At 51.2% G+C, this 66,686-nt stretch overlaps 10 protein-coding genes across 10 annotated transcripts; 4 read left to right on the top strand and 6 right to left on the bottom strand.

Moving 5' to 3' along the window:
* The first annotated feature begins 409 nt into the window (after positions 1–409).
* LOC34624138 lies at positions 410–2,813 on the top strand. Its single transcript, XM_026334493.1, has 4 exons — positions 410–544; positions 662–772; positions 875–1,317; positions 1,766–2,813. The coding sequence occupies exons 1-4, from the start codon at positions 410–412 to the stop codon at positions 2,811–2,813; spliced, it is 1,737 nt and encodes a 578-aa protein (XP_026190278.1).
* Positions 2,814–2,917: 104 nt separating this feature from the next.
* On the bottom strand, positions 2,918–11,048 carry LOC34624139 (DNA mismatch repair protein MSH2). Its single transcript, XM_026334492.1, has 13 exons — positions 10,751–11,048; positions 10,404–10,666; positions 9,878–9,998; positions 9,417–9,541; positions 9,078–9,273; positions 8,772–8,971; positions 7,318–7,439; positions 7,007–7,094; positions 5,973–6,329; positions 5,472–5,621; positions 4,910–5,042; positions 4,222–4,616; positions 2,918–3,427 (listed from the first exon to the last, which is right to left on the bottom strand). The coding sequence occupies exons 1-13, from the start codon at positions 11,046–11,048 to the stop codon at positions 2,918–2,920; spliced, it is 2,958 nt and encodes a 985-aa protein (XP_026190277.1).
* Positions 11,049–12,621: 1,573 nt separating this feature from the next.
* On the bottom strand, positions 12,622–18,533 carry LOC113146606 (antifreeze protein Maxi-like). Its single transcript, XM_026334491.1, has 5 exons — positions 18,480–18,533; positions 17,740–18,378; positions 17,432–17,461; positions 13,016–13,082; positions 12,622–12,722 (listed from the first exon to the last, which is right to left on the bottom strand). Exons 1-5 carry the CDS (start codon positions 18,531–18,533, stop codon positions 12,622–12,624), a joined length of 891 nt encoding a protein of 296 aa, XP_026190276.1.
* Positions 18,534–19,168: 635 nt separating this feature from the next.
* LOC34617333 (uncharacterized RNA-binding protein C365.04c) lies at positions 19,169–20,909 on the top strand. Its single transcript, XM_026334490.1, has 5 exons — positions 19,169–19,378; positions 19,708–19,795; positions 20,198–20,295; positions 20,515–20,582; positions 20,762–20,909. Exons 1-5 carry the CDS (start codon positions 19,169–19,171, stop codon positions 20,907–20,909), a joined length of 612 nt encoding a protein of 203 aa, XP_026190275.1.
* Positions 20,910–23,370: 2,461 nt separating this feature from the next.
* Positions 23,371–26,589, bottom strand: LOC34617332 (biodegradative arginine decarboxylase). Its single transcript, XM_026334489.1, has 7 exons — positions 26,284–26,589; positions 25,709–26,104; positions 25,055–25,474; positions 24,745–24,914; positions 24,545–24,575; positions 23,775–24,209; positions 23,371–23,631 (listed from the first exon to the last, which is right to left on the bottom strand). Exons 1-7 carry the CDS (start codon positions 26,587–26,589, stop codon positions 23,371–23,373), a joined length of 2,019 nt encoding a protein of 672 aa, XP_026190274.1.
* An 8,034-nt stretch (positions 26,590–34,623) lies between these two features.
* LOC34617331 (probable protein arginine N-methyltransferase 3) lies at positions 34,624–40,911 on the bottom strand (the record flags this gene model as incomplete). Its single annotated transcript, XM_026334488.1, has 12 exons — positions 34,624–34,779; positions 36,469–36,584; positions 36,793–36,838; positions 36,985–37,197; positions 37,394–37,639; positions 37,946–37,994; positions 38,121–38,248; positions 38,393–38,446; positions 38,561–38,659; positions 38,797–38,882; positions 39,022–40,023; positions 40,845–40,911. Coding segments are annotated over 12 exons (2,262 nt in total), but the record flags the coding sequence as incomplete, so codon positions are not given.
* Positions 40,911–44,313, top strand: LOC34617329. The gene is made up of 7 exons (XM_026334487.1): positions 40,911–40,929; positions 40,971–41,226; positions 41,368–41,607; positions 41,999–43,037; positions 43,423–43,472; positions 43,654–43,919; positions 44,069–44,313. Exons 1-7 carry the CDS (start codon positions 40,911–40,913, stop codon positions 44,311–44,313), a joined length of 2,115 nt encoding a protein of 704 aa, XP_026190272.1.
* Positions 44,314–50,606: 6,293 nt separating this feature from the next.
* Positions 50,607–53,310, bottom strand: LOC34617327. Its single transcript, XM_026334485.1, has 9 exons — positions 53,265–53,310; positions 53,045–53,134; positions 52,845–52,891; positions 52,523–52,685; positions 52,292–52,353; positions 51,720–52,160; positions 51,240–51,387; positions 50,857–50,911; positions 50,607–50,697 (listed from the first exon to the last, which is right to left on the bottom strand). Exons 1-9 carry the CDS (start codon positions 53,308–53,310, stop codon positions 50,607–50,609), a joined length of 1,143 nt encoding a protein of 380 aa, XP_026190270.1.
* A 1,408-nt stretch (positions 53,311–54,718) lies between these two features.
* On the top strand, positions 54,719–57,385 carry LOC34617326. The gene has a single exon (XM_026334484.1). The coding sequence runs from the start codon at positions 54,719–54,721 to the stop codon at positions 57,383–57,385; it is 2,667 nt and encodes an 888-aa protein (XP_026190269.1).
* Positions 57,386–57,942: 557 nt separating this feature from the next.
* On the bottom strand, positions 57,943–59,763 carry LOC34617325. Its single transcript, XM_022730699.2, has 5 exons — positions 59,550–59,763; positions 59,213–59,312; positions 58,773–58,991; positions 58,353–58,447; positions 57,943–58,235 (listed from the first exon to the last, which is right to left on the bottom strand). The coding sequence occupies exons 1-5, from the start codon at positions 59,761–59,763 to the stop codon at positions 57,943–57,945; spliced, it is 921 nt and encodes a 306-aa protein (XP_022588994.1).
* Between the last annotated feature and the right edge of the window lie 6,923 nt (positions 59,764–66,686).

Genomic DNA, 66,686 nt, shown 5'->3' with positions numbered 1-66,686 from the left:
GACTTACATAATTTGAACTTGTGTTCGAAACACACCGCCTAACATTTTCTCATTAGTGGTGTATCGCGGTTTTCGATTCAATCTTCCCAAGCGTGTGTTTTGCCCATGGAATCCATGGGGGCTTCTGGCCCCAGGCGGCCATGGACATTGTTTTATGTTCAGGGGAAAGGCCGCGAGTACTGCACTGCAGAAAGAAGAATTCAGCAGTCGCATTCCCTACCTCTCGCTCAGTCTGCTGCTCGCACAATCACCCAACAGATGCCCCTACTTCCCGTATCCAAGCAAGACCTGGGCAGGCTACCAGGTGCAATATTTTCCCAGTTTTCGCTGTGTGCGGGCTTTTGACGGTTTCCCTTCATTTCACTAGCACCACCCCCTGCCATTGAGGTGCCAAGGGGGGCTTATTATGATGCGGATTTCTCGTATACCTTCCCATCCACGACCACGTTTCGATACACGACTTTCACTCACATCGGCCGGTATGGCGACAGCAAAGTCCACTTCCTCACAGCACAATAGAGGGTTTCAAGTTGAGCCCTACTCAGCCCTAAGCTCCCGATTTACCTTCGAGATGCAACACAGGTTGCGCGCGTGTTCACCGTAAGCTGCGCCTTATTGGAATCGTCTATTAGCAATATGGCCGTCTACATTCACTGGACAGATGCAAGCGAAAAATCGCGCAGCTGCCTGCCCATTTCCTGGCTCCTCTGCTCTAATTCTTATATCTGAAAAAGGACCTAGAGGTCTTAAAGCGTGCCAAGCAGCAGCTGCAGTGCTTCGTGCGAGTTGTGGAACTTGCATGGGGCGTCTCGAGGTACATTCAGAACCGTTTTGTTAATGAGTGAAAACGCACGGCTGTTTCTTGTGCCCACAGCACTGCAGGGAGTTGGCTGTGCAAGAAATTGAAAAGCCCCAGCTAGCCTGCCTGCTTTCTTCGATCCTTCGTTACCGCCTGTTGCAAGATGGCGAATGGATTCACAGTGGCAATAGCAGGCAGCATATGCTAGACTCATGCGTCCTCGCACAGGATCCTGGCGAGCTGCACACGCGCAGCTACGTGAACTGCCCGGCTTTCAGTTTCGGCGTTCGCGTTTCCACTGTAAATGTTTTACCGGCAAAAGGGGGTATCAAGGTTCACGGGCAAGTGCGCTTAATGCCATTTGTCTATAGGGTGCTACCGCTAAGAAAACATGAAGAAAGGGGCAGAGGGGTTTACTGCCTTCCCCGCCTCGCAGCGCCGGCCACGCTACAAAGCCAACAGGAAGAACCGTTCAGGAGCTCCCCTCTGAAAGCAGCTGAAGACTTCAAGACCTTCTGGTGCAGCAATAACTGACTCCCGAAATCCTGCTTCTGGCCAAGCCTGCAGTACTTCAGGCTATTACAGCATGGCTACAAGCTGCCTGATAAGGCCCTCTGCCGATTTGTTCATGGTAAATGATCCTCCAGCTTCGTCTTCACTCTCGCGCCTTCCCACAGTGAACCCCTATGCCTTCGATGTCAGTTCTGTTCAATGACCACCTCGAACTCTCCTATCCCCATGGTGCGCTTTGTATGTGAAATATTTTTCATCTCCAGGGGCTTGGCTTATCCAGTCTTCATTTCTCATGTTTCAGGATGCTGTTGGCGTGAAGCGCCCTACGAATTGTGAGAGCTGCTGCTTCCTAAACCCCTTGAGCCTAATCCTCCGCTAGTTTTCCGCCGAATTTTTCATTTTTTTATGTGCATTGCCCCCCCAACGCCCCGCTTTTCACGACTTCATTTTCAGGCTACGTGTCTCTTTGCACGCCAAAGACCTGGTGGCGCTGAGAGCGTTCACTTGCATTGCCGCCTGTGAAATTCTGCACACGAGTCGTCTAACGATTACCCTGCCCCCCGGCCTTACTCCCCGGGCTCCAACACACCTACAGGGGACTTTTTTGCCAGCGCTGCTAGTTCCGCCGGAGAGTGGCGAGTCTTCAGCAGCTCTCGAGTTGCAAACAGCTCCTACAGACGCAACCTTTGAGAAGCTGAACGAGCTAGCCAAGAGTCCACGGGAAGCAGACACTCCCGATCGGCTGCTGCCTCCCCCATGTCTCGTTTGCCGTGTCAAGACAGCAGAAGTTGCAAAGACGGCACCCAAGACTTCCGCGCGTCTCTCGGAGTCGCCCGGTGATTCTCTGACGAACGTCCTAAGGACGGAAGACGAAGAAGATTTCGAAAACAAAGCGGAAGAAGAGTACTCCAAGGGTGAAGGAACTAAGGCGACGGAAACAGAGACGCGCGTCCTACCTCCTCCAGCAACGTACGGAAGGACGAGGCTGGCGGAAGCGGCCACCCTCAACAGGCATCGTGCAGCGCAGCAGCAGCAGCAAGCCGATGCATCGATGGCAATTCCCAAGCGCCCCGCGGAGGCTACTAAATTACGTACGCACACTGATAGGCCACATGCACTGCTAACGTTTACATCGACAGCAGGCTCTGCAGCAGCAGCAGCCGCAGCTTGCGCGGAGCTAAAACCAGCGGAGCAGTTCAGCGGCTCAGAGGCTTCCCAACGGCCAGCCGCGGGGGAAACGCACACCCACAAAAAAGGAACAGGGATCGTTGCAAAGAAGCGTAAGGCTCATTCGCTGCAGCCGGTACAGCGGCGATTGCTACAAGCGCAACAAGGAAGGGCGGTAAAGCAGCCCCAGACGCTGCAGGAGATCCTGTTGTCAGATGATGCATCCCCATCTGCGCCTACCGTTCCTGCCGTGACGGCACGTGCAGAGAAGCTGCCTCCAGCTGCCACCTGCCCTTCAAAAAAGAAAAGAAAACGCCCTGCCTTGCAGCCTTAGACCCTTTGACAATGCTTCAAGAGGCCACTGCTGTGTTGTTTCCCACAGGCAGCCGTGTCTGCCGCCAGTCTTCCCACCCCACCCCTCCCCTTTCCCACCGCCTGCTATGCCGATGCCACTTGCGTTTGCGCATAGTGCTCGAGCTCGCGAAGGCAGTTTCGGATGTCGGAGGCCTCTTTTCGAACTGTTTCCGAAAACACTTCGGGTGTCTCTGCAGCGAAAGCGCTTGTCACGAGGCCCTTGAGCTTCTTAAGAGCGCAGTCTCTGCCCGCGTCGGCTCCCACAAGAGCCCCCACGCTCCTCCGCTTTTCTCTTTTCTCGGCAGCCTCGAGCTGCTGACTCATGGTCACAGCTCTCTGCGTAATGGCATCTGGCAGTCCGGCGAACTGGGCAACGTGAATGCCGTAAGACTGATCAGCGTGGCCTTCTTGCAGGTTGTACAAGAAGGTAATCCGCTGCTTCTCCTTGCACACTGCCGCCTTCACATGATAGTTTCGGACGCCTTGCACCGCCCCCTCCAGCGCCGACAGTTCCAGAAAATGCGTCGCAAAGAGCGTGAAACAGCGCGCGCGTTCCACCAGGTCCTTCGCTATCCCCCACGCAAGGCCAAACCCCTAAGCAGCAACACAAGGCAGTGCCATGTCCACGAGCTTACAGCAAAGCCGCGTAGGCGCTCCACACAAACGACAAAGCCTTCACATGCCTTCCCAACAACCTCCCCGAGTTTCACAACGTGCGCGCATGCGCGCAAAACAGTGCGCCGGCCGCAGGTCTTCTAGCGCATGCATGCGCTCTGAAGACTCAGTCCCAAGGGGAAACCAGTGCAGATGCGGCAACGCCACCACGAGAAACACAAACGCAGCAACAAGAGAAACAAACAGGAAGAGGAACAGCAACATGAGAAACAATAACAGCAACATGAGAAACAACGGTAAGAGAAACAATTACCGTAACACGAGAAACAATTACAGCAACATGAGAAACAATAACGGAAACAAGAGAAACAATTACAGTAACACGAGAAACAATAACGGCAACAAGAGAAACAACAACAGTAACAAGAGAAACAATTACAGTAACACGAGAAACAATTACAGTAACAAGAGAAAAAACAGTAACACGAGAAACAATAACAGCTACACGAGAAACAATTACCGTAACACGAGAAACAATTACAGCAACATGAGAAACAATTACAGTAACACGAGAAACAATTACAGTAACAAGAGAAACAGTAACAGTAATACGAGGGACAATTACAGTAACACGAGAACAATTACAGTAACACGAGAAACGACGCCAAGAAAAACAATAACACGAGCAGTAACGCTCATAGCAAAGACACAACGCAAATAGTAGCAACAACAACAACAGCTGTGTATCGGCAGAACCCCATGTGTTTTCTGACCTCATAGGTGGACGTGCCTCTGCCCAGCTCATCAACGATCACCAAACTTTGAGGTCCTGCAGTCCTGAGAATAGCGCTGGCTTCTACCATCTCTGCGAGGAACGTGCTGACTCCCCGAAGCTGCAGATCGGAGGCGCCAACGCGGCACATAATTTGCTTGAACACTGGAAGCGTGCAAGACACACAGGGGACAAAGCTCCCCATCTGGGCAAGGAAGACACACAGCGCCACTTGGCGAATGTATGTGCTCTTGCCCCCCATGTTTGGTCCGGTGATGACGTGCAAACGCGCATTCTCTGCGTTCATGATGCATGAATTCGCAATCACCGAAGACTGCTGCACACCCTGCACCTCCAGCAGTGCGTGTCGACACGCCTCCAGCCGCAGCTCGCTGCCTGCAGCAGCGCATCATAAGAAAGCCTTCAACGTTCAACGCTTAGCGTTCAGGAGCTGCCGCGCTGTGGGCGCGAGTGAGAGACAGCCCTAGAGGCGCTCATGGCGTGAGCAGGCAGTCTTGACCCCCTTTTTTCTCCCTCCCGCGGGAGAGGATGGCGCAGGGAGGAAAAGACAGACGAAGCAAAAGCACGCAAACCCGCAGAAAAAGGAAACTCTCTAGATCGTCGAGTCTGCCCTCGGAGGCAGTAGCAGCATCCGCAGCTAGAATAGCGGCAAGGCACGAGAAATTCACCCTCAGGCTCTATGCGCGGTCTCACGTAGACCGCAGGGGCATTAAGTGCTACTGCAGCAAAGGCCCCTAAGACGTCGATGGTTCCCAGCAACTCGGCAAGCTGCTCTGTCAACGGCCAGTACGTCGCTGCCACCTGCCAACAACAAACCGCCCCACACGCCACGAAAAAGGTGCAGTGCGCACTTGGCCAAAGCGCTCATAGAAAAAGCATTTAAAAACGAGCAGATGCAGGGCTAGAAGCTGCTGCACGCGTTGCTGGCTGGCTGTTGTTTTTGCAGGTGTTGTTGTTGTTATTGCTGCAAGTGTTGTTGTTGTTGCAAGTGGTGTTGCCGTTGTTGTTGCAAGTGGTGTTGTTGTTGCAGGTGTTGTTGCAGTTTTGATGCTGTTGCTGGTGCTGCAGTTGTCGAGGCCACGCAGGCAAAGGGCAGCAAGAGCTGTCACATCTAAGCGAAAAGAGAGGCTATACAGCGATGCGTCGACTAACGCACCCGCATGCATGCATAGCCGCAAGCAAACACGCGGAAGGCTCAGAAACGGGCTTTACGGCTCAGCGGCATCCCACCTGCGTAGCTTTTTCCACGAGAGTACTCTGCAACTGCTGATACTCCTCGCACACTTCTCTGTGCTTGGCCGCGAGGAGCTTCACGCGATTCGTTGTGAAGAGCATCTCATTCTTGTTTAGACGCACTTGCTGAAATTCCTTCTTACGGCCCTGTCAGCACACGCCAGACAGAAAAATTACCCGCAGCGTTGTCAGAGGCATCCCCAGGTGCTTCTACCCAAGTCAAAATAAATTCACGTCTTGATGTGCATATTGTTGGTATCTTGCATGTTTGCAAGGTGGCAGATAGCGCTCTCTGAAGCCTGCCCTCAAGACACACGCATGCACTGGAGAGACACCGCAACACCTCGAAGCGTTGCAGCACAAAGGAACTATCTGCTGAGAAGCGTGATCTCGAAGCGCCGTGAGTGTGCGCTGCTGGAGTTGCACCAGAAAACAGACTAGCAAGCTAGCTTCTTCCCCCCACCCCTCTTGTTGCTTCCCCCGCCCTCAGAAAAGTACCAGGACGGCAGGCTGATCTCTCTTGACCACGCGCAGAGCAAAGCCTAAGGTGGGATCCTCAATCAACTTCACTGCATCCCCCTCCCGCCTTCTGGGAAGATCAAGAAGCTCCTCCGCTGCCTGCCTCTCCGCCTGCAGCTTGCAAAGGAGGGCATCACGTCGCTTCAAAGCCTCCCCCATTCTTGGATCAAACCGCTGGGAGATGATGTAGCTGCCCTTCTTCGCCTCCTCGAGATCGATCGAGTGCTCAACGAGCTGAATGAATGGCGCAAAGGCGCACACGATGGCATGCAACTTGTCGTGAATCTCAGTGCGCACTGTGGCAGCGCAAGGACCTGCATACGATCCTAAAGGCCCCTGAAACGCACAGAGAGGCAGCAACACCCCAATACGCCGGTTGAGCCTTGTTTGTAAGCCGCATAGTTACCAGGCAAACACGCATGCACACATATACACGCACATGTATATTTATACATAGGTCATACTCACATTGATATACACACACTTTCACATACACATAAAGGTTATACATGAACACCATAGACGCATACACACATGCATACATTACCTAGAGGCAGTACGGACGTGAATTACTTTCACATAGAGAAATACATTCATACAGACATACATACAGATGAACACAACACATACCCAGACGTAAGCACTGCACATGCATAGATCACACATAACATACACACCTGCATGCACTAAATACATACATATATGCACGCCGGAAAGGATGCACCAGAAGGAGCTAATTGCTGGAAGAAAAATGCTAGCGAAGAAGAGGAGCACAAATACAGGAAATGAAGGGATAGTGTCGAAACAGGAAGGAGACACACAGCGATATGAGGCATATATATGTATATATAGAGAGAGAACGGAGGCTTAGGCCACGATTGGAAAACGCGAGAAAAGAAAACAGCGCGAGAAAGAGCCAATGAGCGTTGCAAGCAAGAGAGGCTAAGGGGCACCACACAGAGGAACTATACGCAACTAGGCCAAAAGACAGCGAAGACGGTAGGAGGACTCACGAGAAGGCTGTTGCATTCGACAACACAATCATACAGCTTTACGAGATCCTCAACGCCAACGCCTAGACGCGCGGAGGAGGGCGGCTTTCTGCGTTCGTCGCATCAACACGCAGAAGCATGCAGCCCCAAAACGTCCGTTTCGCAAGACACCCCCGTAAAAAGCACACCGCGCATGCGTTTCCTTCGCCGTCTTCCTGCACCAGCAGCCTTAGAGCGTGACACAAGCAAGCAAGGAAGACGAGAACAAAGCAAGAAAACAGCCTGCGGGGAGCATCAGGAGGGAGCAGCAGCTAACAGATCGGCAATCGCACGTTGAGGCGCCTTCCTTGGCTGCCTGGACAGCCGCGTGGATCCTGTGAAGCTTTGTTGACAGCCTGTCTAACTCTGCAACGTGCTTGAAATGACGCTGGAAGACATCACGACGGAAGACTTCCTGCGTTGCACACACCGCCACTTGTGGAGTGCGCTCTAAAAGTTCTAGTTGCATGCAGTTCCGAGAGGAGGCGAGCGAATCTCTCGCAGCTCTTGAAGCCTTCCCCAAAGAAATCCAACACGGAGGAGGGAGGTGAAGAGGGGCATCAGACAGAGATAGAGAGAGATAGAGAGAGAAAGAGAAGAAGGGGGAAAGAGAGGGAAGGGCAGGCGTTGGCAAGGTCGTTATGGTGGCCTTCTGGGGTGTTCGGTGTATATGTGTACGTATATATGTATATATATGTATGTATAACTGTATGTATGTATATATATGTATGTATAACTGTATGTATATATATATATATGTATGTATAACTGTATGTATGTATATATATGTATGTATAACTGTATGTATATGTATGTATGTATAACTGTATGTATGTATATATATGTATGTATAACTGTATGTATGTATATATATGTATGTATGACTGTATGTATATATATATGTATGTATAACTGTATGTATATATATGCATGTATAACTGTATGTATGTATGTATATGTGTGTATAACTGTATGTATATATGTGTATGTATAACTGTATGTATGTATATGTATGTATAACTGTATGTATGTATATATATGTATGTATAACTGTATGTATGTATATATATGTATGTATAACTGTATGTATGTATATATATGTATGTATGACTGTATGTATGTATATATATGTATGTATGACTGTATGTATATATATGTATGTATAACTGTATGTATGTATATATATATGTATGTATAACTGTATGTATGTATATATATGTATGTATAACTGTATGTATATATATGTATGTATAACTGTATGTATGTATATATATGTATGTATAACTGTATGTATGTATATATATGTATGTATGACTGTATGTATATATATATGTATGTATAACTGTATGTATATATATGTATGTATAACTGTATGTATGTATGTATATGTGTGTATAACTGTATGTATGTATATATATATGTATGTATAACTGTATGTATATATATGTATGTATAACTGTATGTATGTATATATATGTATGTATAACTGTATGTATATATATGTATGTATAACTGTATGTATGTATATATATGTATGTATAACTGTATGTATGTATATATATATGCATGTATAAATGTATGTATGTATATATATGTATATATGACTGTATGTATATACATGTATGTATATATATGTATGTATATATATGTATATGTATGTATAACTGTATGTATGTATGTGTATGTGTGTCGGGATAAGGGGGGAGGGAGGCTTTCAAAAAGAAGTTTGCGTCTTCTCCTTCCTTGCCTGCATGAAGGCCTCGACAATATCGTGCCTCTTTCGAATAGCGTCTGCATCTACCAGGGGCTGTGAAATGAATAAGTGCAGCCGTCGAGCTCCCAGAGAAGAGCAGCAGCGTCGCGAGAAAAGCCCGAACACAGACATAGCGCAGAGACCTCCATTGCTTGCAGCTGCTGCCGCTGCTGCAGAAGCTGCTGCCGCAGCGCCTGCAGCACAAAGGGAAGAGTCTCGAGGCGGGGAGTCTGCAGGGGCGAAACGGCTAGCTTGCGATGTGGCTAGGAGGGAGGGGAAGCGGTGAGCTCTCAGACGCACTCAGTTTATCTTTGGCCGCTGCATGCGCCTCCCCATACTTCGAGTTGCACGGGAGGATGCGGGGCTGCAGCAGCTGCTGCTGCTGCTGCGGCAGGAGGTGCAAGGCTGCCGCAGCAGCGGCATCCAGATTGAGGAAAGACGCCACGGGATATGTGTCGAGACTGCATGCGTGACAGAGGGTCTCATCGGACGCCAGCTGCATGCACCACAATGCGCATCCGACAAGCATCATGGAGATCCTCCTCATGCCTGCAGCAGGGCATGGCAGCGGCAGCTAGCCACTTGCAGGCACACACGGTGCAGAGAGCTTTCTTCCCGAGATCTCGTCGAAAGGCTCACACTCCAGTACGAGATGAGGGCAGCAAGGGCGGAACACGCCGTTTCCAAGCGCAACTCCCTGGCAGCCGCAGGCTTCAGAGCCGCAGAAGGCATCAAAAAGGCGAGATCCTGATTCAAAGTAGCCGCTAAAATAAATATACAGATAGGTAGGTTGGTAGGTATAGGCAGGCATACATACGCACACACACACATGCACACACACACACACGCATACATGAATACATATATATATATATATATATATATATATATATATATATCACATGTATCCTCTGTACGATGCCTGCCATGATTCCTTCTGGGGGGAAAGCCTGCTGCTATCGCCAGAAGAAATCCCGACGTGGCAGCGGGGCGAAGAGAAGATGCAGAAAAGGAGGCAGGGAAGGACAGAAGGGAGCCAGCCATAACAGCAGCAGAGCGGAAATCTGCAGCGTGCTGCAGAGCCAGCGGAAACACCTTACTTGAAAACAGCGTCCGCTTCGCCTCGAGCAGCTCAGCCCCTACTGCATGCACAACGTACGGCAGACGCCTTTGCCAAGGGGCAGTGTCTCCCGAAGGCACCAAAACAGAGACGGCACCAACCTGCACGGAGACATTTCCAGCACAGCACTATGCACAGCTTCATGCCGGGAGGCCTAAAACAGCAGCCTTTAGAGGGTTTGTTTGCAGGTGTGCTCGGAGTTTCTCCCCAAAGCATTGGCAGTAGTTGTTACTCGCACCAGACGCAGCGACAGCCTGTAGGAGGGGCTGCGCATTCTATGGACTCTCCGCTGTATGTATGTGCACCCTCTGCCTCGCCTGACCATCCCCCCCCCTTCCACCCCTCCTAAGCAGATTCTCTTCCCTCTCCCCATGCAGAGCGTCGTTCAGCTCTGCGAAAGGATCAGAGAAGCACGTCAGGCGATGCGGTAAAGGGCATACACGGGAGAGTGCCTACGGGTGCCCTGCCGTGTACGCCCTTTCCCCGCGCATTGCGTTTCGAGCTACCTGCATGAGGATAGCCTCGATGGACGTCAAGTGGCTGTCACTGGAAAGCTCAACGACGTGGAGGGAGGGGCGGCGAGGGTCGAAGACTGCCAGTCCCACGCGAAGGCCAGAACCTGATGGCTGAGGTCGTGCATTAACGGCGCACAAGACCGCCTCATTGCAGCTTGTCGAATCATCTTGCGCCGCGAAAGGCGAATCTGAGGAGGGGGTGAGGGACTGCATGGAACGTACGAGGCGGTACGCAGTGTATGAGCGAATGCTCGCTTACACACAGGGAAAACCTTTGCTATATGTATACGTATATACGTATGTGTATGCACCAGTCAAACAGGAAGAAGGAATCGCGCTTCGGATATTGTGAAAAAACTGCCTATAAGCCAGTGGAATCCCCAGGGCTTCGAGCTCCTGGCGCTCAGTTGGATTTGTGTGTTTCCACACAGTCCCAGCACGGGGAGGCCAACAACCGGGTGGTTGTGAACTAAGGCTGTCTTCTTTCAATGAGGGAATATTCAGATTAGGCCTCCTGAATGCGTTAAAGGGTATTTTGCCATGCTTAAATGCATGCTTCTCGAAATTACAGTGTGTTTTAGACATAAGCTTCTCTCTACTTGGAGAGAGCAATTCGCCGTGGGGGGGGCCACGCATGCGTGAATGCGTGAGCCCCCACTGCAGCCAAATAACGAAGGGGAAAGCGCCGAAATTACTTTTTTCGTTCCTGCAGTGTGCTGCTCTCTGACTTCTTTCCCTTCAGAGATACCAACCGCGATTGGTGCCGAACCTACCTGCGCTGGTGTCTTCCTGGGCAGCTTGCACGAGCCTACAACCGGAGCCGTGTAACACTGCTCGAAACACTTTACGACGCTCCCTGGTTTAAGCCTGTAGTACGAGCTTTGAGCTCTACTGGGCAGCGCTTGCGGGACGCCCTAGCGGTAGATGCAATTTCCCTAGCCGAGCCACACAAGTAGGTGTCCTTTCTACTCTGCTAAAGGGAAAGTGTAGCCTGCAGAACGACAGCAACGAAATGCAGGATAGGACGTGACGCGCAACAAATGATGCTCAGTGAAGTCCAACGGGGCGCGTTCCCCCTTCCTTCTAGCGTGGCTCTCACCCTGAAGAACCCTGCACACCGAATAACTTCGATCAGAGTTCTACTATGTTTAGGCGGTCCAAGACCTAGCAAATGGCATAGCGAACAGTAGTCCCCATTTATAAGCATCGCACGACAGCAACACTAAAGTTGTTCTTCTGAGCTGCCTCAATGTTTGCAATTTGCCCCCATCGCCCACCCCCACCCCCACCCCTCGTGGCTTATAGACCCCCCAGCCGATGCTTCTAATCAAAGCATTGCGGGTGGAGTGGAAAGTGCCTCTCCGCGCAAGTTGTTTTTTTTCCTTTGACAGAAAGAGAGAGACGGACACCCGATGTGTAGCTCCGCTAGGAAAGTTGCGTATACCACTATCCCCAGTGCTTCGCTCGCACCATTTTCCCATCCTATTCCATGCGCACCCCCTCTCACTCTCCTCTATACCTCAAACGAATGGGGAGAATCCCGCCCGATCGCCACTACCCGGCCGCCAGAAACGCGAAAAACACTGCACCAAAACTTTTGGCCTGGCTCGCTCCACATTGCATTTCCGTCTTTGCCTTGAGATACCCCAGGCCCCAAGCAAACCCTTATCACCCCTAGCCAGCCCCCCACCTTTTGATGGAAGTGTTGAGGAGGCCGATCTCCAGGCTACCAGGGTACAGAGCGGTAACATCCCACGAATTAGACTTTGTGGATATTGCCGTCGCGGACCACTTATCGCCTGCCGCGCCTCTCCTGCGTTGAATGTGATCGCTCGACAGCGTATGCTAAAAAACAGCGACCCCCCATATCTGCCAGCCCTACGCGACAGCAACCGCTGCCGCCGCTAGCATTTCTCCTGCTGCCGTTGGTGCTGTGTCTACAACCACCAACATGCATGCAAAAGGGCTCCTTCATGGGCAGCGCAGGGACGCTTCGCACTGCGTTGCCCAAGAACCTTGGCAAGTTCCAGCGGCAACGCGCACCAGCACGCGCTCGTCACACAACGCCTCCTGCAGCAGCAGCATCACCTGCAGTCGCACCGGAAACAGCCAAAGAAGACGCAGAAACGTCCACCACAAGCGCCGCGGGGACGCGCCAAAGGGTATGCAAAAAATCCATCAAGCAAATTTGTAGAGCCCCCAGCCTATCCTATGCAAAAATCGTCCTGCTAAGATTACATCGCTTACCTGCGGGACTGCCTGCCGCAGCTTGTCGCACTGACTGCATCGCAGTGCCAGCCACCGAAGTGCCTCAAGAGACAGCAGCCGCAGTAGAGGGCGCCTCTCGCACAAAGCCAGCAGTAGCAGTGCATACAGAAGCAGGAAACCGTGCTGCTGAGGAAAGCAGAAGCCCTCTTCCAGATGCGAAGTAAAATGTGTACGACGCTTCGATACAGACTGGGTCTGCTGCTGCAACAGCCGCAGCAGCAGCAGCAGCCAAGATGCAGTAAACCCCTCTGTTAAAGAGAACAGGAATGCTGCTGCTGCCTCCGTCACAAGGCCCGTCTGCCGCTGCCCATGCTCATCCTCTGCTGCTGCTTCACTTGCCGTAAATGAACTTGTGGCGGCAGGAGGTGTGCTCTGCCGCTCCGGCTGCTGCTGCTGCTGCTGCTCCCCGTAAACTGGAGGAAAAGCGATTGGGAAGCCCGCTGCAGCAGCGATCGTAACGGCAGCGGCAGCGGTGCCTGCAGGCATGTGCTGCCTGCGTCGTACGAAGGTGTGAATTAGGTGCTGCTGCTGCACGAAGAAGCAGCATCCCCAGCCAATAACCAGCTCAAGCAGTCCGAGGGCCCCAGTGGATGTCACGTGTGGCTCGGCTTGAATGAGTTCTTCCAAGCCGCTCGTGCTGCTGATGGAGGACGCACAGGCCGCGGTAAGGCAGCTCATCAGAGGCAAGAAGGCTGCAATGTCGTGCTGCTGCTGCTGCCAAGTCTGCGCTTGGGGTTGCTGCTCGGAAGCCAGTGCATAAAGTACATGAATGCCTCCGTATGGAGGCTCCCAAAGGCGCTTTTCCTCGTCTTCTGCTGCAGCTGCTGACAAGGCGGAGGCAGCCAGAGCCGCAGCGACAGTGGCTGCAGCGGCAGCTGTACAGCGAGGGTGCAGTACCTCAAGACAGAAGCGAGCGGCGGCTGCCCGCTTCACGTGTATCTGCCCCTCAGCGAACGGCTGCTGCAGCGGCTGCAGTTGCAGCTGCTGCACGCTGTCACAGCTAGTCCCCCAAGGCCGCCCTTCAGGCACGGCTGCGAATAGCGGCTTCCACGCGTTCGTGGAGCCTTTTGGGCTGCTGGATTTGTTTCTGTCCCTCCACCTGCGAGTGGAGCTGGGAGGCTGCGCGGCTAAAGCGCATTGCAGCAGAACATCTGGTAGCAGCACTCCCACTGCGCGAGCGGCCACCCACTGAGCAGCGCATGAGCAGCCGGAGCTACGCGGAGATCCGCTGGCAGTGTTGCCGTCGCTGCTGCTTCTGCGGCCCCTCGGCTTGGGGTCGAAAGCATGCAGCAGCAGGGATTCTAGTGCGCCTTCGGCGACTTCGTCTCCTCTGGTGCTGCTGTGATTATAACGGCATGCCCACAAGCCGCTGAGTGCAGCACCCTGCAGCAAGCCTGCCGCGCGAGCAGCAAAGGCATTCACGCCTCGTGCATCAGGAGATGCGAGGCTGGACCCCTCGCAGCTGCGGCAACATCTGCATCGGCTGCTGCAACAGCATTCCCTGGTAAGCTCTGCTGCAATGTCGTGAAGCAGGGCCAGCGTTCTGTCGTTGTTGCTTTCCAACCTGAGGCGCTGCACCAGAAGCTGCAGCACTGCCAAGGCATCCCGCTGTAGAACAAGGCTCCTTGCCGCTGTGGGGAGACCTCCTGCTCCCGCGAATGCTGCCGCGCCAGCAGACAGCATGCGGACTACCCGCCGCAGCTGCTCAGGAGGCAATGCGCCGCAGCAAAATAGAACGCACTTCTGCAGAACCTGCTGCTCGATGCATGTGTCCCATCCGCTACTTCCCAACGAGCCACCTGTGCTGCTGACTCGTGGCGGAGCAGCAGCAAGCGCAGCTGGCAGTAGTACAAGGAGTGCCTCCTCATGCAGCGCCTCCTGCAGCAGCGCCCTTGAAAAATCCGCAGTAGCTGCTTGCTGGGGTAGCTGCAGTAGCAGATGATGGACTAGCAACTGAAGCGCGTTTATTATGCCCGCATGGCCCTCTGCTCGCTGCTGCGTCTGCAGCTGCACATGCTGCTCCTGCTGCAGCTCAATATGCGCAACCGTAAGAGCCCTCAGCACGGCCATCAACCTGTTGGTGCCTACTAGCTGCAACAAGCACGCAGCAGGAGTTGGAGTGTCGCGGGGTTGCTGCCGTTGCTGCTGCGTTATTGTCGTGTATATACACAAGGCGCTGGAGAGTGCGTCCACTGCGGAGGCTACGAGGCGTACTTTACCGGCAGCGTCAGAACCGCCAGAAGTCAGCGACCTCTGCTGCTGCAGAAGGCCAACGGCACTGCAAAACGTGTTACACAGTTGTTGCAGCAAAAGCTCGGGGAGTCTTATGGCCAGCCACTTTTGCTGCTGCGCTGACACCGCAGTGGTGTTCCATCGGCCTATGAGGACGCAGCTGCACCCGAATGCAATCTCCGCTGCAGCTTCTGCCGGTAGACACGCGTAAATGGGAAGCTGCGGGTATGCCTGATGCTGGTTCTCGCTGCGCGTGCAGTCTTGAACGCCTTCCGCTGCTCTTGAGACGGCGCTCAAGACTCCCTCCGCGACAAGACGCAGCAACAGCTGCGACTGCTGCTCTGGCTCGTCCTGCAGCTCCAAGGATCCCGTAGTAAGCAGAATCTGCTGCAGCGACCTCACACAACAGGCGTAAGGGCTGCCACCAACTCCCTTTCTTGCCGCATCCTCCACGATACCACGGTCCGTAGCGGTGCTTGCAGCTGCACTTGGCTCGCTGCTGAGGACTTCCGCCAGCGTTGTTGAGCTGCAGAGAAAAGTCGTTCTGCGGTGAAAAGAAGCGGCACACTCCTGCAGCAGCTCCTGCAGCAGGAGGCGCTGCGCGTCCCTCCGATCATCGATGCTCGCATGTGCATCTGCATGAGCTGCTGCTTTGCAGTCTGCCGCTGGCAACGACGGAGGTGGCGGCGCGACAACAAACCCCGAAAGGATAGACAACACGTAAGCGGCTGCTGCTGCCCCTGTTGCGCCCACTACTTCTGCGGAAGCAACCAGGCCCATGAGGCAGAGCAGCAGCATCAAGGCATCAGGGGATTCAGAAGCCAGCGCAGCTCCTCGAAAGAGCAGGAGTTGCAGGAGGAGCTGCAGCAGCTCTTGCAAGCACTCCTGCAGCTCCTGCCGCAGCCGCGGCGTAGCGCCTGCTGACTGCATGCAGCCGCTCCCCTGCGCTGTGCCCAACAGCTGAGAAAGCATCAGCAAGCCGCCCTGTATCTGCATCTTCTCATCGAGACTCAGATCGCTGCCGCTGCCAACGCCTGTGACACCCTGTGCGACTGCGCTTGCGAGCCACGGCAGACTCACCGCAAGCGCAGAAAGGCCACCCTCGGTACATATCTCGTCGCACTTGCTGCTGCGGCTGCTACGATGCGCCTTGTCGGTGTCAGGAGGGGCTCGAGGTGCTGCCGCTGCTGCTGGTTGTTGCGCATGTTCTTCGTTTTCCTGCCGCCGCTGCTGCCACTGCTGCTGCTGCTGCATTTCCGAGACCCCTGCCGTTCGGAGGATCTGCTGCATCAGCGGCAAGCCGGCGAATTTAAGGCAGCAACAGCTACTGACGACGCCTGCCGCCGCCGCTTCCAGCAACAGGTGCAGCATGCACTTGCTCGTGTCGGAGGTTATATGCTGGAGCTGCAGCAACGGGCTAACCAGCGGGAGAAGTAGCTCCTCGGCCTGCTGTACAGACAGCGGCTCTTCGTCTTTCGAGTCCTCCGCACGCTGCTGCGCGCGCCTCAGCACCAGCGCCCAGATGTCTACGCTTTCCAGAGGCAGCAGTTCCTCCGCCTGCTGCTGCTGCAGCTGCAGCAGGAGGGGCCCCAGCTGTAGAGCGGCAGTAGCGGCAGCCGCTGGGGTGTAGCGTGGCAGGCACGCGGCAAGCGAGCCTACCGCCTGTTCCATCACTTTGCTGCCACCGCTCCCACTGCCGCTGCTGTTGTTGCAGTCCTCAATGAGCGACGGAAGGATGTCTGCCAAGAGGCTTAGGACGGGAGGTCCAAAGCGCGACGTCGCACCAGCAGCGTCGTTGAACGCAGCCGTGAGATCCGCCTCTGACAGGCACACAAAGCATGCAAGACACAAAAGAGCGCAGAAACTTGACCGTGGCAGTCCGAAGCACAACATGCAGCACGGCGGCATCCGCCAGACGGTTGCCGGCTCCCATCACGCATGCATGCACGTATGTACAAGGGGCGAGAAAACAGCTTGGAAAGCGCGCACAGGCACCAAAAGAGAGACCAGTTTGCTTCAGAAAGCACCGTATCAGGAAGGGGAACGCACAAAAACACACAAACAAACACAAACAAACAAACAGAAACAGAAACAAACACATACAAACAAACACATACAAACACACACATACAAACACACACACATACAAACACACACACATACAAACAAACACATACAAACACACACACATACAAACAAACACATACAAACACACACACATACATACATACATAGATATGCGGCCACGTGCCAGGAAGAACGCGGGAGGCTGCGTACCGGTTACCAGAGCGGCAGCATTAGGAGGCGGCGTGAATGACACCGGAAAGTATGCCATAAGAAGATCTGCGACGGCTTCTAGCTCGTTTTCGCGCAGCAGCTCTCCGTATGTACACCCCAACTCTTTGATAATTGCGAACAGCAGTAGCAAGCAGCGGGGGTCTCGCTCCCCTTCCAGCTGCCGGCAAATGTCTAGAGCCAGCGGTTCTCGCTCCAGCGCACTCTGCACTGCGTCCACACACTTTTGCAGCAGCAGCAGCAGCAGCTGCAGCAGCTGCTGCCGAGTGGGCTGCGCAAAAGAAGGCGCATGCACCTGCTGCAGCACGCACCGCAGCATGAAGAGCCCGACCGTGCAGTCTTCCGTGCAGAACTCGCGAACGCTATCGGCGAGGGTGTTGTTCCCGTTGCTGGAGCTGATTTTCGGCAGCTGCAGAAGCAGCAGCTCCTGCGAAGAACGGGCGATGGCGAGACAGCAGGCTGCCCCCCCCTCAGTGCCCTGCCAATCCGTGAAATATTTGCTGCTACAGAGCAGCAGCAACTGCCAGAGCGCATCCTCTTCAGCGAGTCTCCCCCCGCCGCTTCCACCCATGCCGCCGCTGCTCGGGGCACTATGGGTAGCGGCCTTGGTGGCTGTGCATGCACTGCTGCTTGCCTTAAGTGGCAACTCTGGCATGCGCTGTAGAATCTGCGCAGGCAGTGTTGCTGCGGCATTTCGGGTGTGCGCAGCCTTAACGTAAGCAGAGCAGTCCTTTGGAGTTGCGACTGCTGCCGCTTCGGCTGCCGCTGTTGCGTCTGTTGCTGTCGTGCCTGGCGCGCTGCTGCACCTCTCGATGCACTTCAGAACTTCCAGAAAAGACACATGTCCCCTATGCAGGTGCAGCAGAAGCGCAGTAAGCGCAGCTTCCTGCACTTGGCTGGTGGCCGCTGATCCTACCACCGTGGAAGAACCAGCGGCAGCAACATCAGGCGAGCAGAGGGAGCGAACGCTCGACGCCGGCTCACTTGGAGACAGGTATGCCGCAACTGCCTCTTCTGGAGTTACCGCATCAAATCCCACATGCTCCTTCGTTGCCTTCTCTCTTGTGGACGCCTCGGCTGCTGGTTTAGCCGCGACTCCGCGTGTTGCCGATGTCGCTCCTGCTTGCGGTGCTGCTGCTGCTGACGCTGATGACTGTCCCGCCGCAGATTCCTGCGCCTGCGCTGCATCGGCAGCAGCAGGAGATGAAGATTTCGCCATGCTTTTCCGTGTAATTCTCTGGGTGAAGGGGGAAGAGCAGCAGCAGGAACAACAGCGGCGGCGGCAGCAGCAGCAGCTACTGCTATTGACGAGCACGTGCAGTGCATTTATCGTAAGGAAGAAGAGCACATATCTTAAAGAAAGAAGACTTAGGCTCTTATGTCTAAGCCAGAAGAGCTACACACACATGACGCAAGCGAAAGCCCCGACCCCTGCCATCTCAGTTGCTGCTCCACGTACTGTATCGTCGATTGAGGGCAGCGGCAGCAGAGACTCAGAGCATGCCCTCTCGTAGCCTCCTTTTTTTTGTTCAAGTGAGGTCAACTGCAGCTACTGAGCCTCAACTACCGGTAATTATAATTAGAAGTATTTGATCGGCAGTCCCAGCAGCGGCCGCCGCTGCCTTCTGGGGCGGCCACTGCTACTGCCGATTTTTGCAAAACTTTCGCCGCCAACAGCACTAATCGCAACCTCTCTCTACAGCTGCAACAGCCGCAGGTGCTGAGCTGCCACAGAGTGGACAACGCGGCGATTTCCACTGTTGTTTCGTTGCCCCCGCTGCTGCGCTGAGGAGCGCGCCAACTGAGGCTCGAGCAGCGGCAGAAACCGCAGAAACCCTCCGTGCAAAGGCAGCTTTCACACCAGCAGCAGCTTCAAGAAGAACATCATCACCAGCGCAAACTGCGCCATGAACAACCTGGACGACACACATTTGTAAGGGCAACTTTCGGACTCCGTAGAGATGAAGCGTTCAATGCAACTCGTCAAGTCGGCGCTGCGAGAACAGCGCATGACCAGCAAATCCAAGAAAATCAAAAAGTCGCAGGAGCATGACCCAACCCCGCATAAACAGGGAAAGCATCGGCAGAATGCCCCCCAGAAACAATCGGAGCAACAGCCCGCGGAACTTCAAGAGGTGCATCGCGTTGCGGACGAATGCAGGCAGGATTCCGTAAGGACCTTTCCGCTGCACATTTTTCAACCCGCATGCTAAACCGTGCTTTTTCTGCCTTGCATCTGCACACTTCTGAATTTGCAGCCGCAAAGCTGGGGTTTTGTCGCGCGTCGTTTGAGCTATGCCTTCGTTGCCGCTGCGTTGCAGTTGCCAGATCTTTGTATGCCTGTCTTCATCTTTGTGGCGTGTCTGCTCCTTTTCGCATGGAGCTGCAGCGCAGCAGTTGAAGGGACGCACCTTACGGGAATAGTGCTGGAAGGTTCAGGAATTTTCCTGTTCACGTTACTGCTCTTTGCATGTTTCCTTTTCATGCATTTTTTGTTCAGCAAAAAGTGCGTTACGTACTGTTTGTGGGGAACCTGCCACTCTCTGCCTCAGCAGACGAAGTCCGGTCCTTTTTTGGCCGTAAACTCCGTAAGGCAATGGATTCCGTAGGCGGAGGCCTATCATACGGACCTTCTAGTTTAGGATGTCTTTTTAGGCGTACAGCTTGCGCCCGAGACAGTTCACGCGTGTTGTTTTCTGAATGGCTTTCTCCTGTATTCTCGCTTTACCCCTGGTATTCTGATGGGCTTAAGAGTTTTCAAGTTTTTCCGTGGTGGACGCAGAATACTGTGCATTGCGATCATTAAGATTCAATGTACTAATGCATGCAATACTGTTTGCCCATGCAGCATCAGTGAGCCAATGTGGACAGCTGACCGCCATGCTGCGAAGACGCCTGTTCTCGTGATAGACGAGTGTAGTCTCTCTTTTTCGTTTATGTGAAGCGCCGTACTGCAATGGCCTGTTTTTGTGTGCTGTTTTCCACCATAGAACTCTTTATAAAGGATGTCCGACTGCTAACCGACAAACAGACGAAAGCACCAAAAGGGTGCGCTTTCGTGGAGTTCAACAACAAAGATGCCCTGCAGGTACTCATTTGCAAATATTTCTTAAAGGCATTGAGTAATAGCATTTGTGGCGTTTCGGCGCACGAGGTTATTTGGGCACTGAAATCGGACAATTCAAAGGGTTGTAGCGATCGACTGTATGATGCATTTCACACGGTTTCGGATCTAACTAACAGTGAGCATTGCACGCCATTATATGTTCGATGCTCACCGTCATTCGTGTTGTCATTACGTCTGCAGATTGCACTGAATTATGACGGACGGACCCTCGGTGAAAGGAGAATCAGAGTCGAACTCACTGCCGGAGGGTGCGGCTTCAGTTGATACTAATCGCACTATTCGATTGCGTGTATTATGCCGTATGGCAGGCAGACTTCTTGACACCAATATATTCCAGCTTTTTACTGTTTAGTCAGGCCTTTTGGTCCGAAACAATGCAGTTACTTCTCATGTGTTTCACGCAGTGTGCTTCTCTGTTGGTTTTCAGTGGCGGGAAGTCGAAGAATAGAATGGAAAAAATCAAGAAGAAGAATGCAGATCTGCGAAAACGCCGGGCAAGTGCTAACTACGTGCCGCAAATCTGTTTGTCTGCGAGGGCCTTATTTTATGCATCAACACGTACAAGCTTGGTTTGATTGAGGGAAGAGGAAGAACATGTGTTTTGGAGGTATTATTCGCGCCTGCTTCTTTGTGCTGCAGGCAGACCTTAAGAAAAAGAAGATAATGCAAGAGGAAACTGACGGTTCCACACAGTCTCCCACATTTGATACACCCAGGAAAAAGCGTCCCGCGAAAATGTGTTTAGAGGGCAAACAGAAACGCAGGAAGTAGACCACTGCAGCACTAATGTTGTTGTTTATGCACTTCAGAAAAGAAAGAACCGAAGCTTTTAGAGAGGGATTTAGGAACACGCAGCACGCTTTCCATGGTCAGTGTCATAGGGCACTGTGCACACAACTCATAGGCTACCTGCGAATCGGAGGCATATGTAGGATGGTCCTTATACCCTCTACTGCAGATTCTCGGTAGCGTTTTTCGTAAACCACAGCTAAGAGCTGTTAAATTCTTCAAGCTGTCGGAGCAGCAGAAGCAAACTCTAATGATGAGCGGCAGAGGACGGTGGAGGGCCAGCCTAGACGCAAATATATAGTAGATCCGTTGCATCTGTCCAGGCAACACTACCTGGCTACGCCATTGATATGTACTTGCGGTATTCATTTAACTATTTGGGTGTATAGATAGTTAACGTGAAATAGGGGATCCAAAAAGCATTACAGAATGGAAAGCGCAGCCTAGCCATAAACGGGAAAAAAGGAATGACGCCTGTTTTTCAGTATGGCTTTGCCTCGTCAGCTACCGCCGTACAGTGCAAGCTCAACGTATCAGTATACCTGTGCCTTGGAGTCCTCGCTAGAAATTTGGATACACTAGCTGCTTGATAATCTTCGTCGTGGCTTGAAATGAGTAGAGGAGCGTAGAACGCGCCTACTAAAATAAAAAATATTATGGTGGCCATAGTTCGAGAAGCTGGGTTACATTTTGGCGGCTTTTGGTGCACCTGTTTATTCAATTAGGATTTAGCAGAAAGTTGGCAAACTAGTTTGCCCGTTCGTCAACCTTGCACAAATTCGAAGCAGACTAGCTGTAGCACGGTACAAGACGCAATGTACGTGCTATGTGCTGTGTGCACCTAGCTGTGAATGCTTCGACTGCTACGAGGAAGGAGCTGCGCTCATCCTCACTGTCGTTTCTTCCCTATGCCTGAACCCTGAGAAGTAAAGGCATGAAGAAGGGGCAGATCTACCGGAAGGTAACTTTCTGCCAGGCTCTGGAGTGAATCCGCCAGCTAAGCGCCTCCCTACGAAGAGCTTGTGTAGAGCTTCACAGGCCCGAATAGGATTCAATAAATGCGTACGCGAAAATAACGCTGTCGGGTGTAGCAGCCCGTGAGCGCACGGCGGTCCCCATGTCTTTTTGCGACGAAAAATGATGCTGAACAGACACACCTAAGGCAACGGGGTCCTTTTCTTGCCACTATTGTAACCTGGGTGCTGGGTTGCTGCTGCAACGTGCGCAGCTCCGATCTCCGAAAACGAGTGCTGTCCCATATGCAGGCAACAACTGCACACACGTTTGCTTGTACAGATGTATCTGCACCACTGAACGTGCACATTTACCCTCCTCACCGAAGAGTCCGGTGGCTCATTTTTTCTTTCTGCTTTGCTGAAGCTGTGCGTGAGAAAAATACTCATACCTCCGAGTCGGTTCCCACACATTTATGTGACATTGGGTCTGACCATTTGATGGAAACGTCCATAAGGGGTGTTTATGATGTGGCAGAACGTCTCACCTCCGCGGCGGCTGGAGGCCGCCGCATCATGCTTCGACTAGCACATTAAACCCAGTATTGCCCAGCTGTAGTCAAATCTGAGCCCTTATTCTCCGTGGCAGCACATTTTGCTAGCGCAAAGATTGACAGGATAATCCATTGTATTCGCTTCGCAGGGTCCACGCTTTGGGACCAGCTAAAGCTAAGGCAAATGCAGCTGGGCATCAAAAGGAGGGATAAGCGAAAATTATCATGCGGCTCCACAAACCTCATGGGCGTTACAGCTATTTTATCTGCAGCGACACACGCCTGTATCTGCATAGCGATGGATGATCCAGCATGACCGCGTAGTAGGCAGTAATATACTTGAAGAAATGAAATGGGAGCCGACGGGCCCAGGAAAGCACAACTACGAAGTCGAATGCTTTCTTAATCTCAGATGAGAAGGGCCTGAAACTCTAGCAAAGGCCTCTGTAATGAGCCCGTTACAAGCGGTGCCCATGTTAATGGCGGATGCCGCGCTTCACTTGCGCATAGCAGCTGCGGGTTAATGAACTAGGTGCCGCATGCAGAAATAGCAATCTCAGTACTGACTGCCCATCTGTGATAGAGGAACGAATCAACCAGTGGGTTGAGGAGCCTTTCGCCGCCTTCCGGTCGACCTATTTGGACTATCTATCGGAATACAACTAGCAGGGAAGTTACGCGCCGTTTGGGTCAGTGCACAATTCAGCCCCTGACCCTGATCGCGTTTGCCCTTGGTCCTTTCAGTCCACACTTGTGACAGAGACGGCTGGGATGTCAGTGGAAGTAGGAGTGCTGGATCCGCTGGAAGAGCTGTTTCTTTCAGAACGCACTGCTCCACACTCAGAATGCTTCATACAATCAGGCACGGGAATTCCTCGGGCCTCCATGAGGCTGCGTAATAAGGAATGCTTAAAACAACGTAGACCCAGCTTCCAGTCAAAACCATGAATTTCCTTTACATCAATCTTTATCATGAACTCCACAATCGCCGCGGACAGAACCTGCAGTCCAATTGCAAACACCACTGAGCTCATGAGCGAAGCAGCCTGAAAACTGACGCATATCACTTCACATTAGAAGTACATAGACGGCAAGATCTGACATTTGAAAGCGCTAATCATTGCAATACAAAGCTGAAACTCACTTGACCGGGCACGGAGATAGGGAATCCAGGGGGATACGGGATGATGAAGGTGCTTCCGACGAGAGTGATGCCTTCATTAATGAGCTTTAGTGCTTCTTGGAGCGTGTGGTATTCCACGTTTTCCTCATCGTAGCTCAAATAAAATGGCTCCCGCACATCCCCATCACGGATATACATTTTGAAATTTGATTTGCTGTCTTCACGGCAGACGGGGGGAGAATTCGCAGTGTCAGGAGTGACGGCCGACTGGTTGGCTTCAAGGTTTTCTGGCTTTTGGTTTGCCTTGCCAGTAATCATTTGTGCAGATTGGCTAAAAGCACAGTGGAATCCGGAGAAGTCAGGCAAAGCCGGGCAGTCGCGAACAATCCAACTAATATGTTGCTGAAGCTCCTCCAGCTCGCGACGGCTGCTAAGCAGTCGGCGCATTTCAAGTTCCTGACATACACAGGGCATACATTTGCCGTTCCGTTCTATAGGCCAACTGCGTTTTTTAACAAACCTCGAGTCCACGCAGTACACGACACACATGATATCTAGTCGAAGTAATTAAGTTTTACAGTACGTCGAAGGCAACGTGAAGTGGGAATGCACTTCGTCAACACCACCACCGGCTAAAAGCGGCCTTCCTCCCGTACCTGCGCACAGTGCCGGATGCAGCTTCTCAGGAAGATGCAGGAAGACCTCGTCGTGCCAATATTTGTCATGAACAATACGCTGTTGCGGGAAGTTTTATTGATCTGCACGCCGTATTTGTCCATCAGCCATTTCACCTTAAACGTTTCGCCGTCCAGGCCAGAATTCCTGCATCCCTCAAACCGCACCAACACGGCCTCATGATAGAAAAACGGCCAAGAGCAAAAGCAGCTCCCTTGGACTGTTGGCAGCTAGTCCGATGCTATGACATTACTACACAGAAAGTGTGTCAGCATTGTGAAAGGAACGAGGACGCTAAGCCAAGCCATGTCCTCACCCGGTGTACAAAGTGATTCGAGTTGGGTCTAAAACGAATTCGTCATCGGATAGCCACACTTCCTCTAGAGTTTGGACGTTCATCTGCTCGTTGGCCAGTCCACTCAATGAACTCTCTTGCAATGAACTCTGGCGAAGGCTGGCCGGAACCATGTCGTGAGGTCCAAGAATCTGCACCAAGGAGAAACACCAATCATTGATCAAACAACCCGCACACCTCCAGCAGAGAACAGCAGAATGCAAATCGGTTATACAGACCTTCAAAGCAATGTTTGCAGCAATGTTTGCAGCAATGTTCATGCGGAGTGTACCCTGAAAAACTTGGAGACGAAGGAGTCCTTGCCAAGGGCATTGCGGATGAGGAACGCTGCTTCCAGCTGGCGCTCCACAAGACCGTAGCCCTCGAGTTCCATTTGCGACCTTCCAACATCCAGCGTGGCCAGTATCTGGTAGTTGGGAGATGTTGACATGTGCGTGTAATAGCTCTCTTTAAAGGAGGTGTGCACGTGTGACTCAAAGAGGTCGTCGTTCACCAGCACCATGGAACCCTGGCGAAGGGAGGTCAAAGACTTGTGCGTAGATTGAGTTGCGTATACGCGCACTTTGAGTTTCCTGGGGTTGGGGTAAAGCCTTCTGGACAGCAATGCGTCTGGATCCGCTTCCTCCAAAGACGACACCTTGAGGGTGTCCAAAAGCGCGGCGTGCAGATGGTGGTACTTCCTTTCCATTAGCTGAAAACAGGAGGGCAGCGCAATCACGTGCTTGTCTAAAAGAGGGGGATGTCTGTTCAGTGCTTGCCACTTGTATGCACAATAACGGTCTATTAGAGAGCGACATATTGCTCTGAAACACAGGAACGAAGCGTCAAATAAAGCTAGTTGAAGCAGAATATGTTGCAGTTTCCCCGTGGTACTCTGTCAGCTAAGTTCGTTCGGAAAAAAACGCAGCCCCCAAGCCAGAAGCACCTCTCTCCTGATGGAATTTGCACAGTGCATGGCTGTGCGCGTCTTGAGGATCGGATGAAAGCCAGCGTAGGCGAACCAGGCCTCGTCGAACAAAAAAATTAAATCGGGCTTGATCGCCAGACACTCCTCTATGAGCCTCTTCACGTTATATACAATGCCATCAAAGGTGCAGTTCGTGATCACTAAGAGGCGCACGTCGCTCAAACGGCCAGCGCTCCTGTACGCCAACAGAGTTTTCTTAATGTTGTGCAGCGTCACGCCCCCATACATGGAATAATCATGCAGCGGATACGCATCTAAGTAGCAAGGCCGTGCTCCAGCGAGGACAAGGGCGTAGTGGTGGCTCTTGTGGCAGTCACGGTCAATCAGCACGACGTCGTTAGGACGCGTTAGAGCCTGAGCAGGCACAACAGGAGGTGGAACTGAGATAAGTGACAGACTCTCTCGCGCGCGTTCCTCCAGCGGAAAAGAAAGGTAACACGAACGTTTTGGTGGACGTGGAAGACCTATCTGGCAGCCGGGTTTTATCCTAAGAAACAATCGAGAGCAGATGCTTCCTCCCCCAGGATGCTGACCTGGATGACAATCTTATTTGACGTCGAGGTGCCGTTGGTAACGAAAAACGCATAGCTTGCATCATACGCCCTGGCGGCTAGGGTCTGCGCTTCGAGAAGCGAACCGTGTGGGTCTAGAAGAGAGTCCAGACCCCCGCAAGTGGCGGAGCTTTCGGCTTTGAAAAGGGCTGTGCCGTAAAAGTCAATTAGAAATTGAATCCATTTGCTCCTGCGAACTGAGTTCCCTCTAGAGATGGCCAATGCATGAAAGACACCAATCGGGCGGTCTGCGTAGAGGCGCAAGGCCTCAAAAAAAGGGCAGCGCATTTTGCTCCGTACGCCCTCCAAGATCGCCTCATGCAAGTCTGAGTGATCATCGTTTGGGAGAAACGCGCGCTTCACAAGGTGATCCACGTGCTCGAGGGAAGCGAGGCCCATGCCGGTGCACACGCAGTAAATATCAACAGCGCGCCGGCACTGCTTCATGCTCCGCACTAGCGTCGGAATAATGGGAGCACCTAGTTTCATTTTGTTAATTGGGCCCTCGACAAACCGATCAATCCCACGTACGAACCCCTCAAGGCCAGAAAGCGACCGAGTCATGGGCAGCTCGATCGGCACGTTGTCTTGAATGCAGACAGCGAGAATTTCGGGGTTTACTATAACAGCCAATAGAGCCCTCTTGATGGTGTCCACCTCTACAATGCGGTATACCAGGGTCTTGTCGCCCGATTCTGTGCTTTGAATTCGCCGCAACTCGGAGGACAAGTTCATACGGTGATCATCCTTCATAAAGTTGAATGGAGGCACAACAACCAGCACGTAAAACATATGCTGCCGCCCCGCCATACTGCCTGCAACAATCCACATGCAACCGCAAGAGGCGAAACACAAGATGGTCTTACTTGCTCAAGCAAAGTGTTCCTCAGTTTCAGTCTAGTTCTTTTAAACCCGCATAGTTGGGCCAAAGGTGGAGGTGCATGGTCACCTCTCACTCAACACCCAAAGTAATCAGAAAGCGCACAAACTCCAGCCAGCCCCCGGCATGTTGCAGCATGCAGCGCTATCAGTTCTGGATATCTTGCTTCATGCCAACGCCATGGTTCTGCTTAAAACGTGCCGGAGCGATGAGAATAACCGCAGGAAAACACCATTTAAGCAGCAGCAAGAAGGGTCTGGCGGCATGCCTCGCCCCCCCTCCCAATGCGCAATTTTCCAAGTTCCCCCGTATCAGTGGGCCGCTCCTCAATCGCAGTTGCAAAATCTATCCGCGCACCCGTTACTGAAGACATGGAGCCGACCACCTTGCTGATTGTCAAGCTGGCAGAGTCAAATTTCCCGTCCTTCAGATCAGCGCGGACGCTGTGGACTTGCTGGACGCACTCCTTACCCCAGAACCACTCAATCTAGCGACAAGCACAGCAGTAACAATCACGCTTTGTGAAATAGATCATTGAGAGATCCGGCACATGTTGAGAGAATCGCGCACTCATGCTCACGGCAAGCAGCGACCGCCCCGACAGGGTAAGGGGCCCCCTTTCTTCGCTCCCGTAAGTGAAGACGAAGAAGCACAAATTAACGCTTTCTAACAGCTACGGCTTGAAGCCCTAAGAGGAAAGCACTTGCCACCAGAGCAGCAATCCGTCTCTCCCCACCTCTTCCAAGCAGTCTAGCGCGCCATCGACTTTCGACAAAGTGCGGGTGGCCACATGAGAGGCCATTGCCTGCCACAACTCTTCACGTAGCTGCGCAACATACGTTGTGTCACTCGTCAAAAAGTCTTCGGAGCTGCAGGTGAAGGTATCGGCCTTGAAAAGCGGCTGGCTATCTATCGTATCTTGAGATTTCAGCGGGAAATGTGCAGGCTGCGGCGGCGTTACGGTGCTGCCTCTGCGCGAGCTCCCAGACCTCATTAGGGAATCCACATCGAAGGGCTTTGTACCAAGAGGGCCAGAAGACGATGGAAGCGTCACCGTCATTTGCGAGGCGCGGCGTTCTGCACAGGCATTCAGCGTGCCCCGACGTTCCAACATGGTGCTCGCCTGCATTGCCGCAAATGCACAGAACAGCACCGCCAGTGTCGACATACTGTCTCAGCAGGTGCCATCGACATGTACAGCGCTTCTCGCGCAAATGGCGTGACACGTTGCCGTTCAGTTACATTATCCTACGCCGCTAGACGCCACCAAATGCATCTCAAAAGAGCATTTCCCCGCTAGAGCATTTTTTCATGCCTAAAGGCCACCACAAGCGGATCAAATGCGCAAGAGTGCGTCCTTTCTGTGCGCTTCAGTCAGTGCCCGATTGCGCCTGAAAGACTGTGCTGGTTCTGCTGCAGGGAACCATCCTGGTCAATCGGGCGTTGGTTGCTGGTCTCTCATGACAGAAAGCTTAAATACGTCAAACTACAGCCCTAGTGCAGTTATAGAGCTCGCCAGATCACTGCACTCAGGTCGCACACTGGAAACGCAGGAACAGGAGTATCGTGATTCTCATTCAAGCGCTAAAGCCACACAGATTCCATGGCGGGGACCTTGGTTCCCGGGGGAACGCGGGTCTGCGCAGAGCAATAGATGTCGAGCAGAAAGGTGCATTCACCTCTCGATCAAAGGTATCCATGCAAAATGTAGGAATAGGTGGGAGTGGAGCTCCAAAACCGCCGACAGCGCAACGGCTTCCGGAGCTGCAGCAGGGTGACCCCTCCATTTTGCAACTGCCTACTGTTCACCATGAGGTATCGGCGACACAATTAGCAGTTCTGAACGGAGAAGATGTGTGTACTGCCTCCGTTGCTGCCCTCAATGCCCTTATGGCAGACTCGGGAACGCGGTCACGACACAGGGCTGCGTGTGCGACCATCCCAAGCCACTACAAACTAACAGTAAGCCTAAAACCCACAAAAGAACCATCTCGGGTCCGAAATTGACTCAATTGATAGTTACAACTCTCCAGGAGCGCTAAAACCGCACAAAGAAGGGACTCTCGACTTACGTTACTTCCGCCTCTGGAGGCGGCGTTGCGGCACTGCCGTGGGCCCTGCCCTGTTCGATGAAAAAGTCCCGCGCAAAAAATATCTTGAATGAAGCGATGCTATTTTTCAATCTTTGGCAGTTGCAGGAAGAAAAGCAGAAAATTCCTCACGACTCCGCGGGTCCGAAAGCAGTTGCTAGCAGTTGCCGTTAGATGCTCGAAATGACGGGCTGGAACGATCATATGGGCGCTACGACGTAAGAATCTTAGGGTACAAGGAATGAGCAAATGCGCACCAAAATAATATTGTTTACATTGAATCGATGGTCGCTTAGGACCCATGGCGCTGGGTCAATGACGGCCGGCCCCCAGGCCTAGCACGCACACACCGAGAGAACTGCAAGCACCGACACACAAAGACAGGAAGCGTTAAAGCCTTCTTTCTCACGACCACCACGCCGTAGTCCCCTCACGACTCAGAATACAGACGCAAGCAAGATTGAATGAGCCATCAACGAATTTGATCTAGTTCAGGCGCGTCGATTGCCGCAGCTGAAGGGCGCCACTTTGACTACTTGGGTTTGCAAAATGACGGCGCTTCCCTACAAACATCTAATCTTCAATACTCTTTCTAAACTTTTGCACCAAGCGAGATGCATCGTGAGAGTGTATAACTCTACTGATAACCCAGAGATAAAACCCCAAAATAATCATCGCAAGCATTGACTAGAACCTCGCTTGGCCACACAAACAGGCTAGGATTTAGGGTTTTTGCTGCCCAAGCTCCAGAGTCCTATTTCATTCGTTGCAATATTTACTTACGAAAGCACTTGATTTGAGCCGGTTCGCGACAGGTAGCACAGTGAGGCGGCCTGGGCATGGAGGGGTTTCATGCACTACATGTACGCTCCCTTACTCAAAATTGGGAGCCTTTCCTGGTCATAAAGGTCAACGTTCCTAAGCAATGATTAATTGTGTCATATATGGCTAAGTTGCACCATAACACGTCTAGTACATTAGTTACAACATTCCCTTTGCCTTAGCATACACAAAACTCAGTACAAACTGAACATAGTGCTAGTAAGCGCTTCTCAAATGAAATCTTGCCTTCCCGTGCCTGCGCTTTTTTACTTACCGATTCACAAGGAGATATACTGCTAGGTTGAGCGTAACTACACGCCGTAAGCACTCCAAGTAGTCCCAGCTAGGTGCATAGAGCATTCAGCGTATACCCACCTACGTTGCGTTTTGCTCTATCGAACTAGGAGAACTTGGTAGCAAATAAGATGCACGGGCATACAAATCAATCAGTCGACTTCTTGCTATTTGTTTGTTAAATATTGCTAGCTAAGTACAAATCGCTTTGAGTAGCATAGTCACTTATGTCTTTCTTCGGCCATTCAAAGCACACCCCGTCGTGTTTCGTTTCGGTACGTTGAGACTGATTACGCGTAGCACAGCAGACAATTCCAGCCTTCCCATCATTCATCATACAGGCGAATTCAATAGAACAGTGCAAATGGGATAAATGAATGTGCACAGCAAACACTGAAGAGAAACCGACCGGGAGAAAGGTGCACACACTACGCAACAACGAACGAGGGACCAAACCACAGCAACCACAGCGGCTCAACGGTTTGTTTTCTTTAAAGCGGTAAAATGTATTGGCCTCCAGCTATGAGGAAACAGAATAGAAGCAGAGTGTGCAAAAATAATCAGGACATACACTAGTTTAGCAGTGCTCCCGTGGCTCATATGGCGATCGCTGCATGCAAACACAAGCAGTGCGTGCAGCACAAACGAATTCTAGGAAATATAGAAGGCCACATCATAAATGTAGGGGCAACCTATCGGAGAGAACCTCCTCCAAAATATGGCTGTAGATAACACCATTTCAATTCTAAGTGGAACGCACTGCTCGTGCTTGTAGTGGGCAAATACAGGCAGAATCTGCGCTGTGGCTGGGTGATTCTCAAGAATAACAATACTCATTGTCAACGGCGACTAGAGGTGTTAGCAAAACAGGGCCGCATGTTGTCCCTCAGGCAATGAAGCCCGCAACTGCTCCTCCGTCTGCCACTAGGGTTGGTGTACCCCACCTCATTTCACTGACACTTTCATATACTGTGTCCTTTGCGTTCAATTGTATAAACAGGCACTTAAACGGGCTGCTATGCATGCTCGAAATTCACACGGGTCGCTTACCAACGTTGTGGAATCCGCAAGTTGTGGGGGGAATTCTGAAAATTCTTTGAGAAGATAACACTGGTAGTTCTGTGACACCCTTTACTTCTTGAAAACATAACTTTCATGGATTCATTAGAGAATTGTATACAGCCCTAGTTACTTGGCCGCAAAGTTCTTCGCACGGACGTCGTTTGGTGGATTTCGTGAAGCTGGCCGATACACCAGACTTATTATCCTGCCTCGAGTTCGACAGCCAACCGGCGCTTATCATCATTTCGTGGTTGTCGCTCTTGGATCAATGCGCATATAGTTTTATGCACTAGCCAGGTACTCTCTAAATCTCTCCTCCGCTAAGGGTAGCTGCTCACCCTGGATCACCAGGAGCAGGCGTCGAAGAGGCGCTTCTCAGTACAGATCAAGGATGAGGGAGGACAACAAGCAGCTAGGTATTTTGCCGTAGTAAAATACTTTGCATATGGAAGAAACTGGCTCAAGTAATTGCACTCTTCTAAGCAAAAACTCGCAATCGCTGCCGAAAACTGTGGTTGGTGCGCTATGTCTGACGGACCATCTTGCTTAGGGTCTTTAGCAGCAGCACCTTGTTGTGAAAGCGTAAGTGCATCCTAGCAGCACACCGAAACGCACTGAAGAACGTCGAATTCTTATCCTCTATGGTGCTCCTGAAGAATTTGGAAATCAGACATGAGGTAAGAATGGTTGAGCGACTTTCCTAGCAGCAAAAGAGCTGCAGCGGGGAATGAAATGGGCGTATTTACTGAGTCTGTCGACAGCGACAAGTGCGGTATCCGAGCGCCTAATTTCCAGTAGCCCAACTATGAGGCCTACAGTCGGTTTAGTCGGATGGACCCAAAAGACTTTGCAAATGACTGAGTTAAGGAGCAATGCGGAGCTTCAGCAGCTGAATTTTGGGCACGATAGTGCGTAGTGCTCTGTCGCGCCACGCCTTCAAGAACAGCGGAAAGGCCGCGAGAAATTCAGGTGAAGTGTAAGCATCATCATGACTCGAGAAGAGGTCATTTGCTGTAAGCAAAAGGGCATTGCATATTGAAATCGCCATGCACAAGTGACGAAGTTGTTGCTTTGTTTCGAGCCACAGCAGGCCTTTTCTAAACGTAATTGTGCTTTGGCCGTTTTCCACTCTAGATGTTGGCCTTATGAGCGGATGCATGGGTATCAGAAACGTCTTACTCATACTTGACTTGTGCAATGTTAAGAAAACCGTGAGCCCATCACAGACAAGAGAGGCTCCGGCGCACAGTAGCACGTTACTGGGACGTCAAGAATAGCGTTGGTCGCCTCGATGGAGATGCCCTTAGCACATTTCGGAGTTAAGTCGTACTGCAGGAGGTGCCTAAGCCAGCAAGCATCTCCAGTATTTTCAAAGTCCTGAAAAGGTTTTGTTAGGTGCATGAAAGAGTGAAAGTCACTCTGTACTAGCATGCCGCCCACACATATGGCGCCAACACTTTTCACGCCCCACCACACCGCATAACGGTTTTTTTATGCACTGGATACCCCTGCTTGGTTTTGATGAGGCGCTATAGAACGTCAAGCAATAATTTGGTATGTCGGATAATCCGTTAGCGTGTTGAAAGGGGGCAGGATCCATTGCTATGTTGCTCATCGATTGCTGGAATAAAGGCCCATCGGAGTGCAGGTGCCAGAGACGTAACAAGGCAGGCGGGTAAAATCCTTACTGCGGTACGCCTTCGCCGTCCAACTGACAGACTGATACGTATCAAGTGTTTCAGTAGAAAATGGGAAAGCTTGAGTATATTAGTCGAGTTTCAGTAGTAAGATACAGGCCGCAGAACTTTGTAGTGTCCTTGTTTGTGCGTAAAATTTCAGGGCCACGGGTTGCTTGGATTCAATATTTAGCACATCAGATTCATTTCTTGCAGCCGAACCACGGATTCCCCCAAATTATTGTTTTCATGAAAACTAGCGGTTGACTGCCTACAAATATCACTACTAGTTCTGTAACATCTGATATCCGTACGCCGTTGGTGCTGCAGGTGCTCTTAACGTTTCGGCTGATTACTCAGACGTCCTTCATGTGTAAATAGCATTCCAGCCTCCTTTATCAGTCCTAAACTACCACATTATTTGCTATCACACTTCAACTGGGGCATTGAACAACTCAAATGGCATATATACGTACTCGGGTTTGCGAGTGCGAGTGCTACGCCGTTTTGTGCCTATCATTTAGATGATAAGGGATCTGTGAGCCGCCATTCGTCAAGTCAGATGTTGAGCACACTCTATATCCGTGTATTCAGCTAGGTCCTTCGCTCGTTGAATGACATGAGGGGCTTCCTCTTTAGGGCAATCTTGTTCAGGTACTTCAGCTTAACACTCCTGCACCACGCTCCGTCCCGATTCGTCAACAACAATGCTTTTACTTGAAGGCGCGGGCCGATTCCTGTACTTTGACTCTTTTCTGACAGACCATACGCTAACTTTTAAGACCCATTCTGTTTAGGCTTTAGAAAGCCGCAAATCGGAGATTAAGGTTGACTAGAGGAGTAGCTCAATACTTCGCTCTCGACGAACAGCAGGCGACCTTTGATGATGGCTCGTCAATATTCAGCACATTCGCGAGCTCCTTGATATCTACCCGTTCCCGCTATCTCTCAGCTAAGGGCCAGGCAAATTCTGTAGATAGGAAAACCAGCGGGACGCTGCCTGACACCGTCTTCTCTTTCTGCACGGCCGAGCAGCACCCATGGAGCCCCTGTCACCTTGTTCAGGCACTGAATCGACTCCTGTTTACATAGATGAAATGACCATTTATGATGAGATTGAAAGCTGCTTCTTCCTAGAGCTTCCTGGTACGCTAACCTCTACACCCCTCAGCTGTGTGCCTCATGCGCGCCCTCTATTGGATCACACATGGGCTACAGAAGATAATGTCATAGTGCACGAATCTTCCACAGAAGTTACTGACCATGCTAACAGGATCTACGTACAAGTAAAGTAGCGTTTAACTGCCGCATACGTGTCAACTATTGCGTTCTGGAGCCTGTTGAGAAGCCGAAGTCCTAGGAGTTGTACTCACTAACAAACAGGTAGATGGCACGTTTTTATCGTCTTGTCCGATAAGAGAGCCACACCCCATTCAGTGTGATATAACGCAAGCAAAATTTTCCCATCAAGATGAGCTCGTCTGAGCAGACAATTACTTTATGTGTCTCGAGCAGCGGTTCTATCTTCCGTGTCCCCTCTCACTTCACCGTAGCGTGCTGAGGGGCTGCGTTTTCCTGAGGCGCCGACTTTGCTCGCCAAGCAGCCTGTGTTTCCTTTCCAAATACCGTTTTCCAACTTTCGTGGCTCTTGCATCTGCATGCGGTTCCGGATTATGTGGTCTAATCACTCACAGTAGAAGCAGGCGCGCTGTTGTGGGGCTGTTTGGTGCTCTATAGAAGCGTGGGCTCCTTCCGGCTTTCTCTCGTTGTTGACCTTCGACTGTAGGCTATGGCCAAGTGAACCAGCCTTGACATCCAAAGAATTCCAGTCCTGACTTTGCTTTTCCACTAATTTGCTCCTGGACCCACGAGATGTCCATCATTGGTGCAAAACTCACCTATCGGTTCCTTAGTAAATGATTTGCTGCTCATCGCATCACCACTTGACGTAACAGTTTGGTAGTCCAGAGGTAGACCACCCATAAAGCAGCTGCTGATCTACGTTCTGGCTTCCACAAACCAAATTCTTATTTCTGGATAGCCCAATATCTCTATGGAATTACAAGCTGTAACCCTTTAATTCTTTCAAAGCTTGTTGTTGACTTAATCTCGGCATAAAGGATGAGTGAGTGCGTGTATGACGGCCTGAACTGTAGTAACTTTTGCATGTTGGCAACTCACTCTACAGGGGAATACTACTCTTTCAGTGCTTCTGCCTGCAAATAGGATCTACTAATGGACAGACCGTTTAGTCTATTCCTTCTTAATTCTGGATTAAATATCTGCTGTGTCGAGGTAAGCTACGTTTAAATCCTTTACCTCTAATGTGTACTTGACTAGGGGTTGTTTGTTGTGATGCCAAATGCGATGCAGAGTAGCGTTAGTTCGATTGAACAAGACCAATGTTCTGTTGCTTGTACCGTTGATACAGTGCGCAACCAGCATTGAGTGCTCGGATTGCATGGGGGATGCAGCGACGTGTACCTAGGTGTTTGGTTTCCCTTAAGTCCGGAATTCTGGGAAGGGTGGGGAGGGGATGGAGCCAGCATTTTAAGGGCAGCAATCAAGAATGTTCTATCGGGTTTACATTGACTTCGAATCTGGGGGCCATTCTACGTTGACCTTGGATGAAGCGTTGCACCACACCCCTGAGTACGTGTTTACTATTCGCTTGCCTAAAGGACATTTTCTGTAGTAGCATGATTCGTGACTCAAAAGGAGAGCAGAAAGATATTTTGTGTGAATTTGAAGAGGGCAAGGAACTTTTAAGAGTTTTGGATACGTTGCGTTCATATCAGCCAGGTGAATAAAGGGAGGTGCGCTTTTTCTTCTCTATTCGTTTAGGCATTCATAGGCAATGTGGTGTCGCTCTGTTTTCCGTCTATAGTGATCCCTGATCATGTTCTCTCCTGTTCCCCGAGAACGCTGGGGCTTAAGACTATACTGAGGCTGCTCAAACGTCCCCACGGCCTTCGCGGTGGAGTGAGAAGGTGAAGCACTCTGTAACTGCAGATTATTGAAACGCAAGGCCTCTGCTTCTGTTTACGACAGTGTCTGGGCACCTGAATTCAAAAATTCCCCAGTATCTGATGGTGTTTCATCACCACACAAGTCCCTGCCATATGCGCACGAGCAGGTGTGTCCTTGCTCGTATGCTTTTAACGCCGTATTCAGATGGAGAAATCTGTACCCTTCGAGATAGAAGACACGGTCACCAATAAAATAGATGCCCCAATGAAAGCAGCTTTTGCATCCGTTATATCGCACCCACAATAGAGAAAAGCAGGTGAAATAGGCATACTGCTAGCTACTTGGCCTTCTATTGCATGGGATAAGCCCGAACGATCTGCTCATTCCCGCCCTTTGTCCCGGGGGTCTCCAACTCCAAGGTTACCACAATGCTCCGCCGACTCAAGGGGTTTGGGTCGGGGTTGATACTCAAAAAGCCCTTGAGTGATCCTGCAGACACCGACAGGGCAAACAGGAGAATGCAGGACAACTGCAACGCTACCACCCCTAGGGAATCTGTAAGGAGCCTAGAGAGGATTGAGGGGCATTTTCGCGTTAGTCCTTTCTACACAGTACATGAAAAAGGAGTAGCCGAAGAAACCACACAACCAAAACGGCACTTAGCAACAGGAACAAAATTCGCGTTAACGAGACAAACCATAATCTGGATGCGCGGTGAAACTCCATGCGTTCCCTTCTCGATCCTGAAACATGAGCACCCAAGCGCACCATCAAATATTGAAAAACGCTCGTGCACATCTCAATCCAACTACTGTTGAGGCGCACACTGCTGCCATTTCATCGCGACAGCCGCGCAGACTCCATACCCCAGCTAAGGAGCTAAACGTACGAGGAGATGAAGGACTGTCTGCTTCCAATGAGTTGGCTTCGCCAGAGGACTGGTGCTCAGCACAACGGATCCCGCTACCGGCTTTCCTCCAGTGTTTGCTGCTGTGGCAAACGACAGTACTGACGGGCCATTCTTGAGTTGTATCGCTTCAAAGAAGCAGTCAAAGTAAAGCACTAGGCTGGTGCACACTTGCGGAGGCGGGGGTAGAGCTATCTGCATCCACAGCAACCAAAGCAGCACAACCACGTAAGCCTTTGAAGGGAGAACATCGGGCGTCCCAATAATGGCACAGATGGGACATGTTTCACATGGATGCCCGGCAGGAGGGATGAAAGGGCGACAAATACAAAGGGAGCAGAGGATAATGAGCATGCTTGGCTAGACCAAGACGCTACTGAAAGATGTTTACATTGATCGGGCATCTCAGTGCCCTCAATTCCTCTTTGGTCACAGAATTCAGATCAATCACGCATATAGGTTGCTCCTGTTGCCGGTTCTGTTGATTGAGTTGCTGTTCCTCGACGAGTTGCACTTCCAATTGCCCGAAAAGGTGCGAGTCGGGTGCCAAAAGGGCAGAAAGATCAAGGCCATAGACGGGCGTTGCAAAAGGGCCCCTCCGCTCTTGCTGCTCATTTCGAAAGTCTGCAGTACAGACCTGCAGGAACGGGGCAGCAGCACAAAATGGGCGGGACGGTGACCCCCCTAGATTGCTGCAGGTGCTGCTCAAGAGTTCTAAGACCGCTAGGCCTCCTCTTGCAGCGGCACTCTCTGCTGCTGCCTCGAGTAGCGGACGCCACCGCTTCAAAATGTTGAGAAAACCGGCTACCCAGACATCGTTCAACACGCGCAAGGAGCCTCGACAGACACAGCAGCAGCGGCACTCCCAGCTAAAGCAGATGCTGCAAGGTTTGCGTATGTCAATGTTGCTGGCGCAACAATGGGGGCATGGGATGGCGCTTACACCAAGAAGTGCCTTGTTGGGGACCAGCAAACCTCCGGGCGTTAGATACCTGCGAACAGAAGCCCTCGCAGCGCGTTGTAGCCGCTAGTGCTCCTCGTGCTGTCGCAATTACGCCTTCTGCCAGTGCGCGGCGGCATCGGGACTGCTTCCGTCGGGACTGAGTGGAGCACTTTACTTGTCTCTTGCATGCAGAACAGAGAAGAGCATGCACTCAAACAGCAAGCAATACCCCATCCACTCGGAGACAAGCACGTCGCAAGAAAAGGGAAGCGCTCCCTGAGGAGCTTCCGATCCTGTGGGTACCTGCGCACAGTTAAAACGTCCCTCCCCCGCCTTTCTCCCCCTGTTCTCTCCATGACGCCTCGTGCTGTTGCTGTCGATAGAAAGCTGTTGCCCCTACCAAGCAGACGCTAACGAAGCCGTAGAAAATTGGGGAACGATGCTTACAGCACAGACTTCAGTTGCCGTGGTGTCACGCCAGTACAAATCCACCGCCTCAACCTGCACCAGCCAGCAGAGTTTCAAGCTATTTTTGTCACCAACAACTGACGCGAGACCTCACCGCTCCTCTAGGAAACCGTACAAATACCCACACACGCCCTAGGCGTGGCTTACCTTCGCGTGCAGAACCTGAATAGTTTTGGAGAAGCCATTGGTTGTGACTATGCGCCGAGCCACCGACACAATCGGACCAGACGCGTCCAAAGCGATCACCTGCGGAGACTCAGTGCCGCTCACGCTGGCCCCTAGACCCTCGCAGTGCGATCGGCAGTTCGCATGACTGCGTATAGCTCCCTACGGGTTGCTGCTGCTCGGGGAAAAGATGTTTCGCCTTCGTGTCAAGGGCTTACTCTGCGCGCTCCTGCTTGGGCAGCAAAGAGACTGAGGACGCCGCTGCCGCATCCAACATCCAGAACCACCTTTCCCCGAATGGCCTCTGTGCACACACACAAACTGCCAGTCCTCAAATCTATCCCAACGAGCAGCAGCACCAACACAGGCTGCCCCTTGGGGCATGCGGGAACTACAAAAACACCTCCGCTGAGCAGCAAACACTAGGCAGCAAACATGCAGACCCGCTTCTTTCAGAAGAAAATCTCTGTAGGCTCCCGTTCGGGCAGCGTCACTGATCATTTCGCGATGGATTGAGAGCTCTCCGTATCCCGAAAAGTAGCTTTTGTCTTCAGGTGTCTCAACCTCCCTCCCCGCGTCGAGTCCTTCTTCGCCTTCCTCCCTTTTGAGGGTGGTTGTTGCAGCCACTAGACACTGCTCCTTGGCAGAGACAGAAGTGCTGTTGGCTACAGCATCCGCATTGCCGGCAGCCTCAGCCATCCGGTGCTGCAGCAGCCGCTCGTAGACATCAGTGTTGTGTGGCATGACTGGAGGGGAGAAGCTGCACCTTCCTCCGCCTGCTGCTGCTGTTGGGCCTCCAGGAGAAGCACAAACAGCAGCATCGGCCGCAGCCGCATCGTCGTCTTCTTCTTCACTACTGCAGTTCCCTCCATCCCAAAGAAGAGGATCTTCCGAGTCAGCGGCAGTCAGAAGCTCCTCTGGACAGCTGAAGAGTGCTGAGGTTGGCGTGAGCTTGTGTAGTGCTTCTACTGCAGCTTGATAATCTTGCTGCTGCTGCTGCTGCCGTAGGAAAGTGACCAGCGCGATGCGGGTGTACGGATTCAGAGGAGGCAGCTGCTGCTTGACATCAGCTGCTAACCACCGTTCCTTTGCGGCTAAGTCCAGGCCGTGTGCCTCACGCATATGTTGCAGCACAAGGGCAGCAGGCGTCCGCGCGACGCTATCATGGCGGCTGCATGCGTTTCCACTGCACAAAAAGGGGCAGAGGAGGCAGCGCGCAGGGGGGCTCTCTTCCTGGGATTCGTCATCTTCGAGTGTACAGACACTCGACGCTTCATCGTCGCTGCTGCTCCTGCTGCTCCTGCTGTAGCAGTCTGAGTCACTGCTGCCTGCTTGCTCTGAGGGCTGCTGGCGATGTCTGGCTGCCTGCCACTTTGCCGCTTCCCGTTGCTGCTGCTGAGAGCATGCCGACTGCGCTCCGCTTGCGCCTGCAGCAGCTGTCGCGGCTTCTTGCCGCAGAGAGCCCTCCGTGCACGCGGCTTCCATGGTGGGAGCTGCTGTCTCGAAAAAAAGACACGGAAAGCCTCTGCGAGTGCTCCTGCAGACGTAAGAATCAAATCCTGTTTTCTGGAGGGTCCGACTAAGGCCTTGGCGCTACAACGGAGGTAGCGTCCAAAAGCTGCCCTTCGCAACCGCCCGAGTCTCCTGTCTTCCAAAGCGCAAAATCTGAAAGCGAGTGAGAGGTGCTGAGCGAAGGGGGAAGGGCAAAGGATCATCGTGGGTGGCGATTTCGCGCAGCGGGGGGCCTCGAGGCTGGTAGCGGCTTTCTCCTTCCCTGCTTGCTGCCTTCGAACCCCCCTCCCTCATCCTTCATCACCTTCGCCGTTGGATCTTCTCCTACTGCTGCTCCTTGTTTCTGGGCAGTAACACATTTTAGTCACCAGTACTGCTGCGACTGGAAACTTTGCGGGGTCGTCGCGCTTCCCGCCGAAGATCTCCGAGGTTCCCCGCGCGGGAGGTGCCTAGCCTCTCCTGCCGCTGCAGCGCAGCCCTCCTACGCGTAAATGATTCGAATACCTTCGAAAAAAGCGGCAACCTTGAGTACTGGTGGCTGCAGAAGCATCCAAAGGGGCGAGAGCAGCAGCAGCTCGCGCTCAACTTCGCAACAGCCAGTGGCACAAAAAACCGCTTTATAACAAGCAGTGACCACTGCGAACAGGGCGGGGGTAGCAGCAGCAGCAAGGGCGTCAGAAGGCGGAGATGGCGGCTCATTCGGTAGCGCCACAGTCTTGGCAAGTGCCAGCAGCAATGCTACCACTACCACCACTAGCAGCAGCAGCAGCAGCAGCGCCTGCTGAAACAGAGGCTTCAGAGGCGATTTCTGCTGGGGTTGATGACACCGCAGCTAGAGAGCCAGCTGCAGAAGAGGCCTTAAGGCCACCTTTCCGAAGAGCTGCTGGCGAATGCGTTATATGCAACAAAGCATCTCCACCGTATCGCTGCCCACAGTGCCGGCTGCAGACGTGCTGCCTCGCATGCTACAGACAGCATCTGCTGCTGCAGCAGCACATGCAGCGCACACGAAGTCAAGACCCCGTGCTTGCACACATAGAGGGGGAAGCAGCCGCTGCAGCAGCAACCGCTGCAGCAGCAACCGCTGCAGCAGCTGCTGAATCGGGAGCCTGCAGTGCAGTGGCGACGCCTACAGTGTTTCCCTTTCGACCTGTACCCCCCCAAGCATGTCCATCAGCTGGAATCGCGGCAGGCAAAGGGCACGCTGCAATTCCAGCAGCAGCAATGCGCGCAACGTCGGTCCCTGCGGCACCAACAACGCATGCATGCGGCCCGAGTGGCACTTCACCAGCAGTGCATGCGGCTTCAACAGCAGCAGCACCAGCAGCAGCAGCACCGAGTCCGTTCGATTTGACGCCTGCATCCCGCGTGCCCTTGCGCGTGTCATTTGTTGGACTGCGAGCCTTTGGGGAGAAGGAGATGGAGAAGGATTTGCAGCTGTTGGAGAGGGCGGCAAGGGCTGTGGAGGCAGCACAGAGGCAGCGGCTTGAGAGCGTTGAGTCGAAGAAGCGGAAAGGGTAAGACAAGGACGCTCGAGCATGAATTCGTTTTTTTCTCCCCATGTGCATGGCGCAAAGAAATGGCTTTCCTGCATATTCCCTAGCCTGCGGAGTCGAGGCGATGCCCTCACATATTCACCTACAATAACGCAACCTTGAGACCTCTTAGCTTCAGCACTGAACACAGGCTGGCTCACCCCAAGGCTTTGAGGTCCAGAGGGTGTATTCTGTAGCCTCTTAGAGATTCTTTCCCGGCTTCCCACCTTAAGGCTCCCCGCCACTAAACTGAGGGCAGCACAGCCGACGGCAGATCGTCCTGTACTGCTGATGACTGTGGAGTCTCTAGAGCATGGCTCGAACTTGCTGGGAAAAGGCCGTTCTGACCTTGTGGTGTGCGAGAGTGCTGCAGGACTCATCCCGTTCAATTGCGGAATCTCTGCCAACGCCGAGGCGTGGACTTTGTGTTCTTGCCTCCAACCCATTCTCAGCGCATTTTCAACCGAACCAAAGTGCTGCAACAGCACAAAAACAGGCACCAGCAGCAAGAGCAAGCTCAAAAGCCACGGGACGACGCATCGCAGGAACATCAGCAGCAGAATCACGACCGCCTCGAGGGCGTGGACGAATGCCAAGTCAATCAGCAGCAGGAGAAAGGAAGGCAGTCATGGGTGCAACAATCGGAGCAGCAACAACCGGAGCAGCAACAATCGGAGCAGCAACCACAGGAGCAGCAACAATCGGAGCAGCAACAACCGGAGCAGCAACAATCGGAGCAGCAACAACCGGAGCAGCAACCACAGGAGCAGCAACCACAGGAGCAGGCTACCGACGGCGTAGATGCACTCGTGCAACCTGCAGAGCAGCAGCATCAGCAAAGCGGAAGTGGGCATATCATATGCTGGGATGCATGCTTCAGATTGCCCGTTGGGGGGGGCCCCTGCATCTCTTTGGTCCTGCGAGAAGACCAGAAGCTGAGACAGCACGCCGCACTCCTGCAGCAGCACTGCTGCAGAAAGCTGCAGCAAGGCATGCAACGAAAACGGGGGGAAGCTTCGGAAGCCACCAAGGACAAGGAGTTGCTTCGTCGATGCGCCATGGGGCCTCTACTAAAGGCGGCAGCAGGAAACGTAGGAGATCCACGAGCTGCTGTGGCTCCTGCTGCGGAGACAGGTGCAGCACGAGACATGCAGCCCGAAGCAACAGACGCAACAGGAGAGACGGGGTTTCGTCTGCTGTTGCCGGTCACTGCAGCGCATGCGGGTGTTATTCTGGCACCCAGCCCCGATACAACAACTGCCACGAACGCCAAGGCGACAGAGGCGGAAGAAGGGGGACAAACAACGGCTGGAGGCTCCACGGGTTCTCAAAGCGACGCTTTATTGCAAGCATATCTGTTGCCATGGGATGAAACTCTGGCAGAATGTCTCAAAGGGACGACAATCATTGAAGTATATTGCCACTCATTATATTCTCCTTCTGCTCCTTACTTGGATGTTGTGCTGCATCTCAGCCTTGCCCCTTTTACCAAGTGATTTGGCGTTTGTACTGAAGTGATTTGGCGTTTGTTCTGCGTGTGCGGATGTACTTGTTCTCATGCATTCAAAAGTGCTGATAGTGACTTTTGTGTCTGGGAAACCTCGGTGAATCTGTAGGCCCGCTTTTTTTCTCTACGTCTCTTATATCTTTGCCATTCAGTTCTGGTATGTGCCTTTTTTTACGCTGTAATTCAAAGGGCGGCCCTGCTTTTCTAGTAGGCGGTTGATGCTGCCTGTGCAGCAGATGCGTGCGCTGAAAATTGCGAGGCTGATGATTGTTCTGTGAGCGCCTGCGCAGCATCCCGACTTGATAGTCGCTTTACCTGAAGAGCTAAGCAGATATACCTGGTACGATGAAGTCCGATGTCGGTGACGCTGATTGTCTTGCTGGTCCTTGGCCTAGCGCATGGCTGTTGTTGATGTAACCGGTTTTTGCTGCTGTACTATCATCATGGCGGACCACTCGCAGCGGCGCTACTATTGCTGCAGCCACACGCTTTAGGTTTGTGACGTTCCCCTACGGCTGCAGTTGGCCGCCCCCATGCAAAGGGGGGCCTCTTTCTCGCCTCTTCTCTGGAACTGCGCAACCACCGCCTCCACCCCCTGGGCCTCCTCCACAACATTTGTGTCCGCCGCAACAGCCAGAGCAGCAGCTGTTGGCAGATGGCGAATTGGAAGGCTCGATTCGTTGTATGAACGGCCCATGTGTCTCAGATCACCAGCAGCAGCAGGTGCAAAAGCGGCCTCCTCAGGTGCATCAAAATCACCGACCGCGGCCCCCACAAGGATGCATGGGCCAGCAGCCGCAAAACTGGCAGCAATCACAGCGCCACCAGCAGGCTCTTCACAATAGAGGGGCGTATTCTGGGCAGCACCAGCAGGCGCACCAGTTTGTGCGGCCGGTGCACACCCAACACCAACTGCAGCAGCGGCCGCACCTACAGCAGTACCAGCAGCAGGCATCCCCAAGTCCGCAACAGGTTGGGCAGCAGCACCAGCCACCAGTCCCCCCCCCGCCAGAGACCCTGCAACAGTGTCCGCAGCAACTGCCTTCGCATACGGGAGATCGGATCTGCACGAAGAGACAGCAGCAAGGAAGTCGCGGGGGCCGCATGAAGCGCCGCGGCTGTCTGCACGGCTCCTGAGACGAAGTCACACACCTGCACAAACCATTTGTAACCAAAGCTGAAAAGCCTGATCGTTGATACCTCCGAATGGCGCCCTAACATTGCCTGCACACCTTGCATCGCTGGCCATCAACTTGACTTTCTGTGTATCAATTTATTTGAAAAGCTAGTGCACGAGCGCCACTCCGATTCTCTTCTTTCGAGCTGTAGAGCCTAGTGTAACCCCTTGGCAGGGCAGCCATCGTAGCAACTGTCTCTCCAGTCTCATCGAGGCCTCGTATTAGATGCCTCTTTGGGGCCTGTATTGGAATCGCAAGCAACTTAGTTGTACCCTTTTGCGGAGCAAACCCTCAGCTGCACAGACGTACACTAATAGGATCAATAGTTCAAGGAGGACTTCTCTCCGGCTGCCTGAAGTAGTGGATGGGGAACGGAAGATGGGGCACTCATCTTCAGTCAGCGGAGGGGAGAGGGGCAGGCGGTTGTGAGCAACCCACAGAATCAAGTGCCCCTTGCATGTGCCTTGCAGAATGACTGGCATACCAGCTGCTAATGTCAAGCCACGACGCGCCGGGGGCGCTCTTAAACAAGCCACAAGGGAGGGGTCCTCTGACAGATTGCTGGGTGCAGGGCGAAGCGGTCTTGACCAGCGTTACCTGTCTGCCCCCTTAGCTTAGTTTGAGATGAGCAACAGGAACACATATGGACTGACTCGGCGGCATCATGCCGGTGTAAGTACTGCAACTGTGTCGCTCACTGGGAACCTACCCACAAAGGGCCGCCAGAGTAATGGGCAGCAGCATGTTTGTTCAACATTGCTAGCACACTCACTTGACTCTGTAACTAAAGCGTCACGGTAAGGTATGTGGTACTGCGTGAAAGAAGTAGAGGAGAATTTATTCCAAATTGTTATTTCAGCTAGAGCCCCCAGGTTTTGACGAAGGCTTCAGGTGCACCTTCTTCGTTTTCACTACACTGGTCATGTGCAATAAAACAACAGCCGAAAGGTGACTAATGGATTCGTCTGCGTACAGGCTTTTGCATATTAGTATTTTCGTTCATACAAGGTGCGATGCTATGGGCGTCTGCGCTAGAGTTTTCGTCCAATTCACTGTGAATGCTCGAAGTGCAGAGGGGGTGCAGCTACGAGCTGCCTAGGAGACCCAACTTCCTCAAGTCAAAAACTTGTGAGTGGCGCTGGGGAGAAAGAAATAAAGTTTGTTTGTCAGACCCCCAATTATCTTTTATAGCGCTTGCATTGAGCTTGGAGTAGTATTGTTTCCTACCGATATGTAAAATGGAGCAGTTAGCACCACCTCGTGGATCGACGCAGTAATTTCTCGGTCCCCCATTAACTAGGGTGCATGACAAAGTCAGATATCCTTACAAAATCGATGTGGCTTTGATCAAGAAATCCAATAACTCAATCGTCTGATTTCTGTGTCAAATTTTAAAGGAAATCTCCTTTAGCGATGAATGTTGACGGAGTGGGAACCATTTCGCTCTCCTGCACGCTAACGGTCTCGAATCACGGAAAAAGACCACTAGATTCTGAGCCATAAATATTTTAAGGAAGATGTAGAGGGGTAAATTAGAGTCAGACACTTTGTACTACACTGGCTATACTCTGTCTACGTATTGCTAGAGAATCAACTAATTGGTTCGTCGGGTCTCATGTCGTCTTCATTGTAAATTGGTGTCAGCACCATACAAGCTGACGCAGTATGGTGTGTGTGTACGTGCTCCAAATACCTATGTGGACTTTTTAGCTGTAAATATTGAAGTGCATAGACTGTGCAACTACGCGCAACACGCGGTTTCACTGCTCTTATGTCGGCACCTCTGAGTTGTGTGGCAGGGGAGGGAGTAAGCGTTTTTAGTAAGCCCTCGATGACATGTTCTCAAGGTGTAATATCGTGTACGGAGTTAAGGGTTTCCTTATGGAGATGGTCGATGGAGCATCCAGCCACCCATGTGGACAACGCGTCTCACAAGCGCATAGGCAAGTGACATCAATTCGTTTAAAATTGGGATATCTCTGTAATCCATCGAATATACATATTGAAACCGAAACGAAATAGCTTCTTATATATTGGCAGTAAAGTACATATGTAGTGCGACAAGAAATGCCAGTGTGGCTTGGCGCGCTAAACTGCCACACTGGCCTTTGACTGACGGTTGTGGCTGCTAATGCCCCATAGTAAGCAAATTTTTGCGCTGTTAGGCCTCGGGTATGCCAAGGACGCGGGGGTGGTACGTTAAGTGTGCAATGTATGCCTCGCATTGGCATTGGGCTGCTAGATAAAAAGCAAAAAAAGAGGCTGTGCCTGAGGAGGAAAGACATACAGCACAAGATTTCTTTTCGTTTGAATACAAAAAATGCATATCAATAGAGTCAAATATCCCGGTTTCTGCCGCTAAGCTGCTGGGGTCTTTACGCCACAATACGGTGGGACCGAAAGCTGTCCATGCAGCAGTGCTGCACAGGTCCCTTTGCATCCCAGTGTCGTGGCAATTTGCTGCTCTTGCCTGTAAGCATATGTCCGATATTCACATGAAATGTCATGCTGAAATTTAAAGGTGCCTCCGATACAGTAGCTGGTTTCTGCTGCTACTGCGGAGCGTAACTGGCGGCCTTACTGATGCACACCCCATCAATGCCTTTGCGACGCCTCTCCAGAAGAGGATTCTTCGATGCTCTTAAGGCAACGGAGTAGAATTCTTTCAAGGATCGAATATTAAGTATGATTAAGTGGGCTAATGAATAATAATTACGGTTTGTGGCTTTGCTTTGCATGCCACTGTGGCGGTTTGCGATCCGTCAGCCTGCCACGGTAGCTAGAGGCTCAGTGAGTAGCTGCTCCCGCAGCCCTCGCCGGTACTTGGCCCTCACCACCTTTGAGCATGTTTGCTTGTTTTTTTTTCTTGAAACGTCCGAAAAATAAGTTTTTGGTGTATATTGTGTACTCCATAAAGCCTTGACGCATGGTCTCACTTTACTATCCACTGGTGCTGTTGCGCCGCTTGGCTCTGTCCCCAGTCCCCCCGATTCGGTATCCTTCCGAATCTTCAAAGTTTTACTAAAGCAATGCCGAGTAGTTGAAGCCTGTTGAGCTTATGTCCTAATACACAACATGAAACAAGCAATATTTGGCAGCCGTGGATTTGCTGCCGCTTACTTTGGCGATTTCTTTCTGCTAACCGGTGTACGAAAACGGCAGTAGCTCCCCCAACAGAGCCCAATGGCTTGGCGAGCTTCGCTGCAGGGGGAAGCCCCATCGACATGTAAATTTTGTGGAGAATGCTGCTACGCCTTCCACCAAACTCCACCCCAGGCATGCTGCTGCGACGCCTGCCTCCCTTCGTTTCCCCGCGACAGCACAGAAGTTGATGCGGAAGCAAATCTGGATAATGATGATGGCGGAACCCTTCAAGAAGCCATACATACACTGGATTCTTCTTGCACCACAGAGGGGAAGCACGGAGACCGTTGGAGGGCACGAGAGTGCAGATGCGTGATGCTTCGCCAGCTCTGCCGTGGTAGCTACTCCCGCTTTGTGCAAAACATGGTTCGCTTTGGAAACTGGCATACAACTGCGTCTGATTCGACTTACATAAAAAATAGCTCTCATAAGGTCGTAGAGAGTGAGGATACGGAAGGAATTAACGGAACTGTCAATGGCGCACCTGGTGGTGATGCTGCCACCCCAGAACGTGTTACAAAGGCACTTCAAAGGAAGCAACAGCAAACCCCTCTCCATAATGACCTTCCCTCTATGCGGTTACCAGCACTACCAAGAATAGGGCGCTTTCCATCCTCAGGAAGTGAAGGCAGAAACCAGGCGACTGGGGTCTCCATCAGTGAAGCTGCGGTGGTTGGAGATAGTGACGTTTTCTGGGTGTTTGGTTATGGCAGCCTCATCTGGAAGACTGACGGTTTGCCGGCTAAGGAGCGTGTACCTGGGTACATCAAAGGCTTTAGAAGGGTTTTCTTTCAGGTGAGGACGATGCATGAATCTAAATATGCCGTCTTCATTTTTTGCATTTTCTAGTTTTTCTTCGCTCTCTCGCTGGCTGACTGTTTTGCTACCTTTTTTCGCTTCCTGCTGTATCTACACTCCATCTTACCAGGGAAAAACTGGCTATGCGTTCGGGTAACCATGCGGATTGTGGTGTCATCTTGCGAGGGTTTCAAGGGTGTATTGTGATGTGTGCATGCAGCTTAGCGATGACCACCGGGGGACGCAGTCTTCTCCAGGTTTGGTTGCAAATCTTTTGCCTGTTGAAGTTTACAGGGACTTTATTATGGAGACAGCATATGTTGCACAGGCCAGTAACCATCAGCAAGGGGAGAGGGAGCCGTCCGCAGGAACACTTGGTGACGGTGGTCTACCGAGGCATGGCTCCACAAGCCAGAGCAGCCCCTATAGCCAATTGATGGAGGACGAGGATGAGGGAATCGTGCATGGGGTGGCACTAAAATTTTCAGCTCTAGATCTTGAGGCGGTGATCAGCAAGCTAGACTACAGAGAACGTGGTGGCTACGTGCGTATTCTGGTGGAGTTTTTCCCGCTGGAAGAAGAGAGACTCCATCCCTTGGACAGAAATCAAACGATCAACGCCTTTGTGTACGTAGGTCTCCCCTGCAATCGGTATTTTTATTGCTTTCCTGATCTCCCTCTCTCTCCTCTCCAAAGCAATAGCGACTTTGAGGAGCCTATGGACGACAACTGGGAGCAGGAAGCGGAAGATTCGGCGGCAGGAAGGAGTTCCAGACGAAATAGCAACAGTAGTGGCAACAGCGCAAACGGAGGGGGAAATGTATTGAATGCTTGCTGCCCCCTTCAGGGAGGCAGGAACCAGCAGTTGGCCACAGCCCACCACGTCTCCACGACCGCACTTCTCTGTAGCTGCTGCCCAGATGACCTCGCACATGCAGCAGGGATGATCTTACGAGGGGAGGGTGCGAGTGGGCCCAACACAGAGTATCTATTTAACCTAGCAGACTTTCTCAGGAAGATCGGGCAGGTGGATTCTCATGTATTTGGACTAGAACTGCGCGTAAAACAGCTTATGAAGCAACAAGCAAGTAGAGACCAGATCAACAGAGAAAATGAAGAATTTCCGTTTACCGAGGCGCGGAAAAGAGAACAATGAACCAAGAGGAACTTTGGAATAATCTATTTAACGGGGCCGATGTGCTCATGATGCACCTCCCCTGCAGCAGCTGCTCCAGAATGTTTAAAGCTGCACTTGTTGTTTCATGCAAAATATGCAGAAACAACAATTTCATGACCTTCAAGGGGCGAAGTTCGTCTCTCTGGATCATGTGTCCATCTGGCATTGCAGCAAGGCCAGCGAATCGGAACCAAAAACTGCTGCTACTACCACTGTTGCATTCATGTATTGGTGTAACAGAAAGGCCAATCTTTTTCGTCACTCGTTGCTAGGCAAGCCTTGGTGGAATGCAGCGTACTTTTGCTGAATGTATAAACGCACTAGCTCAACTGTTGCAACCCGGTGCCTGCCATTTAGGTGGAGACATCGCCAAGCTATGAAATGTCTATAGAACCCGAAGCAGCAGCCTCCATTTTCGAGGGAGATGTCGTTCGTACGATGACTATCGCACTCTGCAAGATAGGTACGGTATTGTAGACTCCATGGCGTCTACGCGTATTCGACTATAGTGCAAATCTCTTGTAGCTGCGTTCGTCTTCTGGAACAGAAAGCCAATCTTTCAGGGGGCGTCATGGCTAAAACCTGTAGGACGTATATATATGTAGATATATATATATATTATAATGGACCAGGACCAGGTGATGGTAGCCCACATGCCGCCTGGCCCGTTTTCATGAAAGGCCTGTGTGGGTAACTGCTATGGTTGCTTCAGTGAAAGTAAGGAGATGATGCGTGACAGCAATGTTGTAGCTTTCTAAGAAGGGCGATTCACCCCGTGTGTGCATGCTTGCATACATTTTGGCCCCCTTTCCCCGAAGGTCATGCCTTTTGACGGGCACGTGGGCCGTTGTTGATTGATATTAAATGTTTATTTTAGCCGCCCACACACATGCCAGGCGGCACATTGAACAACAGTCCATGCTTCAAGCACAGTTGTCGATCTCTTTCGACTATCATGGCTAGTTGTACTGTGCAACAGAGTTTCTTCGGTTACACTCTAGATGCCCCATTGCTGATGGAGGCCTACGTAGATGAATACGCGATTTCAAAACGCTTGAGAATGGAGGGAGGTGTCAGTCACAAATGTAATTCATGTAGTCAGCCAAAGTCAGTTTCAGTGCGGGTTTTTGAAAGCCATCTCCCTCCATAAACCAAATGTTTCGCTCCTAGCCGCCCGCTACGTGAGCGGCTTCCTGAATTTTGCCTGAATCCAAATGCGCTGCATTCTTTGCTGCGTCTTCCGATTTACCATTTCCCGCATGCAATACCTGCACACACAGGGACAGGGGAATGGTCATACGGATAAACATGTGCTTGCACAGGCAAGCAAGCAAGCACGGGTGCAAGCATCAACAGCTCGGTGTAGGTGTAAAATATGAAGAGCTAGTAATTCCAAGTGCTTTCTCATTGACTACGCCTTGTCATACCTGTTTTCATAAACTTCTAGTCGCGCTTCACTACAGAAAAGCTTTTCAATCTCCTCTGCTCCAAGACGCATTCACAATCCAGGCGAAACAACGGATACTGTCTTGCATCACATATAAGCCCACCACGGATTACACGGCTTTTCCACTGGGAAAATGAATGCGCAAACCAAGGCGAAATGAGTACCACTATTTGTAGTATTAAGTTGAAGACACATCTACGCTAAGCAGTTGCGTGCCCCTGATTCGTGGCTTGATTAGGCCATTTCATTAATCGCTCAAAGTGACAGTTCCGGCAGTTCGTTCCAGTGTGCGCTATCCCATTGCCCGTGCAAGAGTCCCTTCGAAACCACACAAGCCCTATATTCCAAGCTGTACATTATTACCTTTGAGAAAATAGTAGGCGAGCGTGCCATCACGTCTGGCGTATAAATTTTGCTCTAGTTTTGGCTTTTGCTGCTCTGCGAACCTCAATTGCGCCATATCCAAATACGCATAGTCCCGAAACAGCACCATGCCGCCGGGCTTTAGTAGCTGAGGATACGAGCATACGCCGCAAGGACCAGGGGAGGCAGCATTCTGCTTCTGCAAGATAAACCTGCTACTGGTGCAAATATTCAAGGCACCGCAGGACACTAAAGCGTGTAACCCTCCGTGGAGCTCAATTGCGAAGTGGACCGCGTACATGGCCGTTTCACTAGGCATTAGTGAGAACAAAGATGCCTCTGCGTGCAGCTATTGCAGCGTCAAAAACGAGAGTGCTGAAGCCTTCGTGTACTGCCTGCGCCACCATATATCGACGCTCGTAGAAATGAGGAAGAAGAGTGCGTGCAAAAGGAAGAGAAACACAAAGCAGCTGGACTCACCGTCGCACATCTCTTGGCAACAGTAGCGTGATACCGCGGGTGCAACGCGCTCAGCACAAAAATGAGCAATACAAAATCCCCTGTGCCCTTCGTCACTATTTCTATTGGGACGTCCCCCGCAGTAATGTCAAATGCTGCAACTGTACGCAGCTGACCAACGGGGTAGTGAAACACTTGCGCCTCGCCGCGAGCCACCGCCGCAGCAGCAAGAGCGGCAGCAGGTTTCGCAGCAGTAGTAGAAGGCGACTTCTGCCTGCCGTCTGTTCTGTCCCCACTGTAGTCTTCTTCAGACGAGCTTTGGATGAAAACCGTCTTGTCTGCTGAGCATATTGCATCAGTGTCAACAGGAGTGGGCTGGATGCATGAGCCAGCAGTGGGAGGTTGCGTAGTTTTAGAGGAACGACCTTGCTCCTGTTTATGCAACACAGAGGCCCACCGGTCCTGAGGAAATAGCCACAGCGCACGCACATGCACATCCAAGCCTATTCATTTCAATGAGAAAAGATGATACAGCTCCACTACACGGGGGTAGTCCACAGCCAGCTTAGCTAGTTACGGTCCTTCTTGTTTACCCGCAGCATGCCAACAGCCCTTGGAGAGCAGTCAAATGCCACGGCATGCATCCGCGGATTTTCTGAAAGCATAATCAGAGTGGTAACCGTAAACTCTAGGCGACATCAGACTGGAACAAACAAAAGGATGCGGTTGAGTAAACTGGTGGACTTAAACGGCTGAGCTGCACTTTCGCGGCCCCTACACTAGCAATTCGCGGTAACGGAATGGGGTCAAGCATTTCTGTTTACCAAGGAGAATGGGGATAAGGGAATTGCCCACACCGCACCCCACATCAATGAGCAACGGAAACTCGTGTGCTCCCTTTTCCTCTGTGGCCATGCAAGCCTGAGATAGCTCCGGAAGCTCTTTTCCTAGCCATGCCCGGTCTTTAAAGAAGTGGTCAGTGTTGTGCTGTGAACATGCACAGCCCATAACGCAAGCAAACATGGATTATTGGGTCTGGTTAGGCGCTCGGAATGAGGCAACAAGATGTTGCAGCAAGTCTACAGCAAACGGAGTTGTGACACCAACAAAGAAGTAACAATGCAGAGGAAAAGGAAAGCCGCCTACTTTGTAAAACAGGTCCCAGTGGCGCACAGAATTTTCGAGAAGCTGAGCTGCACATATATACGGCAGCCCCAATCGTGCATTACCTTAAAATAAAGCGATATGAACAGCAGACAACGAAGCTCCTGTCAACCTATGCGGAGATCCTAATGGATCGTCGTTGTGGAGGGAGATGGCTGAAGAGGGTCTGTTCATTTGCTTGCCTTTTTTTTCTTCTGCCATTTCATTACAGTTGCTTTGCAGCACATGCGTCTTTTCCGCTATCGCCTCCTCTGTGAGGGCGAATTTGCGGACTGAAAGTGGCAGTAGGCAAGCCCACATCACATATGTAGCTCTCTTTCCCCATGGCATGTGCACAGGCCACCAACACTGGCAACTTCGCATCGAGGGTTTGAGCACGAGACGTGAGGGCAAGACACTGACCTGTTTCACTATCGTAAAACTCGGAAGGTCCATCAGTCTCTTCCATTGGGGTGAAAGTCAAGAGGAGCAGGAGGTTTTCCAACAGCAATGCAAAATGAACAAACCCGATAAATCGCTCACTGGATTCTTCGACAAACGGTTTTTGCCTCACTCCCTCGCTAACCCAAGGTAGCGAACACAAAGGCCTAAAAACCGGAAAGTTAATCAGTAGTTTACGCATACGCTCGATGGTCCCATGGCTCCAAGATGTCTCTTAATTCGTGCCATTTAGCTTTTACTGCTGTTTACCCATGTTCCCACAGTCTAGGAACAAGAAGTACGGAGTCTTCCTAGTGGAAGGAAGGAAAAGGAGAGCCAAACAGAATTGCGCACGGCCTAGAGAAGCCCACAAAGGTAGATTGTTCGGCGTTTTACTTATAAGCAAGACTTAACACTAAAGGTTTTAGTGGGAGGCTGAGCACTCAACGATCGATACACCACTCCTGACCGCGATGCACTGAATGCCCTAATGGCTACAGGAATGAGAACTGCACTCATAATCCGGGAGTTGGTGCCAGCCAGGGTACTTGAGAAAAAACGTAAACGGCAAAATGATGGGGACAGAATTATCTATGATAATGCCTTGAGAGCAAGAGAAGTCTGGTGGTGGCTGGGACCCCCGCACCGGTCTCAGGCGCATGCGTTTCGGGATCTTAGACGAAGAGAAAGCTCAGGCGCAAAAGTACCAGGATGTGTGAGAAACATTTCATGGCAATTTATGATTCATGCATGAGAGTGATAGCCCAGAATCCTGCGTGTCCCGCTGCGTGTCCTACTGTTTACTACGATACTATTTCAGTAATCTAGGAAACACTGTCGTCTCGTAGTACTTCAGTAGGATATACGTTTGCTAAGATCCTTAGCTTCTTGGGGAATGCAGCCACGAAATCAGTGTGCTTTCGGAGGTTCTTCATAGATGGGAAAGTCGCGAGCGCTTGTTCATCTCAGCAGGGAAATGGAAATGCCACCGAATTTACAATTAGTGGTCTATCATCTGTCCATGGCAATTCCCTTGAAACATCTCCGCATGTGCCCTCTGATCTTCAAGATCATTGCACCCCTTCTCGTTCGCTGTCTAAGTGTTGGATGAACAAACAAAGACACTTTCTGGCCGCCGCACAAGCCTCAGTCCGGGCACCTAACTAAAGCTACTATTATGCTGGAATTCAAATGTACCAAAGTGCGCAGGCGTGGCCAGTGGAGCAAAAACATATAAAGCTGTAGTCGTTTCCTTTCGACGCATTCAGCCGTTAACGCGGGGAAGGAAGCCCGAGTCATGTATGTGCTAGACCACAACTCTCCAAATCGTCAATGTACCACCTGGCTTGAAATGCGCCAGCCATTTGTTGCCAGCAGCTTTAAGCTAGTCTGTCTATTATTTATGTCAACATTGAGTGTCTCTTTCTAGAATCAAGATGCGCGCTTTGCTGAAACAGCAGCAGCAGAAACACCAGATTGCCGATGCCAAGGGAATCGTCTTGTTAGAGCAAAAGAAACGGCAAGAGGAAGAAGACCAAACCATAGCTTTAAGGTGGCAATGGAGTAAAGCATTTAGGCAGTTACGCAACCAAGAGTCGGCTCTGCTTAATGAGACGAAACAAATACTTGCATCCCACGACCTGTTCAATGGTAGGCACAAAGAGAACTCACTCGGCCTGGAACGACACAGGCGGCGACAGAAAGCCTGCTCTACACAATTAACAAATTTTTTTCTCAATTTAAAAACTGCAGGAGATGATTTAAGTATACCACCAGCAGAACGGGCAAAAACAACCTTGCTAACTTCGGATAGCCTCCTTACATTATTCAATGCTCTACGCACACAGAAGTGGGACCAACTGCATGCGCTACTTTCTTCTGGTATAGCCTCGCATTCTTTCAGGGCAGCAGAGTGCACCACAGATATCGCGCTTTCCCCACATCGCGCTTTTGGCTGTTTTGCGGGATTGCAGTGCATCTATTCCTCATTGCTACATCTTTTGAAACAGTCCATTCTTACACCCAAGGGAGTATCCGCTGACCACAAAATCACAGCTTCAAACGCTGCGAAGAAGGGAAATGACACAGAGCGCCTCCCTCAAAATGACGGGTCACAATGCGCATGGTTACAACAACCCTGGCAGATTGCCCGATGCTTGCTACAAGTTTTGCACTCGGTTCTGCAGAGGGAGGGAATGCTGCTAGGACAGCGCTACACAGCTGCAGAAAAAGAAGCTTCTTCTGCGATTGCCAGCTTAAGAGACGCACAGATTCTCCCTCAGGAGCCAGAGGCGTTTTTGCGCCACCCCAAGCACTGTCAAACACAATACCAGGGAGATTGGCAGGGTCTTAGTGACGCAGAAGACGCTGTACTTCGCGGTGAGGCCCCTCAGGTGCGCGCACTGGCCAAAGCGGCTACAGTCCTAGCAGATATTGAGAGGCAAATGGAGACGGAGGCAGCAGGAAGACCCCATGCAGCATCAGACGATCTTGGTGCACTCTCAACTCTCCCCCTTGCTGGAAGAGATAGGCACCTCGCTGCAATCTCTCCAAGAGGGCATGCTGGCACTGGCTTAGCAACTAGAGGGACCTCAGTACATGGGAGTCTTACTTGTGCTTTGTGGACGGGTTTGCTGGACGACTATAGCAAGCGACTGTTGCAGCTGGAAGGGCAGCACGCAAAAGAGTTGCAGCAGTACCGCTGCCACGTGCTCCAGTATAACCGGGCATTGAAAGCAGCAATTGCTGCCCTTCTGCACAGTTCCGCCCTCAAGAAACAAAAAGCTGGAAAGGAGCCGATGAGGCTTTGGGGTAAACTCATCGATCAAAAAGTCGGTGGCGATTCAGCCATCCCTGTGGACCCTGAAACGCAAATTCAGTCTGTCTCACTCCCACAGCAGTGCGGGCTATACAGTCTTGCCACAAAGGAGGGGCAGGATGAAGAAGCGTATCTCTCTTTTTCAGCTGACTCGCCCTCAATCCATGCAATTGGTAACCTTGCTTCAAGCGGTCCGGTGGAGTCTCTGGACTATGGGGAGGGAGGGCAAAAAGGAGATGAAGAAGACAATGAACGAGCCACAAATGCAGTTGCTGCTGCACTGACCACCGTTAGATGGCTGTGGGCTTCAGTAAAGGCCGATCAAGGAAGTGGCAAACGATTCACTCCCGCTTTGATGCAGCGGCTGCGACTGGCCTTCCCACAGGCGGCTTTGGATGAACTGCGAGTCGTTTGCGGGACCCTGCAGCAGCTCAGCCTCCTGCAACAACGACAGCTGACCTGCATGCGGGTGTGGGTGGAAAAGCGTCAGCAGGAGCTACATAGGGTGCTTCGTGAGCTTGATCAAGAAGTGAAGAGGCAGCAAGATGGCATAGAGAGCAGTAAAGCATCTCTAGTGCTATGGAAACGCCGCATGCAGCTTTCCTTTCAGCTGGAGGAGCACAGGAAGAGGCAAGCACAAGAAGAGCGCCAGCGTGCTGCAGCACAGAAAGCTGCACGCGAGGCAATGCTAGCCAGAGAAAACAAAAGTAAGCACAGAGAACAGCTGAGAAGGGCACACGAGAAAAGAAGAATTGCGGATTTCCGACAGCGTAGGCTGTTGGAGGCGCAACAGCAGAACACTAAAGTAGCAGAGGAGGCACAGGGAGCTGCAGCAATTACACCCGAGATGAAGCTGTTGAGTGCAGCCCGGGTTGCTCGGCGACGGGAACAGTACAGCCTACGTGTATTGGAGCAGCAGCTCCAGCAGCAAGAACGACAACTGCAAGAGGAGCTGCTGCACAAGAGGCTAGCTCTGGCAGCAGATAAGTTGAAGCCTGCAATAGATCGTGACCCTATGCGCCTGCATTGGCACACTGCATCCTCTCAGTCCCATATCAATGCCGGGGTGCAACAACGCCAAAAGCACCAGGAGACGCTCCAGCGACGACTGGAGAGCTTTCGTGTAGAGCACACCTACAGCTGTGATACACTAATGCAGGACCTCCGCTTTAGGCTGAGTGTTGCATTGGCAGAAAAGCAGTTAACTTCAACGAAAGCAGCACAAGAACTACTCTCCAGTATGAGTAAAAGGAACGAAAACACGGGACAAGTTTTGCCGCCTTAGAGAAGGGCTTGAGGGTATGGTTGCTGCAAACAGCAGGCGAACGGTGTGCAAAGAACCGCAGACAAGGGAGCAGTTGTGTGTTTTCTACATAAACTCGAGTGCGTCAGCCGTCTTTCCACTATGCTGCTCTTCTCTAGGCTTGAAACTCTTACAAATTACTCGAGATGTCATTGCTGCCTTGCTTATTGAGTGTCTGAACGCGTCAGGGAAAAGGCAGATCTCCAGCTGCTTTTCGGACTTTTCTTTTTGGTAATTTAGCTTGTGCGTGTGTTGTTCAAAAGCGGGAGGTTTTGCCGAGAGCTGTATCTCAGCATGCACTTGTGGATGCACATTTAAACTAAAATGGATGGTTTAGAAACAGAAAGGCGGAGTGTCAATCTAAAGCGCGAGCCACATGGCCTTGTGGTTTTCCCCATGCCTCTTTCCTCTCAGTATATGTGCTGTTGCCTCCGTGCATGTAACTTTTGCCATGGGACAGAGCTACTGAGAGGCATTGCGCATGTGGAAAGCGAGATGGGCAGAGCTTGTAATGAAGCAGCAAGCTCATCGCACGAGCCTTAGCAGCTTGAACAGTTAAGACAGGCCTGAGCCTGTTGGGCTGCTGCAGCAATATCAATCTCCCCATCTGCATTGACAACAGCTGGGCCATAGTACGCCATGGCGTTACGGGACTTATAATACTCGTTACGCATGGCTGACTGTGTCAGCCGCACGTCAAAGCGGTGGCTAGCTGGCTCAAAGAAGAGAGACCACAAGAATAGGACGCATAGGGACACCCCCAGCATCACGGTGTACACTGCATCCCAAACTGGAAAAGAAGCGTTTCCCCAGGTGGCGAGAGCTGCAACTTCTGCGTCGCAAAGAAGAAACACGCACGTGAGAAAAAGCTCTCAGAGACAGGGTGCGGCTTTACTGGAAAGATTTGAGGAGAAAACTCAAGGGACCATTCTAAAAGAAAGCGCAGCACCTGCAAAGGCAGTAAGGTTGAAGCAGATGGCTCCCAACCATCCCCAGGCTTCTCCAGCGCCCTCTGAATGGTAGGCTTCAAGGTAAAAGGCAGAACTGCAGTGCGAAAACGATGCAGAGCGCAAGATGGTCACGTTAGGGACCAAACAGCAGGTCCTATGGTCCCTCCACAGGAATTTTCACGACAGTGGACCGAAGAGCCACGGGGGCGTTGTTGCGTACATCGCCACAGCCGAGCATTAAAAGGAGGCACGATGGTCGGCATAAAAGTCTTATACACTGGGTGAACTGGTAAGGTTCTAGTTAAAGCGTAAGATTACTGCTGCGTCACACGACGAGGCAAAGTATGCAGAGGTGCAAAGGGAAAGAGTGGAAACAAAGGGGGACATCGGCGTAAGAAGTTGTATAAGGACCTTCTTACCCAGCGAAGAAAAACAATGACAGCGCGTCACAAAGTCTTGCAGTGAAAAAAATGAGCCAAGAAGATCCACTGCCAACGGTCTTGTTCATCCAGGGGTCATCGAAGTAGTAGTTGGCGGAATACACCACCAGGAGGGACAGAGTGGAGGCAACAACTCCGAAGGAAGACGCCTGTTGGAGAAACTTGCTGCCCGAACGGTATCCTCGTGATTGCTTAATGCTGAATACACGCAGCGGGTAAAAAGCCGAGGTCTTGCATCAGTGTTCATAGCAAACAAGAATGCGGCCTTTCTAAAACGACGCAAAGACGTGTCCATACAGAAACTTTCGAAGGGTTGTGTTTATGCCATTTGCACAAAAGAGGAGCATGCAATCGCAAATTCCATAAGCGTGATAGATCCTTTCTAGGCAGAAGCCGCATGCACAAACGCAAGAGCTGACCTGCTGTCGTCGTCAGTGAGGGACTGGAAGGCCAGAACAGTCAGGTGACCCAAGATCAAAATGCCGCATCCCAGCTGCGCTGCCCAAAGAGGGCACTTTCCTGAGCATCGAAATCCCGAATGCATACATAAAGTATCTAGAGATGACACAGAATGGAAGGGAGCACATAAGGGTGCTTAAAAAGGTTGGAGTTGTAGTTGTCACCGCGAAGGATAAGTATCGAGGGCGCCACTGCATTTCGGGGACACAAATAAATCCAAACATGCCCGTGCTGCAGCATTTTGATTCTCAGAGTTGTCAAGCGTTGACTTCGGAGTGAAAGCCCAAGGAGGCATACCTGCGGAATCTGGTGTTGCACGGAGGACGTTCAGGAGGGCCAGGGGATCATCACGTCCAGCGGACACAGTCATAAGAAGGCAGGTATATGCCGCTAACAGCAAGAAGACCCCGAGCCTGAGATTGTAGTTTACTAAAAAGCTCCAGAAGGGCTCGAACTGCGGACCCCGACCTTCGGGGGCCTCGCCCGGTCTGACGACGTAAGTGAAGTACATTGCGCTGAGAGAGCAATCCGAATGCTTCTTCGCCGAAAGGATAAAAGTAAAGAAAGAATCGACGTGAAGAAGATTAGAACGCGCTCGGCCCGGCGGTGCGCCACACCCAGCAACCAGTCGTCACCGGTAGGTTTCACGCTTCAGGGCACACACGAAGGAAAGTCGGCTGAGCCAAATCAACTACTAGGTCATTCGAAGGCGAAAAAAAGGACATAAGAATCCACGTCAACCAAGGATCGGGAAAGAAGGCGTGCACTGAGGACGACTCGCAAAGTCCTGAGGCACAGGCACCGCCGACTAGCGACAGGGCGACTACGCAAATCAACAGCAATCGCCTATGCAATGAATGTTGCCCTCCCGCCTATTTCGGCTGGTCTTGCTTTATCTTGTATCTCCTCCCTTCTTTTTCTCTACGAACTAATTTGGACAAAAGATGGCGAAATGGGTTGGCTGATCAGCCAACCAGCACAAGGCGGTTCGGCAGCGCTCCCGAGGTTCCTTATTAGCGACCGATTTTGACTGCAATGACCGTATAATATAGATGGATATTTGCTCGTTACAGGAAAAGGTGCACACAAATAACTTTTGTGGGGGAGTTAGAAATGGTTTTACACGTCTTTTTCAATTTGCAGGCCCATCCGGAACTCCGCACACCCACGCGCACTTGCGCAAAACTGCCACCAGCATCAGCCATTTTGCCGAGAAACTTTAGAAATGAAGCACTCCTTCATATGTGGCAGCAACCGTCAAGGTGATTGATACAAAAAGCAAGCTATTTCATTGCATTTACGGTTCACCCTCAAGCTGCAACAGGAGGGCCACTACAGCAAAGAAGGAAAATCAGAACTGGGGGACACGGGTTGTGGATAATTAGAAGTGATGTATGGGGAACACAGGAAAGTATGCAAAGGAGGTCTCCGAAACGTGGCTCTGCGTTCAACAGAGCTTACCATAAGACTGTGACTGTAGCGGGCTAAATTTCGCACAAGACTTAGCTACCCTGAGTATATACAACTAAGACTTAGTACAGATTTGACTATTTGCCTTCCGTTTGTGTATTTTATGTATTGCGAAGCTGTGTTAATTAGATACAAGAAGGTGCATGTTTCTGTGCCTGCGTGCAAGATGCTGAGCGCAACTAGTGGTGATTGCTCGCCATATATAGTCCAGCTACGCGCACCATATCTGTGTTTCTTCCCTCATATTTGGAGCTCTAGTGATTAGGCTAGGATATTTGTTGCTCATGACATAATTCAAGTTTACTAGAGTCACATTATTTTCAACAGGGTTCCCTTCCTTTCCTGCCCGCATCCCGCATAATTCCTAACATGAGGACAGCTATAGCGAGCACAGCTTCCACCTTTAAGCACTCTGAGCATTCACACGTGGCTCCATATGGCACTTAGCGAACCCGCTCAATTCAATATGGCTGTGTATAGAGCTATTGCTACTTTGCAATAAAAAGGGTATACGGAGAGAAACAGGACACCAAACCCTTTGGTAACTCTTAGTTAGACACAGCTACCATATAAGAAAGCACTTTACTGTGAATTGGCAAAGTGATTTTGGAAAGGTCATGAAAGCACGCACCCTCATGTCTCCGTACCTGTCAGTTGAGACCAATTACATACAGAACAGCGCATGGGGTCCCACCTAATAGCCGCTCACCATTCAGAACAGGAAAAGCAAAAACATTCAAATGAGAAAAGCAAATGTAAAGGTCAAATGCTTATGTAAAACTGAGTGGAAGGAAACACCGCTTTGAGTCTTCTCAAATTGAGCGCACAATACTTTGCAGTAGAAAAGGTATGCGAAAAGCCACGCACCCTGTATAATCCTACTAGTTCTTTGCTAAATGTGGCTATCGTAATAGGAAGAGCCTAGGTGTAGCTCAGCTCGCTACGATAAAAGCTATTTCTAGAAGAAGAATTGGGCATAGCTATGGTCAGCTAAGAGGTGGACAAATAACAAACACTTAATTTTAAGCACGGTGCCTGCGTGTGAGGCAGTGCATTCGCTCACTAGGAGAATCGGAAAGCCATTAGCTTGAAGCTCCAAATTGTCCGCGACAGTGCACGCAAAGAAAACCTGAGACGGCCAAACAACATTCAACACCGAAAAAGAGTCAAAAACTAACGCGACACCTGCGGACGTCTGGATTGCTGTTGTCGCACCGCTGAACTATGTACACCTTCTGCTCTGAAAACACACAAGAGAAGTGAAATCTGCACAGTAGAACACAATGCACACTATTTTTTCACCAATGCCTGCGCACCTCATACAAGTTTGTCTACATGACAGTACATGAGGTACACACAGAAAAGATTATTTCAAATCGCCAATGAAGGATTGAGAAAGAATGTGGGTACAGTATACCTAAGTGCCTCTGCATAGATCTGAGTGTAGAGAAAACCTAAGAATTTCCGGGAACTGTTAAAGCACTACTCATAGATTAAGGTAGCAACAACGAGGCACAACCTGGGTGAGAAATAAACGATACCAGCGTAACGGAGAAATATTGTCTATGGCGATTAGCCTTGTAAAGAAAACAAAGTCGTGAGCTTCCCCCCGGGGAGCAAAGACCGAACCTTCTTGTCCGCTGTCCACCACGTTTTACTAAAAGCATTAATCTGTTCTCGGCGCCCAAAAGTTCTAGGAACGAGCACTTCTATGGTCCCCTGTGGATTTAAGCATCTACAGGGGTCACTGGACTGCGCCACGAAGTCCTAAATAGCTGAAGGCGTTTTGAAACGTTTCAGAAAGCCAGTGGTAATGTTTTATGGTATCTCCAACCCTTAAGAAATCGATGACGTAAGAATAAACATTGATTCGCGAAAGGAAGGCAAGTGCTCCTACGTCGATGGCCACACATGTCTATGTCTGTTCACCTTAAAATGCACCTCTTAGAACCTTGCGACTTAACAGAACGAAACCTTCAGGCCCGAAGCACAAGTCCAGCCGCCGCTCATCTTAATTTGGGCCTGTCTCTCTTGACCCTTGCGCATGCATTCGTTTGCACTAGCCAGCGCTTCAAATTTCCAGCAGCAGGGTGGTTGCTGAACTTGGATCCGCAGGTTCAGTCCCAGTGGGGTGATCGACCGCTCAGTCTTTAGCAAGGATTCGGAAGAGCAATAAGTACATGAGTGCATCGTCGTGTTGTAAGCCCACTCAGCATAAATACGAAATTCAAGGCAAAGAATTGGATTGTTATTAGAATAAAGTCCCAGTAGATACTGCTGACGAGTGTGACTGGTATGCCCTGTCTGTCCTTCTGGATCAAGGTGGCATGCAGGGGTTGCATTGTGTTTAGTGTGCAGGCGAGGCATACACACGCTCCAGAACAAACTACAGAACTTTGGTTTCCTGTCCGTAATGACGCACTGTGTGTGTGTACATGTGTGTGTGTGTGTGTGTGTGTGGTGTTTGCTTAATCCTTGGAGCTCTAAAAAAATGCACTGATAATTGTGTGACTGCCTGAGCCGTGGCCGAGCTGGAATAAGGCAGGAAATGGGCGTAATTGCTTTCAATTACGTAGTTGTCGCGACCATTGACATCCAGCAGTCCAGCAACAAATTTCATATTCAGATTAGTCAAATTGCTTTTAAAAGCCAGAAGGTTTTGCAAAAGTCCAATCTTGGAGGAGTTCCGCAGTCGTGGCTTCAGCTGCGGGTATCACTATAAAACCTGCTATGCGGCGAGGCGCATCCCAGGACGCGAGATGAACTGTGCAAGCTCTTCCCCGGGAGGTTGCACTGTAACATGTCTTAGTAGAACGTGGCAATGTGTATATCGCCAAAAACACACTGGGCAGCCAAGTTGGTAAGTACACACGGTGGATTTCCCGCTTTGCTTGGAACCCCAGCAGGCCATCCTTAGCATTGTTGTGTTTCGACCTTTTGTCGTTAGAAATATCGGCATTAGCCGCTGAAACATGGGTGAAAACGTATAAAACTACCGCTTGTCCATAGAACTCGTGAGTCATCACAGACAAGAGCGCTTGCCGTGCACAATAGTGAATGGCTAGCGCGTCGCGAGCGCACGTCAGCGACTACACTGAACCATGTACAGGGCATCAACGTAGGGTCGTTGCAGGTGGCATCCTTGGCAGCGAGCAACTGTATGATTGCAGACGACTTTACATTTCTTTATGATTTGTATTGAAGACTGATGGTCGATCTGGTAATATGATGCCCCTATGAAGAGCCGACACTTTTCACCCCCCACACTGCTTGGAGCTCCTTTTCTTGCACTAGATGCCGTTGTTTGGTTTCACTAGAGCGTTAGGCATGACACGAATTACTCTGAATCTTTGAATTTAGCATATTGAAAGGAGAGAATAGGATCCACCGCTATGTCATGGCATGGGTTGTTTGTAAAAATGCCACTCAGAAGGAGGCAGCGCCACTACCAGAGGAGCTGTAGGCCTGCCAGCTAGCTTCCTTGTTACCATATCCGCCACTTCTATCCACGTCACAGACTGCGATTTAATGTAAATTACTCAAAGGAGCACCTATCCGAGCAAAGCTATGAATGCGCTTTCGGTAACAAGGTGCGATCCCATAGAACTTATGAGCGTCCTTGCTTGTGGGGAACTATTAATCGCTGTTTGATTGCTTCAATTTCTGCCCGGTTTGGCCCAACTCTTGCAAACCACACACGCGATCAAAAAGTTCAATGCTTCAAATGTTTTAGAATTTGGTGTCGCATCGCTGGTGGGGCATCACAATGTACAAACAGCATACTGGCATACATCAATTTCCAAGTACGAGAGTGTGACGCCGTGTAGTGCCCGGCATCTGGGAAAATGGGGATTCGTAAGAAGGCGGCTGTAAACACATAGTCGTTGGTCCAAGTAGTTTGTAGTGTACATTTCCAATTGGAGGCATTGGGAATTTGCTGTGCCACAGTAATCTTCATCCGGGGTCCAGAGTCAAACACATGCACCAATTTCCATCCTTTTCTGCATGGCCACAAGGTTACGCCCAAAGCTGCTGGTTGATTCCTGCATTGTATTTTTTGCTGAGCAAACCTTATGCATTCAGGTAGAGCTTTTTCATGCCATGGGGTCATCTGATTCTGCGGAACATAGCTCGGGGCCGAACTAGAGACAAGCTCAATACGATGCACTGGACGACCAGCAGGTGGCCGGCTAGCTGGCAGCTCGGAGGCATTTAGCACATCAACGAGATCCTTCTTAATTTTCTCCTATTTTTGCGGCGTGTCGGCTAATATTTCAGTGGAATTTGTTGCAGAGCTACTAAGCCTGGATGTTTGCCTCAAACCTTTGTGTACTACTCTGCTGACCCGCCCCCATGAAGACTCTGGCTCGCATTGTTGCGGTAGCGAATCTAACTGGCTTATCATAGATGAAAGGAGTATTGCTTAGGAGACAAAGAGTTACTTCTTCTTGTTCTGTTCTGGCACGCTAGCCTTCAAACAGCTCACAGCTGTAGCCGGATGCGTGGTGTGCGCCTTCCAGTGAGTAACCCATGGCAGACGTAGGTGTACAATGTGCTTCACGGATCCTAGATGAGTCATGGAACACGCTGGTAGAATTCAATTGTGACTAAATGTAGCATCCAGCCGCCACAGCCTTGCCAATTCTTGCGTCATATCGCCCGTCAGCAAATCTGAGTCCTAGGGACCGTGCTTTGGAATGAACAGGCATGTTGCATGTCTGGACCGTCTCCTCGGATAGTAAATTTACTTCGAATCCAGTGACAAGTATCAGTATCGACTCTGTACCACTAAAGCAAGTTTGTTTCAGGGCTAAATCGACCCGTGGTGGATCTCGACTGCGTCTCTCTCTCCTCTGTGGCCCCCTTCACTGCGCCAGCTGCGTGCTGGGGGGCGTTCTATTTCCAGGAGGCGCTAGCTTTGCTTGCCAAGGACCCAGCGGCCACTGAGCGCATTATCGCTGCTTGAGGCCTCCGAATTTTTTTCATGCCCTTGCGGTTCTTAACTTTGTGACCCCATCTCCCACAATAGAGGCAGCGGCGTTGTTCAGGGCCGTCTGGGACTGCGTAATAGCAAGGGCTCTTTCCAACTACCTTTCTCGTTCATTTGACCTGTACGCTGGGACTGGAAGAGACAGCCTTGATATCCAAAAGCGTATTTCTTAGCTCCGCTCTTCCGTTTCAGCCGTAGACACAGGACTTTCACTCATTTGCTCAAGAAATCGCAAGTGGTCCACCATTTGTGCAAGCCCCACCCGTCGGCACACTGAGTGCCTGCCCATTCTGTTACCATTTGACATGACAATTCAGTCAAATCTCATATCAATTGTTTACAAAGCAGCTGGTCGCATATGTTGTAGCTTTGGCGGACCAATAATTCATATTTCCCGATATACACCAATCGTTCCATACATTCATCGCTTCTCCCTTCTCAGTTCTCCCAAATCTTGCTGTTCAGCTGAGCTCGACATAAACCGATGGGCCAATGAGGCCAGAATAAGCAAAACTGGAGTTCCCTGCAGTCAGATGATTTGACCTATATGAAGAGATCTGGTATTGGACTACTTGTGCTTCCGAAAACCGGTTGAATGGAGCACTCTATTGAATGCCTGTTTAAATCAGCTTCTCTCTTTACCCGCGTATGCTCTTCAAATTTCCCGACATGAGTTGAGCGGTACAGCTAGGGAACGCATGAGTCTACCCTCAATACACTCCAGGCATTCATAGCCGGCGTGCACAAAGCATGAACTTGCGTATTTTGTCTTGGGTGATCAAGACTGCGCCACAGGAAAACTTTACAAACAGACAAACAAGTTATCCAGTTATCTGGCAATTCATAGTGAAATATCAATTGCTTGGTAGGAAGTGCTAAAGTGTTGTTTAGCTTACTATACCCGTATGGCTGTTCTGGCTCCTATTTGCCTGGGAAAACATAATTGAGTGAGACGGCTTATATAGTAGAATGCG

Source organism: Cyclospora cayetanensis, unplaced genomic scaffold, assembly GCF_002999335.1.
Source record: "Cyclospora cayetanensis isolate NF1_C8 unplaced genomic scaffold, CcayRef3 CcayRef3_contig_43, whole genome shotgun sequence".
NCBI classification, from domain to species: domain Eukaryota; phylum Apicomplexa; class Conoidasida; order Eucoccidiorida; family Eimeriidae; genus Cyclospora; species Cyclospora cayetanensis.
The sequence above is the reverse complement of the archived record's forward strand: the minus strand, read 5'-3'. Positions and strand labels throughout refer to the sequence as shown.

Coding starts and splice junctions, on each gene's coding strand:
- LOC34624138 (XM_026334493.1), top strand. CDS start 410: ATGCGGATTTCTCGTATACCTTCCCATCCACGACCACGTTTCGATACA. Junction 545..661: donor TTCAAGTTGAGCCCTACTCA/GCCCTAAGCTCC, acceptor TTCACTGGACAG/ATGCAAGCGAAAAATCGCGC. Junction 773..874: donor CGTGCCAAGCAGCAGCTGCA/GTGCTTCGTGCG, acceptor TTGTGCCCACAG/CACTGCAGGGAGTTGGCTGT.
- LOC34617329 (XM_026334487.1), top strand. Junction 41,227..41,367: donor GCAGTGGCGACGCCTACAGT/GTTTCCCTTTCG, acceptor ATGCGGCCCGAG/TGGCACTTCACCAGCAGTGC. Junction 43,038..43,422: donor AAGGGACGACAATCATTGAA/GTATATTGCCAC, acceptor GCGCCTGCGCAG/CATCCCGACTTGATAGTCGC.
- LOC34617332 (XM_026334489.1), bottom strand. CDS start 26,589: ATGCGCTGCCCTTTTTTTGAGGCCTTGCGCCTCTACGCAGACCGCCCG. Junction 24,576..24,744: donor CGAATCACTTTGTACACCGG/GTGAGGACATGG, acceptor TGAGGGATGCAG/GAATTCTGGCCTGGACGGCG. Junction 24,210..24,544: donor TGGACGGCGAAACGTTTAAG/GTGAAATGGCTG, acceptor TGTGTATGTCAG/GAACTTGAAATGCGCCGACT.
- LOC34617333 (XM_026334490.1), top strand. CDS start 19,169: ATGAAGCGTTCAATGCAACTCGTCAAGTCGGCGCTGCGAGAACAGCGC. Junction 19,379..19,707: donor ACGAATGCAGGCAGGATTCC/GTAAGGACCTTT, acceptor TTTTTTGTTCAG/CAAAAAGTGCGTTACGTACT. Junction 19,796..20,197: donor CTTTTTTGGCCGTAAACTCC/GTAAGGCAATGG, acceptor TTTCCACCATAG/AACTCTTTATAAAGGATGTC.
- LOC34617325 (XM_022730699.2), bottom strand. CDS start 59,763: ATGTACTTCACTTACGTCGTCAGACCGGGCGAGGCCCCCGAAGGTCGG. Junction 58,992..59,212: donor CTCACTGACGACGACAGCAG/GTCAGCTCTTGC, acceptor GCGTGTATTCAG/CATTAAGCAATCACGAGGAT. Junction 58,448..58,772: donor TCATTGTTTTTCTTCGCTGG/GTAAGAAGGTCC, acceptor TTCGCACTGCAG/TTCTGCCTTTTACCTTGAAG.
- LOC34617327 (XM_026334485.1), bottom strand. CDS start 53,310: ATGGAAGAGACTGATGGACCTTCCGAGTTTTACGATAGTGAAACAG. Junction 53,135..53,264: donor GTTTTACGATAGTGAAACAG/GTCAGTGTCTTG, acceptor TGCCACTTTCAG/TCCGCAAATTCGCCCTCACA. Junction 51,388..51,719: donor TTGCCAAGAGATGTGCGACG/GTGAGTCCAGCT, acceptor TCGTATCCTCAG/CTACTAAAGCCCGGCGGCAT.
- LOC34617326 (XM_026334484.1), top strand. CDS start 54,719: ATGCGCGCTTTGCTGAAACAGCAGCAGCAGAAACACCAGATTGCCGAT.
- LOC34624139 (XM_026334492.1), bottom strand. CDS start 11,048: ATGCGTGGCCCCCCCCACGGCGAATTGCTCTCTCCAAGTAGAGAGAAG. Junction 7,440..8,771: donor TTGTCGAGGCCTTCATGCAG/GCAAGGAAGGAG, acceptor TGTGCAACGCAG/GAAGTCTTCCGTCGTGATGT. Junction 5,622..5,972: donor GAGATCAGCCTGCCGTCCTG/GTACTTTTCTGA, acceptor GTGTGCTGACAG/GGCCGTAAGAAGGAATTTCA.
- LOC113146606 (XM_026334491.1), bottom strand. CDS start 18,533: ATGCACTGCACGTGCTCGTCAATAGCAGTAGCTGCTGCTGCTGCCGCC. Junction 18,379..18,479: donor CTGCTGCTGCCGCCGCCGCT/GTTGTTCCTGCT, acceptor GCGCAGGCGCAG/GAATCTGCGGCGGGACAGTC. Junction 17,462..17,739: donor GGAGACTCGCTGAAGAGGAT/GCGCTCTGGCAG, acceptor TCGGCAGCAGCT/GCTGCAGCTGCTGCTGCTGC.